Genomic DNA, 72,089 nt, shown 5'->3' on the forward strand with positions numbered 1-72,089 from the left:
TACTTCCTGCATGTGTGCTAACTGTCGTTACGGTCGTTTCAACGATATAGAAGATTCTATGTGGAGTATTACAACAAAGTCGAATGGATAAAACATTTTCCAGGTAAAAATACTTATATGTGCCAATGGCAGGCCTGTTGGCGTAGTGGGTAGATACTTGCCTTTCACGACGAAGGTTGTGGGTTCGATTCCCACCTAGGACAGACATTTTTGTGCATGAACATGTCTGTTTGTCCTGAGTCTGGGTGTAATTATTTATATAAGTATGTATTTACAAAAAAAAATAGTATATGTAGTATATCAGTTATCTGATTTCCATGGTAGAAGCTTTGCTTTTGCTGCAATTTGGGATCAGATGGCCATGTGTGAATAATATCTTAGGATATTATTTTTTGTTTTACTTTCAGGGTTATCTGTCAAACGGGGACAAAGCTTTTGAATATCAAGCAGATATCATTTTTATATAAATATAGATTCAAATATTCTCAAGCGGTTCTTGATATTTGCGTACTTTGAGAGTGGTGACAACCTGTAATTAGTAAAGCGACCCTGCTTTGAGCCGTCAATCCATCATGCGACCGACATAAATAACCCATTCAAAGTATGAGACCGACGCCAGTCGTCTACTCAAAGCATTACCATACTATAATATGGCGATGATTATTTTTATCTTGTTATATAATTTCTTTATTTCATAAAAAAACAAATTATACGAAGTAAAAACTAAGGAGCCGACCCATTTTTGAAACATAATATTACCATTACATACTTTTTAATAGGCACAGGTACCAAATATACGAAGCGAGATTTCTCTGACAAACTAAGTAGGAGGTGAGCCTAATAATAGAACTCCGAATTAATTAAGTGGAGCGCTTGGCAATCACAATAATTGAGTGGTACAAAGAGGCCGCGGGCCGAGAGCGCGATCCGGAGCCCCGAGGGGCAGATCGATAGGGCGCTTGTTCTATCGTTGCTTAGAACTGTTATATTATACTCGTAGTGTGTTAAGGTAACACGAGATCGGAATAAGAATGGTTGTTTAATATTACTTAATCTAATACAACACCGACAACTGTCGGCGACGCCAGCTTGAATTTTCGTACAATTCAGTAGCAAGGCAAAATAAATTAGTGGCTTATATAAAAACAATCAAGTTTTAGTAACATCCCAAAAAACTATCCGAAGCCTAAAAATTTTGTTTCTTTAAAGTCCTTCTAGTAAATAAAGAAATCCTTGGTTCACCCAAGTCATTCATCAGTATTTACGCAATCACATTATAAAGTGTACCTTATCATCAACTATCATCAGTTATTATAACTGATCACACAGGTTGATTCAATATAAAAAGTTTTCATGACTTTACATATCTTTGAATATAGAAGTCATAACACAGTGCATCAGTTTGATTACTTTGGAGTCGAGAGGAGATCAAGTGACGTCATAGTCGAGCAATAAATAACAAGTTCACGACAACTTTCCTCATTTCGCTGCTACAGCTCGACGCGCCACGTCGCAACGGATCTCGCCGTTTTACGATATGGCTTCAGAAGAAACTGAAGTCATATAAAAGAACACAGTTTGACTTAAATTTTAGTATTTACTTATTAGTTCCAATTGCTCTAAGTTTAATTAAATCAAAGATAAATATTAAATTAATAGAAGTTTATTATGATTTAACAAAGACTATGAAATTGGTCTCTTTTGCATCTTGTTAAAAAAATGCTTTTCAACAGTAAAAAAGCAGTCTGTCAATATCACGCTGATGTGATGAGCTTCTCTCATCTTGAGCATAAGGCTTTACCCGTAATACTTAGTCAATTTCGTAGGCCATCTTAGCTTTTATAAAGTCGTAAACTATCCACTCCGTCCATTTTTATAAAAACAGTTGACATAAAAGTATAAATTCGTGTTATGGGATCGACTTCGGGAATCATTATTATTTTACACAACAATGTCAACACTACATTGTTTTCTTGTCTGATTTTGATGTAAACAATCGATACGGTCTTAGATGTAGCATGCTTGCCTAGAAGATACCTGACTACTCTGTATTTGAAGACACCAACTTTGTACCTATCGGGAAATACAGACAGAAAAATTAGGTCAAAATAAATATAATAAATGAGTTATTTATTTAGTTTGAATAACTACAAAAGAAAATATTGGTCAGTGTTGCTTAACAGGATAATATTTGTTATTCGTCGTGTGCTATAATAATATGTACATACATATGTCACACGCTCGAGTTCGGTCAATATTGTACTGGTCAGGAATTGATTGGTCTCTTGAGATTTATCCCTTTGCCAATATTCTGAACACGAATAAAGTGTTAATATAATACGTAAGAAGTATTTATTAAAAACTTTTTTAACTTTTTAAGACCTTTGGGATATTCCTTAAGGACATTTACGTGTTATGTATTATATAAGGATCCATCGATGAGAATACCTCACAGTAGTGCGGCACTGACTAGAGGAGCTTCGAGCGCTTCATTGCACGTATCAAAGTGATAAGTGCCGACTGAGATCGTATCGTGTTATAAGTCGTACGCACGATATTTACTCTTCAGTACTGAAACTTTCGACGTAGTTACAATATTAAAATCTTCGCACACTGTGATGTGACCTGTATAACGATAGTTTCTCAAGTTGCATTAAATTAATAATAAGCAAAACTGGTCTTCCTGGAATTTGCAATGCACACATTAGTAAGGATTAGTTCCGCTGAGTTTCTTCCGGTTTTCCTCAGGTTGGAAGTATTTTATATTTAGTTTCAGAAGCGGTGGTAGGTTTTGTGTTGACATTTAATAAGCAAGTGTAATGCTTTTATATTGATTATAGATTTTAAGCTTTCTATGCGCATTTTAAAGGTAAGTGCAGACCATTTAAGTCATTTTAGTTATAAAGTAAGCCTGTAAATATTCTACTGTTGGGCTGAGGACTGCTCTCTTTTTTTGAGGAGAAGGTTTGGAGCTTATTCCACTACGCTGCTCCAATACGTGTTAGTTATAATTATAATTAATAAAATATAAGTTATAATTAATTATTATTTCTAATTAATTTTAAGTTAAAATTGTAATTTATTATTTTTACATCTTTTTGTATTGACACGTCACGTTGTTAGTCTGTCCTGCCACATATTTCATTTCCCATACAATTACTGAATCATCCATTCTCTCTATATATACCCCTTAGCAAAAAAACTTGATAGCACATTCATTTAGTATTTAAATATAATCAGCAGCTTATGTAAGTCAATATGCACAGAATTGCAATTTGAAATCACTTTTTGATTTTTATAATCTTTGCTGTGAATGTGAACAAATGTTCCTTTGTTCCACTCTAACTCTCAAATGTTTTATAAATGTTATTTTCCCTGTGATCTATGCTACAATTATTTCTACAAACGTAATACCTTAAACTTTAATACAGAATTTTCTCATAAGCTCACAGTGTTAAATCTTTTGATATTAAGATGAACACGAAACTAATTATTTCGGGCGCTTGAATTAACATTAAAATATTTACCACAGTTTATGTTATTGTGAATTTATGGTATGAATTACCAAATTATTATGAAATAACTATGGATATTATAGTATTGTACTTTAAATTAGATAAATTACATAATATAAAATTATATTATAAAATAAATTCTATTATTTTGTTTATTTTATATAATAACAATAGAAATAAACTTATTTAAGTTTTACTGTTGTACTTACTTTTTTTTAAATAACAATCTTTAAACTGTTTCCAATAGAATCTGTTTTGTATTTAAATTAGAATAATAATATTATCGACTTCATTAGCTACAACCACGTAGACTGTCGCTACGAAATTGCTACATTCACTGTACGCGTATATTACTGTAGTGGTATTTAATATCTATGTTGAAAATAAAATAATTAACAAATTAAGTTTAGAATAATGTTTTTTTTCGCAGTGTCTGCTTCTTTAATGGTTTACATAATTTATTTTAAAGATTTATTTTATAACTATGTACTCGTATTATTTTAATAGATAATTATGTTAAAAAGAAAATAATCAATAGATCTGCCATGTCTACAATATATAATTAATCAGTTTAATTAAAAAAAAGTCCGTAAAAATGTTTTATTTATTTTTAAGAAATAACGAAATATCCTTCGAAATATCTTGTAATCAAGCCATTTTGTATGAACCAGCAACCAATTAAATTAATTTGAATAATACATTTAATACTAAAAAACTTGCTGTTAGTCACACAAGAATTGCCATGTTAACTTTCCTCCTCAAACATTACACAAGTTCGAAAGTACATATTATTTTGTCGGCCCGGTGTTAATGTGTATTATTATTTCGACAAATGTTTATAATTGAACAGGGTTAACTAAACAGTGTAACAGAAAAAAAAATTGCCAGCATGTTGAAACAGTTAATTAGCTTTCAATATACAAAGAATAAAATTATCCGTATTGAAAAATGTTCAAAGATAGCGGAGTAGATAAAAAAATAAGGAAAGGAATTTATTAAGCAGAACGCTTCCCAATTACAATAATTGGTCGACACAAAGAGCTCGGCGAGGCGAGGCTTGCCTCGCGATCCGATGCACGAGCAACAATGACAGCGTATCCATCCATTTCTTATTTTATCAATTTATCCCCATAGTATCGTCGAAGTAATTTCCATACATGCTTTAATTATCTTCATTTATTTTATGACACATCACCATTTTCTTTTCTACATAAAGTATTTTTTTGTTCTATTCTAAAATAAAGTGTATTATATTACTTATTAACAAAGGATTTTTTTTACATTATAGTCTTAAACATATACAACTAACTAAACATTATTTCTGAATAAATTTATAATAACACTGAATTTTTTTATAAATTTGTGAGATATCTTACGCTAAGCTGTTCGCTGGTAAAAGTCAACCTCTAAATCTGACTTCCCTCCATACATCACTCCATACTAAGTTACAACATCCGTACATTTCAAACGTTATTATGTTCGGAATGTACTTCACCGTTGCAGCGTGCGGGCTGGCGCGACGCCAAACAGCGGCGGCACCGACGTTCTCTCGCCCCGTTACGTAAGTGCAGGTAATTGGGATACCTCTTTGGGAACAAAACTGAAATAAAATAAATATAACACAACTGCTGATATTGAAAATAAAATAGATCGTAACATTTATACGAAACATAATTATTACTGTCGTATTGGTAATTTATTTAATAAGAAGCTTAATTCCATTATATATATATATATATATATATTGTTTTTCTATCAGAAATAAATTACTATTATTATTATTATCGCAGTAGAATATGGAAACGCAGTCAAATGGAATTAAGCTTTTTATTAAATTATATATATATATATATATATATATATATATATATATATATTGTTTTTCTATTTATATATATATATATATATAAAGAGGAGTACAAAGCTTTTGCGAAATTTTATATGAATGCTTCATACGCTCTATAACACTTAACAGTCACGAACATAAGACATCTTACTTTATGGTAGATCTTTGCCCATCTGGGTAGCCATTCTAGGTAGGTATCTCAAGCTCATTACGTCAATTTCTACCGCAAAACAGAAATATTGGCGGCGGTGACCAACTAGTACTGTTAATCGTTTATATAATTAGTAGTTAGTATCAAAAAATCAAAATCAAAATACTTTATGAAACATGGAAGCATTACAATTACTTATTGATAGTAAAACTAAAAACTACCACCATCACCGGTTCGGAAAAGAAACACATAGCCCTGAGAAGAACCGGTGAAAGAATAGTCAGTGTTTTTTTTGACCAAAGTTCTTTTACGCGACTTCCAGTAAAATGAAATCTCAAACAATATCGCATAATTAAGTAGCGTTATGCTATGCCTACCCGTCTCTTTCCCTTTATTTTTGTTTCCTTATATTTTATACGGTTGATGTGTAAACAAAAGTAAATTATTTAAAAATGATAACAGCATACACAAACATTTAAAAAATACAAACTTTAAAAAAAAGGTCAAAATAAAAGAAAAGGAAGTCATGAATAAATGTATATTTTTTTAAATTTTATAAAATTAAATAATATCGTTATATTTCTAGCGGCAATATATACCCAGTATATCGCATGTCATAGATGGCGCTCCCTTTTTTATCTTTAATTTATTGTTTTAATATTTAATTTACTGAGACAATATTTAAACCAAAATTCCTTAGAATTTATATCATTATTCTGAACCAAACTTAAATATTTTATGCAATAAGTTAAACTTAATTCTATTTGAATTCTGTTAGCGTCCTGTGAATGGAGTTAAAATAATGTTTGCTTGTATTGATTGCTATATTACTATATAAAATATCGCAAGGAACTTCGTTCCTGACGGGGGTCCCCCGACCGCACGATGTATGCTATTGTCCATAAATCCATTCGTTGTATAACCTTCAACATACAAGCTCTTTTTTTTTAATTTAGCTTAATCTAATAAATTCTGCATATTATAATCCAATTATAAATAATTAAATAAGTATTTTGATTTATTTTAGTGCAGTGTAATATTATTATATTAAATATTGTAGTACGGCTAATTATATTATCGAAATAAAAATCATTTATGGCTTATCGTAGTCAACGCGAATAGCTTGCTACGTCGTAGAATACCGCTACGAAACTGCAACGCTCAACGTTATTGCAGCTGCGGTTTTCGAAGTATTGTTATTTGTTGAAGGTAAACGAGTGTGGTTTCCGGTCATCGCCTTTAGCAATGTGTGGTTGTTTGACGTATAGACATAGATTTACTTACGTTTTAAGCTATCTACGATAAATTTGTTAAACGGCAACATACAAAAACAACAACAAAATTATAATAATATGTATATCATATAATATATTCGATACCCTACCGCAAAATTGCGGTAATTGGTATTGGTGTATTCCGGTGTGAATGGTAAGTAAGCCAGTGTAATTTTAGACATAAGGGACATAACATTTTACTTCCCAAGGTTGGTGGCGCATTGGCAATGTAAGCGATGGTAAGACCACTTAATATCAGGTGGCCCATATACTCGTCTGCGTAAAAATCTTTAACAAATTAGATAAGTGTAACTGTAGGAAATGACAAAAATTAATGTAAAGTTTTTACGATGTCTTGATAAAATGGTAGTAATATAAAATAAACAGAAATGTATTTTGGAAAAATTTAAACACTATTATTTGTATGTTCTATGAAGCTATAGTTAACCGGCGTATCGTGACGTAGAAGGCGTCGCGTGTGTTCTCGTCAACACCTCATCCATTAACAAACAAAGCCAAACGCTGTTAAAAGGACATAAAAAATCCACGTAACACATTTCAAATAGATTGAATAGAGCCTTAGCCGAGTAGGTAACTGAATAAGTCGCAAATAAATTTACAGGCGTATGAAAGGAGTGAATGAACTCGCCCGTTTCATTACGGGAACTCTCAACACGGAATAAAAAGATGATCCTTTGTACATACGACAGAAACGGCGCTCGGCTAACGCGTTTCTGTTTAATTCATTTACAACCTTAGAAATTCTGTTTCTTACTATTTTTATGTAAATTGATAAAAAAATTATGATGTTATTAAAGTAAGTAATTCTATTTTTGTATATTTATAAAATCGTATCAATGAAATTCAATGAAAATTAACATAAGAAAGTTAGCAAGAAGAATGAGTTAAAAACTTTTTATTCTAAAATAAAAACCTGTTGTTGTAAAAGTTTGACTGCGAGTTAAATTTTGCTTCTCTAACGGTTAGTGTACCGCCGTCCCGTGATACGTGTTATTCATATGATAGTTTTAGGTAAATTTATTTTTATTCAATAAGCTATTACATCCCATAAAATTGATATGATATCGCCTGTCAAATGAAGAATAATAATATAGTGTGTCACGATAATGTCTTATAACTTGACGCTCTCTTCCCATACGGATAACAGCAGACTGCGAAGTGGACAGTAGGCTGGTTTAAATTAAATTCTATCCGCTGGCGCTGTGTATACGTTAGATTACAACGGGGTGCAATGACTCGCGACGCAATTAAGTGTAGCGGCTGTATTTCTTTTAATTCCCGGATCATTCAGCGGCCGCGTCAGCCGCGACGAGTGACGGCACAATGCTCTCCAATCTCGGACGACGAGACGGCGCAGGGTAGTTGTACGCAGACTCTTATTTATTAAAAATACTCAAGTGAGCTCTGAAATTACATACAAAGTGTTTTTTCTCTTAATTAAAGTTTATTATCTTTTCGTAACACTGTTTCATACATTTAAAAACTTGTAGACTTACACTACAAAGAAACTCGATAGCTATTAAAATACATATTAAGTGTTACGATTAATGACAATGATGCATGATCTTCTCTTATTCTATATGAATATTTCATTAAAATCAATCCTGAAGTTACAAACGGGCTGACACACACAAACGGTACATACATTATAGTTTCATTATGTAATTGTAACTTATAGCGTAACACTTAATATGAATGAACGTGTTCAAAATATAATATAATAATTAGCCTTTATATATTGGCCCAAATGACTACAATATAATATGTTTACAAGAAAAGTGATATTCGCATCGAGAGCCTGCGACACGAGGATAGTCTGTGCATAGCGCGTTACATCATCCCGCTGCAGGTTTCATTTTCTTTTCATCAAGGTATCTTCACGCTCGGCGGACGACGTCTCTGCGACCCCGCCGCCACACCGCCTATCAACCCCTCGGCCCCCGTCACCCCCTCGCCCCGACCCCCAGTCTTCCCTCTCAATTTAAAACTGTTTTAATTTTTTCGCTGTCTCCATTTAAAGAAAGCTTTTGCTGAGTCATCGGGTCCTCGGACATTTGCATAACTCGCGAAAGAATGGGTTCGTCCGCCGGTTCAAGCGATAATGGCATCGTAATTGTTTTGAAAATTCGTTACGAAAGATTCTCTTACGATTATGAAAAAATAAATATTTAATATTTCATAAAAAGCAGTTACTTGATCGAGCTCTTTCAATTATTTTTCGTTGTAATAAATATTAATCAATTAATTAAATGTAAAACGCTGCCTTATGTTTTGTTTAATAAAGTGCACAAAAGGAATAAATAATTTAAAACTTGGAAGCAAAATACGTTGTAAAGATTATAAGTACGCACCCTAAATCTTCGTGTCTTCGTATCGAAAAGCAAACTTTAGACAATATTTGACATCAGCTCGCTAAATGGAATATTAAATGTCTTCTCTCAATTTATATACGAGTAGGAACTTTCACTCAAAACAGAACGTTTATTAAATGTACATTAATTTCGCTCGCCTCTGCCGTCTCGTTTTATTCATGGCTCCATTATAAATTCTCGCTCCTAAATGGTAACTAGTGTGAGCCTTGCCCTGCGATTATTGTCTCAACACGGCTGTGCAACTTCGATTCGTCAACACTTATTAATATGAACATATTATTTTTTATATCAAATAATTAAGTTTTTGTGCCCTTTGTTATATATTTTAGTTTATCGTAATTTATTACTTTCACAATCTGTACTTAGTTTATGAACTTATAACGCTGCGATCAGAATCAGAATATTATTTATTACATAAACTGTAAATACATTTTTAACATCTTATTACTTTTTTTATAGTCTAGGTTGGCGGACGAGCATATGGGCCATCTTTTTTTTTATATTTGCCGGAATGGCAAATGACTCTACTCCACCTGATGGTAAGTGGTAGTAGAGTCCAAACGTGACGACGGCCAGTACAATCGGGAAGAATGTTCTGTACTAGCCGTCCCCGCCTTGCCGGCCCGCAAGATGCCTCTTCACGCCTCGTTTGAAGGAACCCGGATTGTAAGATGAGGGGAACACGTGAGCTGGTAAGGAATTCCATTTTTTGGAAGTGCGACAAAGAAAGGAGTTGCCAAATTTCTTTGTGCGCGATGGAATTGATGTCACAGTTAGGCGGTGACATCGAGAACCAGCTCTCCTGGACTTAAGAAGGAAGGGGGAAGCAGGAATTAGAGAGAATAATTCCTCAGAGCACTTGCCGTGATACAGTCGATAGAAAGCGCTCAGTGCTGCTATCTCGCGACGCAATTGTAAAGGTTCAAGAGTGTTTGTGACCTTTACGTCGCCAATAATGCGTACTGTACGTCGCTTCAACCGATCCAAGGCCTCCAATAGGTACTTAGCGGAGTCATTCTAAAGGTGCGAGCAATATTCCACGCAATACCGTACCTGTGTTTTGTATAACAGGCACAGTTGTTGTGGCGTGTAAAAACGCCGCACCTTGTTCAGAACTCCGAGTTTCCGTAAAGCTGTTTTTATAGTAGCCTCGATGTAATCCCTTGGACTAAGGTCGCAGCGAACGTCCATCCCCAGCATGGCGATTTTGCTTTGTATCATCAGCGGTGTGCCACAGAGGGAGGGAAGAGGCGAAAATGGAAACTTCGCTGTGAGAGCGCATACCTGTGTTTTCTTGGCATTAAACTCAACAAGAATATCAAAACCCCATTTGGCGATGAGCTCTAACGTCCTATCGAGTTCAATGACAAGATTCTCCCGCCTTTCCTCAGTTTCCGCCCGCCAAGCCACTGCGCATCCGTGGTGTCCACCATGCACTGTACTGTCGTCTGCATAGCAATGTATGTTCCCAAGAGAGAGCATATCATTGATAACCAAAAGAAAGAGTATGGGAGATAGCACAGATCCTTGGGGGACCCAAGCATTCACTACATAGAATTGTGAAGCGCAACCATCTACTAAAACACGAAGGCTACGCTTGTGTCGGAAGCTGGTAATCCAGGTACATAGCAGAGCAGGCAGACCATATGCCGGTAGCTTGGAGAAAAGACTTCTGTGCCAGACCCTGTCGAAAGCCTTGGAGATATCGAGGCTGACAGCCAAAGATTCTCCATGCTTGTCGATAGCTTCACCCCAGAGGTGGGTTACGTAAGCTAGAAGATCACCTGTGGACCGTTTTGGTCGAAACCCGTACTGACGATCATTAATTAGAGGGTGATCTTCTAGGTAATGGATCAGTTGGTTATTTAGAATCCGTTCCATCACCTTACAAAGTACTGAGGTGATAGCTATTGGTCGATAAATTGCCGGGTCAGACTGGTCTCCTTCTTTTTGGGAACCGCTTGTACATTAGCTCTTCTCCAAGCCTCCGGCACACATCCCGAAGTAAGAGAAAATTGAAACAGGCGCGTTAACACAGGAGACAGTTCCGCCGCGCACTTCTTCAGCACAATGGCTGGTATTCCATTGGGACCGCTAGCTTTCCGTATATCAAGTGATTGCAGCTCCGCACGCACATCACGTTGCCTGATTTTGATGTCAGGCATCGTGTGGCCACATGAAGGTATTGTTGGTGGCAGCCCAACACCAATACAATCATCGATCACGGAGTTATCGGCAAAGAGAAAGCCGATCTGGCTTTCTCCTGCGGACTGTGACTTAGCGATCCGTCCGGATTTCTGAGTGGTGGCAGCGAAGGTTGGCAGAAATTGTTTTGCACAGACTTGGTCAGACGCCAGAAGCTACGGGAGCCCCTAGGATGCGAAATAAGGTCATGACCAATCTGTACAATGAACTGTGCATCCGCTCTCGTGTATGCCTTCCTACATTGGATTTGGAATTTTTATTGTAATTTGCTTTCAGTGAGTCAATGTTAGATGCTCCGCTAACGCAGTCGTTGATCCACGCGCGATATGCTGCCTGCTTAGATGATACAGCATCGGCACATTCTCCGACTTACGAAGGTAATGGACCGGTCACGGTTGTTTTGGAGAATACCTGTGTAAGATCGGACGCGAATCGATGGCGATGTGTCACCACTGTGGCGCGGACCGGGACACAGCTCAGCATACGTTGGAAGTGTGCCCCGCGTGGAGTGTGGAGAGTGAGATCCTGGTCCGTGAAGGCGGACAAGACCTGTCCCTGCGAGCAATATTTCAGAAGGAGACGGCAGAGTGGGAACGGGAAAGGGCCGATCCTGCTCAGTGGAGACGACGACGGCGTAGTCTCGGCCCTCCTATAGCCCAGACGCCCAGGGCTTAAAAGATAGGGCGTAACCCTGGGGCCGTGGATGCGTGAGGTGGGGGCCTCACGTGTCCTATTTCAGACGGCCCTGTGGAGGACGGCAGCCGTGATGGCCTGATGAGAGCTCCACCGAGCCACGAGTGGAGCAAAGTACGGGAGAGGCCACGGATGCGTTATATCAACACGATCCCGCAGAACCCGGTTTCACCCCCATAGGACCCGGGTATCTTTCTGAAGGTTTCCACTGCGAGATAAAAAAAAAAAGCATCGGCACATTTACGAGTAAACCAACGATTACGCGTACCCCTACTGACGAGATCTGAGCTAGAAATGTAGTATTCCATTCCTAACATGATCTCATCAGCAACAGCAGCTAGGCACTAGCTGTCGGATCATTCCCAGTGAAGCAACGTTCCTTCCAAGGGACTGACGTATAGTAATCGCGCATACAGTCCCAATCTGCCGACTTATAGTGTCATACGCGACGTTTGCGTACCGCTGGTGGCGGCAGCTTGGCCTGTGGCACTTTGGTAGATATAAGGCCGTGATCCGAAGAACCAAGTGGAGCTTGGACCACAACCTGATATTCCACCGGGTGAGAAGTCAGCAGAAGATCCAGTAGAGAAGGCGCTTGCCCATCAATGTCTGGGATCCTGGTGGGCTGATCAACCAGTTGGGTTAAGTCGTGTGTGAGAGCAAAAGCATGAGTAGTTCTTCCAGCATGGTCAGTTTTGAGTGATTTCAACCATGATTCATGGTGAGCGTTAAAATCCCCCAAAAACAGCAATTCCGCGTTAGGAAACTGCTCTTGCGCAGCATCTGCCACCCGACTAAGATGGTCAAACAATCGGCTTGTCTCCAAGTCACCATTGTGGGATCTGTAGAGGCACACGTAGACTCGACTCTGACGAACCAGGTCCACACGTACCACCAACATGGAGAAGGAGGGGTCCTCCAAGCAGCGCAATCGGTGACAACAAACATCCACCCTGACGAACAAGCATACTCCGGCTTTCGCTTTGAAAGATTCTTCAAGCATGTAGCCAGGATAGTTAAGTGTACCCTGTGACACCAGGTAGCTGGTGCCCTGCCGACACCAGCTACCTGGTGTCGGCAGGGCGGAGTATTTGCGTCTCTGTGAGAAACAACATTGCTGGCCGTACTGTCTCGATATGGTGGTGGACACCGTTGAGATTAGCGTGGAGTCCTCTGATGTTAGAGAACTCAACCTCAAACAGCGTGGGTATGGTGGGGGTGTGCACCGCTGAACGGCCGTTATTTCTTAGTTGCGCTACCATTTGGAAAAATAAGGAAAAGAGACGTGAAGCGAGCGACGTATTGCCACGATAGGGATGGGCAAAGTATGGAGGCGTGTTTCCCCAAATGGTTGCCAAAAGGGAAAATATACTGATCCGCCGGGCGGAAGGGCCCCTGAACCCCCCCGGAAGTCGCCACCGGGACCCCACCTTCCAGTCACCAACCGGCACGACGGTCCACCCCGAGATTATGCGTGGCCTGGTGGGGCAGCCTCGCGAGCTGGTTAGGCACGCTCGGGCCCCTGTACTATGCCACGGGTGGCTAGCGGAACAGCCGTTTCTTCATGTCTCCCTGTCCAGCAGGTCAATGCAGTTTCCCCCGGCATTGGTTCAACAGCCGTTTCCACACCACCAACACCCATCGCGGCAATACTCGCTCGGGTACTGGCTGTACGCTGGCTGACCTCGAAACACGGCTGCAAGCCACTTCACGAGTTTTTCACCATGCGTACGGTGGTAACAAGCCAGGCGGATGTTAGCATCCTACCACCAGATGAGCAGATGGTCGCTCAGATATCCCTTAGTCGCCTCTTACGACACCCATGGGAAAGAGAGGGGCAGTGAAATGTATTCTTTCACCGTCACTGTACGGAAAATCTGATGGTAAGTGGTCACCAAAACTCATAGACATTGGCATTGTAAGAAATGGTAAAAATCGCTTACATAGCCAATGCGCCACCAACCTTGGGAACTAAGATGTTATGTCCCTTGTGCCTCTAATTGCACTGGCTCACTCACCCTTCAAACTGTAACACAACAATAACAATTACTATTGTTTTGCGGTTGAATATCTGATGAGTGGGTGGTACCTACCCAGACGGGCTTGCAAAGAGCCCTACCACCAGTAATAAATTAATTAATTACTTAATTAGTTCTCATAGTTTGCCATATCGGGCGTGCCAAATGTTAAGATATTTTATTTTAAATTTAACAGTGAAATTAATTTATTCTATATAAAAATAAAACATGTCAAAATGAATTAAATAAAATTAGCATGAAATCACTGACATTTACTAAGTCATTATTATTAAAAGCTGATGATATATTTTGGCAATTTATTGCAGACTTAAGGCATCATAATAATAATACTATTACTTAATGTTATTGTTGTCAGGTAGGTAGGTTAATACAATATAGACTAATATGTGAGATTAGGCCTTATTATTTTAATGCTGGTATTTTGTAGCATAATTTATTAACTCAGGTGTAATACAAATGTAGTATTGTGTACTGTATATGATAAATAAGCTTGCTAATAAGTGTACTTGACCTTAAAACTGCTCGTACTAAGCAACTCTTTTTCTTACTAAGCGTCTTGGTGAGAAAATAAACCGATACTAATTTATTGACACGTACGTAGAAAATAATTTACCCCAAAAGTAAATAAAACGCGCTAACCGATTCAGGAGTATTGGCTTGATGGCTTTTAGTAATTATATTAAAACACATTCGATACTTATATCACATTTAAATAATATTTGGACGGTTGTAAAATTTTTAATTAGTTCGTTAATACATTTACTGGTGGTAGGGCTTTGTGCAAGCTCGTCTGGGTAGGTATCACCCACTCATCAGATATTCTACCGCAAAACAGCAATACTTGATATTGTTGTGTTCCGGTTTGAAGGGTGAGTGATCCAGTGTAATTACAGGCACAACGGACATAAAATCTTAGTTCCCAAGGTTGGTGGCGCATTGGCTATAAGCGATGGTTGACATTTCTTACAATGCCAATGTCTAAGGGCGTTTGGTAACCACTTACCATCAGGTGGCCCATATGCTCGTCCACCTTCCTATTCTATAAAAAAAAAAATACAGTAGTTTTGATATTGGGCCCGGTCCCTGAACAGATATTGTTTTAACCGCAGCATCCGACTTGTTCGAAGTTCGTTCGCTGTCTTAATAAGGTTCATTTATTATCAATCGTCAAAGAGTAATACCAAACTATTTCGATAACAGATTAAACTAATTTTAAGCATTAATCAAAACATAACGACATTTTAACATACAAGGTAAAAGATCAAGAAAATAAAATGAAGTTACATTAACCATATTACATCAAATGACGAAACATAACATTTTCCTTCCAAACATAAGTCCTTAATAAAGGCTGCTTAAAGCCCTCATCGGGGCGGTGGGCTTAAGAAAAGATACAATTACGTAGGGCGGTCAAGTCTCGCCAGCGAGCGGGCGAGTTGCGTGAGTCGAGCGCTCAGTCCGTAGTCGAGCGCGGATCGTGGCGGATGACTTTCCGCATCATCAGCAGCCGTGCGGCATCGTGCTGACTTTACGCGAACTCGGCACAGTTTTGTTAATAGTTATTGTTAACTTCTTATATTCGCGTGTTTGTGATTTCGGAGTGAAATTGTGTTAATTATCAATGGAAGTTTTCTAGGTAAGTTTATCGTATCGGGTGTTTGTTTGAATTAGTTTTAGTTTTTATAAACCCTTTTAAAGAATTTAATTGTAAATAAAATAAAGATTAAGTAAAAATCATGAAAAACATCTCGACTTTATATTATAGCGATAAAATTAAATAATTTCTACACAAACTGTTTTAATTTTAAACTATTAATTGGAATAATGTAAATTGTATTTAATGTAATTTATATTATGTCACCTTTCAATAATATTAATTTATTGTTAAAATCTATGAGAAAAAAAAAATCTTAAATATAAAAACAGCACAAAAATTTTGTTTCGTGCTTTCCAGTTTGCTGCGTTTTTTGCTACAAATATAAAGAACTTATAAACTTGGATGTATTGTGTGTTGTATTAAGCACTTGTGACAATAAAAGTAGCTATAACTACTTAACAATTGCTTATGTTATTTAATTTTTCTTTAAGCTCGGAACTTGATATGATTGATTATTGTTATATTACATATCTCTTTATTAAGTTATGGAAACACATAAATTTTCTATAGCAAAAATATTAATTAGAGATTTTATTCTTTAAAAACAGGAATTTTATTTATTAAGGGTTTTATTAGTATATTCCTTCTGTAATATTACGCTCTTATTAACAAATAATTTTACTTCAATAACAAATTCTCTCAACTCTTCAGAAGTCGCTCTAACTATAGAGATAGAACCAGATCCAATTAATACAAAGTAGCGAAGCTCACTATGAGACTGATTAGTGCGGGAACAATAGTGCAGCGTCGTGCGACTCGAAGTTATTACACAAAGCCAATGTTCTTACAACGGTTACTGAAACTGAATTGATGGAAGGAGCCACTTCATGTAATTGCTTTTTGAGTACATTATGTACAAGTTTCACAAATACTCTTACATACTATTAAACATTATAAATATTTAATGAAGGAATTTGGTCACGGATTTATCTAGGTATATGTTTTTGGCTTCCATAAGGAACGCCGCACCGAAAGTACTTGTATTTGCTTATCATGTATTTTTATAACCGAATAAAATATAGATTTTTACTTTATTTTTATGAAGTCATAACTGTAATATGCTTAACCACATGAATTGAAAAATGGCTGACATATAAAACTTAATGAATAATTTGCATCTATTAAAACCTACATAAAAACAAGGTCTAACGATTTTAAACATAACGTTAGACTTATAAGTTTACTGATTTAAAAACTTTTTTAGTTATAATGTAAATAAGTTTTTGTACCGATAGCATAAAAGTTACATAGTAAAACGACTTTATGTGCTGACTATATAACCACCTCTCGATACATGACATATTCATGTCGGCCATAAAGTATAAAAAACATCAGAACCGATGTCATCATATATTTAACTATATTCATTATAATAACAAACTATGCACGTAATACAATTTTCGAAAACTTAACTCACTCCAAAATAGAATAAATGAGACGCGAAATCAGAATACTGTGTTACTTAATTAAACAAATTTTGATCGTTTGTGCTGACCGTACACTAGTCCGTGACTCGCCTTCAATAGGATATTATTCTCCGTGCGGCGCTGTTTGAGTATTCATCGAGTTTTCGCGATCTCAACGCCATCTCCGCAAATTGGCTCAGCGTCCGTTATCTGTGTCTCAAGATTATGCTTGATTCAAATAATTTTTCAATTCTAATTGTCTTTAGTCTTGAAAGATTAAAGTCTTGGAAGATTTATATAAGATCTATTTATAATAATATAATTTGATGAGATAAACAAAAAGTTTCATACGCAGTAGAGGATCATATTGTATCGTAAGATTTCGCTATTCAGTTTACAGCTTCATTCACTCTGTCGAAAGAGATCTTGTTGAGGTTCCTTGTATCGAGTTACCTGAAACTTACACAGGATGCAAATGTACCCTTGGCGGTGGGGCACTTAGCTTTAATGCACTTACAGTGCGGCTAATATGTCTCTACTATTTGTCTTAACTAAACCCATAAAACCCATACAATACTTAATGGGTAATTAAATAATAATACCGTATCTTCCGTATCACGTTTTCTTCTAAAAATAAATAAGAATAAGAGTCACGAAAAAAAAATTTAACTTTCGAAGAGCCTGTTATTTCAGTATCTATAATATATATATATATATATATATATATATATATATATATATATATATATTTGGAACCGAAGGTTCTATAGTAGACAATATCTACCCTTTCACTCTTAAATTTAGACAAAGTCTAGGATATACTCCACACATATGTTTCAACCTGGGTTAAAAGATAGGGCGTCACCTACGCCTATAGACTATAGACTCGCAGAGGTAGGTATTGCGAGCCCTATTACAGAGGGTTCTGAGGAGGATGACACCTGGGATAGACTCGTACTACCGTGGTAATTTGCGAGGGGTACTGAGACACTAAATATTTTAAGAACATGTAAATCTTACATGCAAAGGTAGTAAATGTATTTTTTTTTCGCTGGCCCTTTCCTAAGCTGCCGCTGAGCACTTACTATAATTTTTTCTTCGACTACGTTGATTTTATAAGAGTTTTAAAAAAAAATATTTTAATAATTTTAAATAGAATATTACAATTAAAAAAGAAAGAAAAAACTATCGTTGCATCTTCTTCTAATACTAGTATGACAACGGTACTAATCATATTAAAGAATCTTTCATATAATGTACATAGTTCTTTGTTGCCAAATATCGTACCAAAGCGCTTGCTTTAGTGGGGAGAACTACTAAATACATCATCACAACTTGTATACAAGTTTTGGCAACCTCAGAAAATCTCCAGATATATCGACGAAAGTATTTTTTTTTAAATTACTATTCTCTCCAATTCATTACTTTTAAGATAAAGATGGATCTAAAATTAATAGATGGATCTAAAATTATTTCAACAAAGTACAATATGAGAGCAAAATGTAGAACTTGGCGTGAATGTAAATGAGTTCGAGATGAGTGAACATAACGTTGATTTATCAACGAACTGAATCTTCTTTTCTATCGATACAAGAATTATTAAATAAAATATTAATTATAATACTCACTTAACTAAAGATAGCCGTACAATGTATCCGCTATCCACTCGAGAGTGCTCACAGCACAGCTGAGGTTCTGTCGCACTTAAAATGTAGTACTTCATTAATCTAACGGCGAAGTACTCGCAGTGCCACTAAAGAGCGGAATTTATTGAGCCTCTCAATAAAGTAGTTATGTGTCTCTCGCTGAGGGCTGTCGGCTGCCGCTCTGCGTGTGAAGATCAACTACTAAACACGTGAGAAAATATTATTGTAACATTTTATATTCCTTGAATTTATGACTATCGCTTCGAGTCATGAAATTAAATAATAAGTATAGTAACTGTCTGTATCTCACTGTCACGGAGGGTTCAGTACTTGTTCCGCCTCGCTGCCCCCCACTGGTGGTTTGTTTATGGGCAAAGTGATAAGTAGTAGTAGTAGATAAGTTGTAATGATATGTGGTTGAGATGATGTGAATGAATTTGTTATTCCATAATGTAGGTCGTAGGTAGTAAGAATACCTTACAGAAATATTGATTACATTATTCACAAAGGTATCTTAAATTGGTGAATTATTTTCATACATATACTTTGTTTTTATAAATTAATATTAATATTTGTTTTTTTCGTTATTTTGTTAGACCTTAAAAGTCCCCCCTCGGGGGGCGAGTATCACCGTCCATAGGACGGTGATCAAGGTGCAGGCCCAGATGAAGTATCTGGGCTTGATCCTGGACGGGCGATGGAGCTTCAGACAGCACTTCGTGCAACTCGGCCCGAAGTTCACCAACACAGCTGCCGCCTTGGGTCGCCTCCTACCCAACATGGGAGGACCGAGATCGCTATGTCGGCGCCTCTATGCCGGCGAAGTGAGGTCGATGGCACTGTACGGTGCCCCGATATGGGTCGATGCGCTCATTGCTCACAACCGGGTCCTCCTACGGAGGCCGCAGATGGTCATAGCGGTAAGAGCGATAAGAGGGTATCGTACGGTGTCTTTGACAGCGGTGACGCTCCTCGCGGGTGATCCGCCCTAGGAACTCCAGGCGGGGGTGCTCGCAGAGGTGTACCGCTTCCGGGCCGAGGCAAGAGACCACGGCGACCGTCCAGGGTCAGCAGATGTCGGGCGGATCAGGGCTCTAGCCCAGCAAGCCCTGATAGCCCGATGGGAGGAAGATCTGGGGTCCCCCACAGCGGACCTGGTGACAGTGGAGGTGGTACGTCCCCACTTGAGTCGCTGGGTCAAAAGAAAACGAGGCACGCTCTCGTTTAGGTTGAAGCAGGTACTTACCGGATACGGCTGCTTCGGTAAGTACCTGCATAAGATAGCACGGCGGGAAATGTCACCTTCCTGCCACGAGTGTGGTGCGATAATTGACACGGCGCAACACACCCTGACGGAGTGTGCCGCGTGGCTTTCTCTGGCGGCAGTTGTCGGCGGAGACCTCTCCTTGCCGAGCATCATCAACGCGATGCTCGGAAGCGATGAGTGCTGTTGATGAGGCGTTATGCGCACCTTCTCCTTCCGCCGCAATAGGCGTCGCCTCCTCTATCTCTAATCCTCCTAGAGAATGGAGGCCTGCATACGCAGGCCGCCCGTCAGAGCGCCGCGGTAGCATGCGCAAGCGATCCCGTGGCGCTCCTCGTTATGACGGAAAGGGTACCCCCACTGTTCCCGTGGGGGAAACGCGTCATGCGTTTTTCCAGCGAAAAAAAAAAAAGACTTTAAAAGTCGCTCTGTGGTTATGACGTAAAAATAACAACAATTTAAAATTGCTTTTTTCTCTACTTGTATTCTATTACTTACTTGTGTTTATGCTTAAATATAATACTAGTTAATGCTACACACAAAAGCTTTACAGATTCTATGTTCCCGTGTCAGGTGATGTAATGTGACGCGTTAAGCGCGACCTTACACAACGAACTGCAGTGAAGCCTAACCTTGTCGAGCTAATGGATAGTGTGACAAGCGCTTAGCACATTGTCGTAGATGACTTCTATTTTGTGCATTTTTTTCTACCTTATTGAACCGAACACGAGTTATGAATATACATTAAGCGTAACTTGCGATACTGTTGTGTCATAACAATTTTCTTTTTATTTCACAAAACAGTCATCGGGCCAAATCAAATAATAACTAATATTTCTAAAAATATCCCATTATAAAAACCACAATCCACAGTAATTGTTATTAGTATTATTATTATTTTATTAGCCGTTTGTTTTGTCAGAAAAAAGGCGTTAAAAGGAGAACACGTAAGAACCACGGAAGGAGTGGTTAACGCAGTTGCTCAAAGAACTGATGAACGAAGAACTAATTGGAATGGAGGACCGTAGGCTTCTTTTCTGATACCTTCATGGTCCAGGAAGAGACAGTGGAGCGAGACCAAGAGAGGGCTGATTCCACTCGGCAGAGACATCGAGAACGAAGTCTCGCTATACTATACTTCGGTTATGATTCAGCTTTAGAATTAAAACCATATGAAGTCATTCGAGGTTTATGAACAACAAGGGTCACAGACTTATGTTGTAGTATTAGGGAAAATGATTTCAATTTACCTCCAGCCAATGCAAACTATTCCTTTCACGAACTTGATGTATAGTATTGCTGTTTCAGAAAGTTATCTTAACGCGTGTGATGTTTAACTAAACTTCACCATTTATGACGTCACATATCGTATTAAGTTTTACTAACACTTAATGACATAATGGACTGCGGCGTAAAAGTATCCATATAAAATGTTGTTTGACGAAACAATGCTCATATGGCTACTGGTCATGTGGTCCCGGATCCAACCCGGAAACTCATTAATTTTAAGGTATTTCCAATAGACCTTGTGTCTGTGGGATAGAATCTGTGTACGTTCCGACAGTTGTACCCAAAAATATGTCATTTAATTAGCTAGCCTCTATTGGGAATGCCGACGTCTGTCAAAAGAAGGAAATATTTTATTGCTACACATACATATATGAATGTTTATCAATAAATACACAAGAATATTATCTGGAACTTTTAATTTGTGTTTGTTCACACGTAAGTACACGCATCTAAATATGATTTAAAAGTTAAATTTAAATTTAAATTGTAACAGTAGGAAATGTTTCATCTGTTGCAGTATAGTGTATTATGCAAACTCAAGTTTTGATAAATATTATTTATAACGCGATGCTCGAGAGTATTGTTGGCATTACACTACTCTAGAAATTAAATTATTTCTGCAAATTTATATCCCTCTACTAGGCTGAGTTCTTCATTTCTTTTAAGGAGACGGTTTGTTTAAAATGTATTAAACTAAAATAAAAAGGTTTTACACTTTAATTAACATAAACTACTTCTGTTACTTTTAAGCAAAGAAACAAATGCTGTGTTTTAAAATAAGTCAATACTTTGACTTATTTTAAAACACAGCACTTTGTCCATGTAGACTTTAAAAGCTCTCCTGAACAGTCTTTTTACAAGATTATAATCAATGTAAAGCTACCACCGGCTTCGAATGTAGTTTACACAGAGAAAAACCAGTAAGAACATCTCAAGGAAGTCTCGAGTTGGAAACAAGACCGAACAGCTCTTTTTTGAAGAATTTAAACAGTTTCAATATACGAAGCGTTACCCCAAAGTAATATGTCATAACAAAGTATGAAAATAACCAAAATATACTAATCAAGCAGTATTAATAACGGTTAGTTTTCAAACTTTTCTAACCGCGTATGCTGCGGAGATGAGTCTGCGGCTCAGCTATAATACTGAGCTTGCCTTTTCCCTACATTTTATGTGCAATTTAAATTGCATTTTTTTGGGTCTGATTATATATTGGACTAAATTAAAACGACACAACAATGTTATTGTATAACATGTTGTACTTACTTCTTATGTTATATATTGAAGTTAACAAATGTAATAAGTTTAGAATAAATAACAATAGCACGTTGTGTGTTGCGTGTTGGAGAGAGCTCAACGCGAGCGCTGCGCTCCACGCTACGTTGCATATTGTAGGCGCGTCGAGTCGCGGTGCGAACTCATTTGATATCGAGTTTGTAACGTTTTATTTCGTTATAAGTGTTCTTATAACGAAATAAAACATCTATTACGTAATTAACTTCTGTTTAAACAGAAGTTAATTATACGATTAAATTACTAGCTACACCTCCCGACTTCGTATGTCATATTAAAATAATATAATATTATAAAAGTTTATTAGCATTAACTTATTATTCTCAATATTCATCAATGATTTACTTCACTTCACTTCTTAAATCTGGTGTGAAATAACTCGCGTCCATTGACTTAAGAACGGCATGTGTTTTTTTTTCAATCATCATCTATATCTAATAGCCTTATCCCCTTTGTATTTCGCCCCTATTATCTCTCTTATTGAAAATGCGATCAACTTCTAATAAAGCCGCCGAGAGTGTAGGTGGCAGTCTCTTTCTCTCATTCTCACATTTAATTTATCTGTTTTCCAATAATAGAATAACAAAAAACCAGACAATTGCCAGTTGAACTCGAGTGGAGAGGGTTCTGTACGATGAATATGTTAAATATTTAATATGTAATCAACAAGTAAAAGAATTATTTTTTGTATTTTTCAAAATTTTAGTTTTAGTAGATCCAAAGTGACGGGTGTTGGAATCTATTTTCTTAAATAAAATAGTTGAGACCCTCATTACACACTTGGTCGCCCAGACCGATACCCTAATGATTTCATTACTGATTTGCAACAATATTTTATTTACCAACAGGAACTGCTGTGGCGCTTGTGCCGACCACGACCCGGGAGACATCATGCTTTTTATACTCCTGCTGGCTCTAGGAATATTGTTTAAAAGTAAGTCTAATATGATCAATTTTTTGGAACAAAGTGCCTTAAGCTGGTCCAAAATAAGTGTATGTCTTCGACCGTCACGACACTTTGGATGCAGTACATTTGTTCGTGTGTTTATAAGCTATCTAAGCATGCAATTTATAACTGCAATTTTAGATGATTAAGTTAATAACCTATGGCACCACGATCATAAATTGAAAAAAAAATGTAATGATTAGAGGGAATTTCGTGTTTTTTTTGTATCTAGATTTTTTTTATTTTTTTTTTATTAAATATCCTTGAAAATATAATTTAATTTACATACAATATTAAATTTTCGTTGAGAGACGTGAAAGTATTCACACTGACAGTGCGTTTGGCCCACCATTTTAAGGTCGCTCAGCTAGCTATGAAGAGGGCTATGCTCGAAATTTCTCTGAAGGATCGTATCTCAAATGTGCTGATCCAACAGAGAACCAAAGCTATTGACATAGTCCAAAGGATTAGTAAGCATAAGTGGCAGTGGATTGGTAACATCTGTCGCAGAACCGACAACCGTTGGAGTAGACGTGCTCTGTAGTGGAGACCACGCCTTGGCAATCGTAGCGTAGGACACCCTCCAGCTAGGTGGAGTGACGATATACGCAAAGTGGCTGGCAGCTAATGGAGATTGAGAGTTGAAGATCGAGCTCAGTGGCGTGCCATTGGAGAGGCCTATGTCCAGCAGTGGACGACAAAGGGTTGATGATGATGATTAAACTTACAATTTTGAATTGAATATATACTAAGCCATATAAAACCAATTTCTTTTTATATACCGTCTTAAAAGCTAGTGTACGCCCAGAGGTGAAAATTCGACCATAATAATTGAAAAATAAAAATATATATTCATGAATTTACTTATTTCCAAATGCAATAGAATTTTTAATTTTGATTTATTTAAGGCTTCAATGAAATTATTTCATTGTAAAGAACTAAATTAAATACATAATTAGGAACATTCTCTACAAATATTCATGCAGACGGTATTTGAGTTTATTATACTCCCCTTACATTAATCATTTTATAAAAATGATTGTAACTGAGCTATATATTCTACATTCTTTTTCTTTGTTTGGAAATAATTGTCACATTCTCGTACTGGGGGTATTATTTTGATATTGTTTTGAAAAGAAATTAGCGAGTATATTTGTTTCATTTTGGGCACTTTTAATTATTTTAACAGTACGAGTCTCTCTGTCATTACGATTAAGTAGCAAAACCTACTCTACTACACTCATATATATACTATCCAATAAAAAAACACATATAATTATGTATTTTCCTTTTATATATAATAACATATTTAACTGTTCATATTTAAGTTGTAAGATTTTCATATTGTGTAGTCATTGTAAAAAAATAATTGAAACGCTGTTGATAACAAAATAAATAAATGAAGCAATTAGGCCTGATATTACTGTAAAGTCAAAGTCAGGGTAAGTCTCGACCCGGCGCCTTCTGTATCGAACGCGCCGCCTAAGTAGAGCAATATATTCCTTTTATTGTTCCTTGCTCCCAGTTGCCATACAAAACTAAATTATTCGCAAATAAAGCCCGCTTCGTTTGCAGCGCTTTCAATTTCATAATTAGATCGGCAGAAACAGGCTGAGATTTAATCAAACGTGCGAGACGATATCGAACGCAAGCGATGCGTGCTCTTAATGAAAACGTATTGTGTCATCCGCGGCAAAGCGCCAGCGAATTAATTACTCTACGATTCATAGCTTTCTTTGTCTTTGCTCCGGTAAATTGCGAAAGTAATATATGAACTAATTCCAACAAATGATAGCAACAAACTTTGCTGAATTACACATTTGAGGACAATCGTAACGGCCCAAGTTCGCAACTTCTCCGCGAGCGCCTTTTTTTTAGGTCAAACAGTTTCAAACTCCACTTTTGTTGCTAGACTTTTAAGTGGCTTAAAGTTATTCGTTGTTTGCAAACAGAATTTTTAACTGTATCACGGGGTGTCGCTTTCTCGAAAGGGTAAATCGGCTTCTATCCAGCAAGTTATGACTTGTTTAAAAGTACATTTAATACTCATTGTATATTTCAAGAAATTTAATTAACTGCGAGTACCTATCTAAGACACTGCATCACCCATACCAAAATATGATTTTTTGTTTTTTTCGCCCCACTGTGACAATGCCTCAAAACAGATTATAGTATTTAAAAAAACTACAATAAAAGATTAATGGCATCAAATGGCAGGTTGATATTGTAATGTGTTGATATTGATATTAACAATTTAATATTTTGATGTGTAGATGTGTCATCGGACACGCCGGTTCGTTTGGGCCCAGTGTTCACGACCGAGCCGCCAGCGCTGGTCCGGTACGCGTTGTCGGCCGGGACGCGCGTGCGGTGCGCCGCGCGCGGGGACCCACCGCCACGTCTCTCCTGGCTCGCAGACGACGGCAGCACGCTCAATGATGCTCCCGGAATCAGGTTAAAAAACCTATTGAGTCATCAATTTATGAGTAATAACTGATTATAATCAAGGTTAATTGCAGTGTTAATCATAGAAACAACACAAAAGCTTTCGTTAAATATAATGCAGATAAAATATTAAATAATTGATGTAAGTTCTGAACTGTCTAGTAAATTGCAATGGCAATTCATAATTATGAAAAATATTTTTACATAGACATGAAACTTCAAATTATTTATGAGTTTTGAACAAAGACCGTTAATGAGTAGAATTTTTCATGAGAAAAGACGAGAAGAAGGAATTATGTACATGACGTCAGTAATTTGTCCTTTAAAAATTGTAATTACTGTCGAGTCAAAGCGCGGCCATTATCGCGAACTCAATTCATATTCGGTGTTACGACTTTTCATTTCTCATCGCAGAAGCGAAGATAAATAATAGAGCGAGAGTATTGTTTGCTATTTATTTTACTACAAGCTTGAAATGCTCTGTGAATGTCAAACAAAGTAAGCTCTTATTTTAGGTATATTATATTGGATCGTTGAGAAGTCCTATTTACGTCGAGCCACTTTTCAAATACACACTTGTATATAGATAGCGGTTGGTTATTTCTAACTCCATCACGGCAAATATCGTGAAAGTAACCTGTTATTTATTTGTTAGGTAATAAAGAATATCACACCATCGACTTAATCAGCACTTAAAATAACAATAATGTGAACTTATTACAAGACCGTGTAATAAAATAATAATCATACTGACTGACTGACTAAACCAATGGCCATCAGTATGTAACGTGTTCACGTGTAAGTCATGCCAAAGATATCATTGTCCTTACTAATATAGTATACTATACTAGCTGTGTCCGCGGTTTTACCAGCGTATGTTCTCCTGTAATTGATTGTGCATAGTTAGTTTTAAGTTAATGTAAAAAATGATTTGAATGTGTATTATGTACAACTGTTGGAGATTCAAATAAATAAATAAAATAAAAAATATAATTTAAAGAAATCACTAAGAGCAGACTTTTAATATTTCAGTACATAAAACATTTTTAGTTTTATTTATACGTGGGATATTAGTATTTTTTGATTTTCGCCGCACCCGGATCTAGATAGGGCGACATATAATAGGCTATTATAAAACAATATTCCCTTAAATCTATTCCGACATACTTGAATCTCTTTCTCTGTGCTTTATTTATTGTGACTGCAAACGAAACCTTCACAAGAAATTGTGTCCTTTTAAAACTGAAAGTTAAATCCGTTATTAAAAAATAAGTACTTATTATTAACTAACCGACTAAGTAACTTTAACAAAACTATAAACTTTAACTTATAAAGTTATTTACAAACCGAAAACAAATACTTAAGTATACCTGTTGTAAATATGCCAATGATGATAAAAAAAACATCGTAATATACTTCTTTCTAACCAGAATGACATTTCATATTTCTTATTTTAAAATCACAACTTTCGCGCGAGCGAAACCGCGGGCATATATTTAGCGCGAAATATATAATATCGAAAAACAAAAGAAATGTGTATTAAAGAAACTATGTACATTTTTTAATAAGCTACTACCTTTATCTAAAAAAATATATTACACAAATGCAAACAGTTACCACTTAACAGAAAAATATTACGACAAACTTATTTATAAATTATAACAAAATCAATAAAATATGTGAAAACAAAATAACATAAATTAAATATACGATTAATATGAAATATTTATAAATCTTCTTAATCAATAATTGTAGGTAGCTTAGATAGGTTTGTTACTTACGCGTTAAACTGACGTCCATTTTTTAACTTTGGTTTGTTTCTAGAAATTTTCAACCATCATCATTTTACAAACTATCATTTATTGTTAGCTAAAGTTTCAGCCAATTCAACTGAACAGTTATTTTATAGCATTTTTATCGAATAAATGTTCGACGTGATTCTTTAATGACATAACTTTTTTATTTATGAACCGATTAAAATAAAACAAACATTAAATTTTAAGTGAAGCTTGCACAATACTCTAGTGAAAACTGCAATTAAATCCGTTAAGTTGTTTCTGAGATTAGCACGCACAAACGCACAGACAAACAAACAAAAATTCTAACAATTATTGTTCTATTGCATTGAATAGTTTTACTCATATATCTTCCATGTACAGAAAGCGATTAGTTACAGATTTATTATATGTGTATGTTATTACAATAATTCATTCATATTCATTTATCTTTAATCACTAAAATAATAAAAATGGCACTAATGTCATCAATACGAAAGGTTGTGAATATTTGTTACTTCTTCAAGCTTTATTGCAGCCAAAATATGACTTAATTGTCATATTTTTGGCCTTTTTATCCTATATAACTGGTTTTTCGATTATGACGCGGGCAAAGCTCGGGCCAAGCGTTAGTATAAAATATACTATTCGATAGCGTGGCGCAAACCGGTAAAGCTCATATTTCAATTTACACAAGACATGAATAAATTATACCCCTAAATCTTCCTTATCAATCACTCCACTTATTAGTGAAAACCGTATGAAAATCCCTTCCGCAGTTTTTGAGATTATCGCATTCAGACAGATAGACAGACGCGGCAGTGAGACTTTGTTATACAACGAGTGGTGATAATTGAGTGAGTAGTGACCGAAAGAAACTCGATTAAAATTTTCAAGGAGATCAGTATAATATCAAATCAATCAATAGCAATCAAAGTGTTTTCGTAGACGAGTATACAGCAACGGTACCCTGGAGCTGTTCCCGTCCAGCGCGTACCGCGAAGAGCAAGCAGCGAGTACTGTTCGTTGCCGCGCCGCCAACCCGCATGGGGCCATCGTCTCGCGAGACGTGACTTTACAACCAGGTTAGTAATCAATACTAATTTTTTATTATCATCTCCTCCAAGTAACCTAGAACTGGCCTACAACCGGATTCTGGAAAAGAATATTAGTAACTACTTCGTGACAAAACGTATATTATATGTAATAAAAAATATATTGACAATACTTGACAATTGTCCTCCTTTGTAAGCATACACGTTGCCTGTTTAGTGGCTGACACAAAATGGGAGGTTGTCATGTCCGGCACGTCGGTGGCAACGGGCGGTGTAGCGGCATTGACGTGTCGCGCCGCGCCCGACGGGCTGCACGCGCACGCTCCGCCACCTGCCGCCGTAGCGCTGTTTTACCGCGGCGAGCGCGTGCTTCACGTCGACGCACCTAGCCCAGGTGAGTTACGCAATTATTAAATAAATGTTATTTTCTCATGTTCAATGAATACATGTTAAATATTAGGTCTTCACTTACGTAATTTATCGAGAAATACTCGACTTGTTTCAACTCGATGTTATATCATTATTGACGCCGTTTGAACTAATTCCTAAGTAATATCATAACTGAGAACTTATTTCGTAGAAGTAGTGACGATAATAAATCTTCGTTAACGAGAGGCAATTGCATGGGCGGTGATTTTCTTTTAATAAGAGCAGTAAATTATCGGCGCACATAAATTGTCGGAGCTCGAGGCGGTCAGTGCGGCCGCCCATAAATCTCTTCTTCGCAGTAAAATATGTCCACTGACCGAGCGATCTAAGCTTAACCTAGGTGTCTTGTGGTGTCTTAATTTTGCAAGTCGAACCGTATCTAAGGGTACGGGCATGATATAACGGGTGAAATAAAATTAATGAACTAATACTTTAAACGATCTTGTATTGTAAAATCTGTACGTATATAAAGACAATTATATCTTTATTTACCCAATTATCTCCAAATTTTCGTTTATATACACGTATTTCTTAACCGAATCATGAATCCAAGTCAGGGCAAGCTCTACAAAGTTTGAATTTGCTCTACTCGTGTCCATGTCATAATCCACCGCGTGAGTAGCGGTGATTGAAAACACAGTGAGGAAACCTGTACGCGTAGGATTACATTTTACCTCTAGCGAACGTAGCCCTAAAGCGTCTACATAAAATAACAGGAGACCTTAGCCCAGGTGTGGCATTTGGCAGCAGTTATTTATTTTAAAGCAAAACGGTTACTTTTAAAAATAAATATTTGCTTCTAATCGATATGCAGTGTTGTATTAATCTTATTAATTAAATTAAAAGCGACGTCATACTTAATAATGAACACGTAGAAATAAAGATATAAAAGACGTTAATCTTGTTAAATTATATTAAATTAATTTTTGACAAAGGAATTTAGTCAAGGATTGCACTCACGCCGATTTTATGACACTTTGAATATATTTAGAAGAAGAGAGCCTAATTAAAGCGAGTCTCGGCCGACAGAGGAGGTTCTCCCGACAGCATATTTATAATAGCTGCGAAGTAATATTAATTAAAGCAATTTCTCATCGGAGACGGGCGCGACGCTGATGAATGGCTGTGGATAAGACTCGATACGGTCTTGACGGTACTGGAGTACTTATTCTCTCTTCACATTAACCACGAGTACTAATGTTGTAAATCAATTCGAAATATACTTTATTCAAGAAGGCTGTTACAATCACTTTTGAATCGTAATTTTACAGGATTATATTAAATGTAAAGCTACCCCCGGTTCGAAATGTAGATTCTACCGAGAAGAATCGACAAGAAACTTAGTAGTTGCTCTTTTCCAAAACTTCAAATATTATACTTTATTTAACCTGAAAGTATTACACTTACTTATATAATACAAAGTGGTATCAAACAAATCCGATTAAATCCATGTATTATGTCCTGCCTGAAAGTCAACATATTCTAACGCCACGATTTTTTTATCTTCAGGTATATAATCTTGCGTTGCTTAATCCGTAATTCGTAACAGCCTGTGAATGTCTCACCGCTGGGCTAAAGACCTCCTCTCCTTTTTTGAGGAAAAGGCTTGGAGCTTATTCCAACATACTCCTCTAGTGCGGGTTGGTGGAATACACATGTGGCAGAATTTTAGTGAAATTATACACATGCAGGTTTCCTCACGATGTTTTCCTTCAACTTAAAGCACGAGATGAATTATAATCACAAATTAAGCACATGAAAATTCAATTAATATTTCTTATTTATTATTAATATAATTTGGGTTTTGATAATATATTTAAATAATAAATAGGTAAAGTTATTGTTCTTTCGAGTCGTCAGCAAAGTATGAATAAAAGCTTATTGAAACTTTCGGTTTTTCGTTTTGCGAAAAACAAAATTAATATAAATCATGTAGTAAATATTTAATTAACGAATTATTTATTACAAGAAATTAAAACGAAAATAAAAAAAAGGATATAGTCAGTTATCAACTTAAAAATACCTTTTTTTAAACAAATATACGTTTGTAAATTTAAAAAGTAAAGTACATTTTACCGGTCGCGCATTTTTTAAGTATTGCAAAGTTATGTGCAATGTGAGTCAACAGATTAGTAAGCTTCTGTGAGTATCAGCTGTAGTCTCCGCGACGCAACATAGCAATACTTCTAAGTACTCGATACGCGTTTATACTTGGTTACAAAACTTAATACGGAGACATCTAAGTCGATACTCTAGTGTATTCCCGTGCCTCGGAAAGCACGTAAAGCTGTTACAGTACTAAGTATTGCTGTTTGACGGTAGAATATATGATAAAAGGGTGGTACCTTTCCAGATTGACTTGCAGACAGACCCACCAGGTAAATTTACTTAGTTTTCATTCGCTGATCACGTGACATATCGAGTCCGTTGTATGTAATTTTCACATTTTTTTTGTTAATTTTATTATTGTATTGGTCGTGCGTCGTTCCAGTCGTATCGGATTGCCGTTCCATTGGATTATGAGAGTGAGGGAATAGAGAGTGCACCTGTGTTTACGCACACAATTGTGCACTTTAATATGTTATGCAATATATATTAATATAATACAAATTTAAAAATATTTGCGGAGTTCTTTAAAACAAATGCCTTTCTTCAGGAAAGATTTATTGACTTAACGGTGTCGGAAACTTAGCGTTATAAGCTTATTCTTGTACTCTGAGTGATTCTATATAAATAATCTACGTTATTACGAACATACGAATATATTGTAATTGTATTGTAAATATTGTGACGGGAGTCCAAATAAGAATCTTAAGATAAATAGACCCGACGAACGGCTCCCTTGTGTGAAATGAAAACAGCTTTAATGTCTAAAGCTTTGTCCGAAGTAATGTGACATATTGTCTTATACTATAAAAATACCGAATCCACTAAATTGATTACAATAGGAATTTATTTTATGATGCTGATGCTATAGATTATAATAATTTTGGTAAGGATTTAAATAAGTCGAGAAGTATGACACTATCAAAACTGTACCGTATATCAGAGGCGCGCTACCTGATGGCGGGGTCGGCGCTCCTCGTGCGCGACGTGTCGCCGGCGGACGCGGGCGCTTACAGCTGTCTCGCGCGCCACTCACTAACGGCGCTCACCAAGCGGTCGCGACCCGCTCATCTCAACGTTCTACGTTTGTATTTATTCATAATTAAATATAATAAATACCACAATTCACCACTGGTCAATACTGACGAACATAATGGCTACTTATCATAATCATTATCATAAGGGCATTTACTCATATCCTTAAATTTAAATAATATAATACAAAATAATGCTTCATGCCATTTAAGCAAAAAAATAATAATGTCATATTCATAGTTTGAGTTGGACATACAGTTTTCTAGAATTTAATAGAAGTTCTACAGCCAGCTCGTCAACCTCGGCGCCGAGATTAGTTACCACGGAGACTGAAGTGAACATCCCTGCAGGCACCAGCTTTTGCATGCCGTGTGTTTCTTCCGAGTACCCTCCGCCGCAGTACACGTACGTCAATAAAACCCACTTTTCACATTATCACGTCCGGCTGGACCAACCAATTCTATTCTAAACACAGATAATCATATTTTTTTATTAAAACCTTGCTATATAATTGATCTAATATTTAAATATCTTTAAATAGATGGTATCGGGAAAAAAATGGTCGACTGCAGCCCGTGGAGCCAACGGGCTCTATTTGGCTGTGGGCGAGCGGCGCCGCGATCTGCTTCACCAGAGCCTCACGGGAGGTCAGCGGCGCGTGGCTTTGTAAGGCGTACAACGTCTTCGGAGACGCAACAGCACAAATGCGCGTCGACGTACAGGAATCGTTTACAGTGACTGTTAACCCACCCGTAGTGGTTAGTTAAAATAGTTATTCATTTGACTATACTCGTGACTACTACTCATTAGTGTTTTGAACTAGTAGTAATCATTAACATCGAAATAAAAATATTATCAATTATGAGATTTAAATATTATCTGTTATTTTAAATGATATAATTTTATATGGAAGGTTGCGGAAGCCGGTAGTACGGTGCGACTGAACTGTAGTGCAAGCGATCCCGATGCATTGCTGCGTTGGGCGCACGACGGCACGGCGCTCGCGGGCTCGTCGGGCGCGACGCTCGTCCTGCGCGGGCTCACACGCGCGCACGCCGGCCTCTACCAGTGTCTGGCGCGCCGCGGCATGCGCACCGAACAAGCCGCCGCCGAGATAAGGCTCGGAGGTAATAAGACTTAACAAAGCATTACGATACTAGTTATACAAATTAAAATAATTAACGTTATACCCAATAGTTATGTTCGTGAAATACGCATGTTTATTTATTTAGGTAATTTGTGTAATAATAGTCGGTCAGTATTCATCAGTAGTAAGCGGTCACCTTAGCACCTGAATAATAATAATAATAATAATAATATCCTGGGACATTTTTCACAAACGGCCATCTGATCCCAAATTAAGCTTGTACAAAGCTTGTGCTATGGGAACCAGACAACTGATATACTACATATACTACTTTTCTTTTGTAAATACATAATTATATAGAAAATTACACCCAGACTCAGGACAAACAGACATGAATGAGATGATAATAAATTAGAAATAAAAGTAACACATTTTTAGGATATTACTTTTAACTTATAAAATTGTTTTAAGTAAAATTCGCGTTATGTAACGTTCCCGACCAACCAAAGGCGAGATTAGTCTATAAGCTCCCTGATACTATACAATATAGTTACGTCACATTTCAGGCGAGTTAATAAAGCTGAAGAAGGATCACATGACGAACAATTAGATTAGCCTGATCGGCATGATCATGATTAACTCACCGTAGTGTCCCGAAACTAATTAAGCGCGTGCGTCAGTCACCCGCGACCCCCATCAATGGACCCACTCCAACCCTTCGACCCGACCTTACGATAGAAATAAATGCAGGAAATTGATTAAATTTATAAGTGACTTTCTGTGTTTCGACCTTAGCACTCAAATGGGAAATTATTAACATGAGAAAGACATTATTTTACTGCCCTTGTTTTGATACGCCAACTCCAATTACGAGTGCATGTTCCTCGTCTGAGAGGCCACTATGACTTTAGTTAAAGTGAAATAGTATCATGGCTGATCGCCTTCTATTTAAGTTCTGCGCTTTCCTTTTTAAAAGGTATATCGTGGTATAAATGTATTGTCTGGTAGGAAGCAACGGTGTCCGGTTGTCCATTAGTCAGTTGGATGTAAGTAATGTCACAGCTCAGTGCCGCGTCGACCGAGCGCCGAGCGTCGGCTCCGAACAAATAGCGCGCAACTCTAGCTCTGAAGAGATTTATAGCGTACGTAGTACGCCCCACCCTCTTCCCTCGTCCCTGAATTCTTCACTCCACGTCCGTTTCTTTAGGTACATTGTATACTACATACTATAACTCACTATCGGGATTTCACAATGTTAACCGATTCAGTGATAAATAGCTCAGCCCCGTGCACTTTCAATATTGGAGTTCGCTTCGGCGCATTTAGAGTAACGAATAGTAATTTAGCCGTTCGCTTAAAGATAAGTAAGTTCAGTTTGTGAACAATCGATTCAGTTTGTGAAACCGATTGGTCACTATAGGATTGTATCGCCTCGTTTTGAATTTTAAACATAAAAAATAAGTTACAGCCACAAATCAACATTATCTTTATATCTTTTTTTTATAGATATTTTTGTGCGTGGTTTGCTTTGCAATATACACATGTTTAGTACAATTGGAGAACGTAATTATGTAAAATTAGGGGTCACAATTCTGTACAGAATATTTTTGGGCTGTCAGTGATAAGCTTTCAATTTAGTTTGATGTATTCGTCATTCAGTATTAATCATTGCCAAAATAAATAACATAATAATTTTAAGCGTTTGAAGGAAATAAAAATTGTCATTTACACTTTGCACATTGGACTAGTAAGTATTTGAAGATATTTGAAGGTCTAAAAGGCGTGATATGATCGTTTAAATATATGTTAACATAAGGCAATCTACTCTATAATATCATTACTGTAAATTTAGTAAACTCTTATAATTACCATCGTGAATTCGCGCCACGCAAGTAGTATATGAACACATATTTTTATTATTATGGATATGGATTGGGGGACGACAGATATCAATCGCTATGAAGTATTCGCGCGGCGCTGAATCAATCAGCGAAGAGCATTTATAGCGTATATTGCCCGATTCAGCGCATTTGTCATATTAATGGAATAAGGTTGACAAAAAGCTATTTGTCAAATGAATTTCAGATTATAAACAAGCCTTCGTTCAGAGCTCACAGGCTCTGAACTTTCATTAATTATTTACACTCGCTAGTAATTTAAACATTATTTAATTGTACTTAAACAAAGAATTAATATATAAACACTACAATTAATATACAAGCTGATTTAAGTCGAAATCTCAATATGGACAATCGGTGATCCCACCCGAAGTGATATCACTGTGACCTGTGTGATTGCGGATATCAAAGACAGGCGTAAGGCAGTGACAGAGTATGGCTCGGAGCGGAGCGACCGCACCCCGCCGCACAACCCAAGCATAGATCGATTAATGTGTCGGATCACACGCTAGCCTTCCTCATTGTCTTCAGCCACGGTGCAGCTAAATATCAATAACCCACTGTTTAATTATACGCCCATGAACATAAACGACTAAGACCCCATAATTCTATTGAACCTCTTAGTTCTAAGAATTGACATAAGTGACATAACGTACATATTCACGAGCACTCTAGTACTTAGTCTTTTCTTGTTGATAATCAGAATATTCAAAAGAGTACAACGATTTATTCACATTAAAAAGTTAATAACAACGAAATTTAAAACACTTTCGGATCTTTTTTTTTCTTTTTCGGATTCGGGATATACACCTGGTTAAATGAGGTTTTGGGGGGTAAAAATACTATATCCCGAATCTTCCTCAAAGCTCGTATAACGTTAGAAGATTGCCACTGGATCATAAAGAGCTAATATTACAATAATTTTAATTTATTCGTGGAGTATGTGATTTGTGTTATTAATGTTTGAAAATATGACTATTCATAATTGGAATAGCTTACAAAAGCTCTGCAGCATCTTATTATATACTCACATGTAATGTTTCTTCATCCAAGAGTAAGTGTGCTTCTAACGAGCTCTAATGTCATATCGTTACCGCAAAGGAGTTCCACGCTTTTGACTAAGAAGGAACCCTACACTGCATTTCCTCCTACAGAAGTTTTCTGATACTCAAGTATACAAAAAATCGTATAATAATAGTAGTAGCTTATAATAAATTAAATATTTTGATCAATAGCCACTAGGGGCTAGGAAAATCTTTTTGTTATAGTCGTCAGATAACTAAAAATATAATGCACTTTGAGGGTAAGTAAAATATGTATAAAAAAATAAAAATTAATTAATAACTAAATTTTATAAGTTTACAAAACGTTAAGTTTGTTTTTTGGAAACCGACGACAAAATGTGTAGTGTATGAGAGTGTGTCCAGTGTCTGATGTACGTGAATAGGTAATATGTTAAATAGGAAGTGTGTGAAGATTTGTGAGCATGTTTCGAATATTATTTAATATGAGGACTTATTTTCGGTCATTTGATTCTGTCAGATTACAGTCATGCACTTTCATTATAATGCTAGACGGTATGTATGGACGAAGATCTAAGACCAAAAATAAGGAAGTTGTTTTTGTACATTTAACGTGTGGGAATTAATTGCTAACAACGGCATAACGTGACTTAGATCCGCATATGAGAACAAATCTCTCGACCTCAATCTAATAAAAAAACAGGCAATCAGTCATAGGGCCATAGAAGTGAAAACTTGAAACTGTTAGATAGATGTGGAAATTGGACAAATATATTATTTGTCCAATTTCCACATCTATTGGCTATCCAAGTAATAATTCTATCTCTTTTTATTATACAACTTAATTTAAATACAAAAATACAAAATACAAAATATTTATACAACTTAATTTAAACAAACAATGGTTAAAACACACATATTATTTGTATAAACTGTTAGTATTTACATAAATTTCAATCATTATCCTTATTAATTTCTACAATACTTAAATTATTTGTGCTATCAACCACTTCATTATATTAACATTAGCATGTTGGTCATACGAAGCCACGAGTCTATCCCCTAGGGTAAACCAACGTACCTTAAAACGTTTTTACTTAAAATATTAATAGTGATATAAATTATTATATGTTATAGCTTAAAAGCTGTCGTAGACACTTTCAATTTACGAGACATCACATAACTCGGAAGTACATTTAATTACTTTTTAAATGCCTTTACAAAGAATATTCTATTTGCACTGTTTATTAATTTTTTACTTTTTATCATATTTTATCTACGATAAAATGCGTAGACTCGCCACCGGAACTGCAGTACACTTTCATCGAACAAGCGTTACGCGCGGGCGGCAGCGTTGCGCTACGCTGCATCGCGGCTGCCTCGCCCCCGCCACGGATCACATGGCTGCTGGACGGACAACCACTCGACCACTACCTTGCACATCATAGGTCTCGATTTTCTACTTACGTTTGTTATGTGCTAAATACTAATAGTTTTATTTTAATAGAACAATAATACATACTTATACGTATGCAGGTATTCGATAAGCGAAGAAGCATCTGTTCAGGGAGAGGTGGTATCAATTCTAAACCTGACATCAGCGACGGCAGCAGACGGCGGTCGTTACACGTGCCACGCTTCTAACCCGCTCGGTGTGGTCGAACACTCTGCGAGACTCAACATATACGGTACTGTCCAGTTTTGGTCGGTGTTAGTATTGTCAAGTGAGGGTGTACTCGTATTAGTCTGCAAGTCTCATCGCTTGATATTGTTGTAGGCCCACCGTCGATACGTCCCATGACCACGGTCCGCGCGATCGCCGGCGAGAACCTAACACTGCACTGTCCCTACGCTGGATATCCGATCAGGTCTATAGAGGTGCATTTGATAGGATAATTCCTATTCAAAATATATTTATATATTTATATGCACATTGTTCATTTTTAATGAATTCTAATATTTATTTATAAACATGAATAAGAAATGATAAAATAACGTCTAGCTCCGTGTCATGGTGGCGACGCGGTGCTGCGGCAGCGCTGGGAGGAGCGGGGCGCGTGTCGGCGCGCGGCGGCTCTGTCCGTCTTGCGCCTGCTTTACCGCATGATGCGGGCCACTACGCTTGCAGCGTTTCCGCGCCTGCGGGCCCGGCAGCTACGAGAGACGTAGAAATACAAGTTCGAAGTGAGTTATACTGACTTAGTATGCCTTAAGATTACAGAACTACATCCTGCTCTGCATATAAGTAAATATTACCCATACTTGATACTACGGTAGTTAAAATTCATGTTATATTACTTTATTGTCACAATATTTGATTGAAACATTTCCACTTTTTTTCCTTTACCTTTCTAGTCCGGAATATATTTTTCTCTAAGTAATATGAAGAAACCACCTGAGTCAGTTGAAAGAAGAATATTTTTGGTCTGAAAAGGAATCCCATTCTGCGAAAAAATTCTATCACAATGCTAATTAACAATGTTTTTTTTCATATAACAAGAAACTGCGGCTTAGTTATTTTGTTACAGTTAAGTCAAAATCAAAACCATTCAATATAAATATCACACTTACTTATTGGTCGTCAAATGTTCAACTACTACTTCATCAAGAAAGTTTTTCATTTTTTTCAACCCTAATTGTTTTTTAATAGTGTAAGTAGTGACTTACGTAAGCATATACATGACATCATCAATTACATACAGACAATATATTTATTCTCGGCTCTGTATTGCGTCTTTTATTTATTGAATCTCCTGCAACAAAAATATTGTATTCATGTCAGCTACGTTACCCCGAAGCAGAATGTCATAGGACATAAGCATATAATAATACATAAGTCTTTACTGTGTCAAGGCAAACCGTATTCAAATCAATTAACAATCTAATTTTCTTGAGCGCGAATGCTACAGAGCTTTGTCTACCTTCATTAAATCTTAGCATAAATAGTGGTATATAGTAACAGCTTTGTAGCATCAATAAGGTCTAACACTTCCCCATTTAGTAGCACATCATTTGTCAAATGCGTATATGTTCAATATTAATTTGGATAAGTATATATGATATATTTAGTATTTTTACCATTTGACAATAAATTTATGAAACGAATTAGCTTCGTTTCATAAATTTATTTCTCATAGAGTAATAATAATGTCCTCCAGATCAATTTCGGCCACGACGGCCAATTTCAAGAGAGATTAGCCAACTACGCAGGAGATATTATAGTGCACAAGTGTGTGCTCAAACACAGGTGCACTCTCTATTCCCTAACTCTCATAATCCGATGGGACGGCAATTCGACACGACCTTCAGGCCTTCGACCTTCAGGAAAGAATGCAGGCGCAGGACCAACGGCTTTACGTGCTTTCCGAGGCACGGGAGTGTATACACTTCCAACTTCCAGACCCCGGGCTGGTACTGAGAATTTTCTGCCAGAAAAAGCCAATAACATTTTATTGGCCCGACCTCGGAATTGAATCCAGGACCTCCGGGTCAGCGGCCTTATATTTAGCCACTAGACCAACGAGGCAGTCAATATAAAGAGTAGTATTTATCTCAAATATAAGGGAGGTTATTTAAATAAATGAAGACGAGAAAAGAAATAATCCTCAAGGGTTCCCCGTTGATTCCCATGAGATCACTTGCCATCAATTACATGAACTGTACGTTTTAATTCGTTTTTTTAAACATTTAAATTCCTAATCATCTCATGACCAGAGGTGTAATATATTTATTGTAAACATAAATCATGAATTTTATACAATATCTAATGGTAACAAATCATTTCGTTTAAAAATTACATTGAAATCTGATGTACCAGTCAACTTGTTGGGCATAAATCAATATATTTTCTAGATCCCCCGAAGATTTCACCATTCATGTTCTCGTCAGAACTTACTGAGGGTAGTTCGGTGCAGGTGCTCTGTGGTGTTTCATCAGGAGATAAGCCAGTTTACTTCTCGTGGTTTAAAGATGGTTCTCCTATTCCACCGAACCTCCAGGTATTATTATATTTGAAAAAATATATATTGTTGAACAAATAAAAAAAAACAAGGAAGAAAAGTTAGGTACGTAAGTATTTATTTTAATTATTTAAGGACAACAACAGCTTGATGCAAAATATGTTGACATTAAAAATACAATATACAGACAATAGAGCCAATTACTGTTTTCCATTGTGTTATGCAAAATAATAAAAAAAAAACATACAGTTTTGAAACATAAAATGTAAATGTAACAAAATAATAATGAGTTATAAAAGCAGTACAATTCGATTAGGCGACACAGGCACGTTGTGGGTGAGTGTGTGAGTGTATTTGGTTAAATTGAATTTTGAACCCTAAAAATATCTTTTTTAAATGATTTAATTGACCGATTAAATAGATCAATGTGTGAGTATTTTTATTGTATAGTGAGAAAACGCGTGATAGTGTAGAGTTTGCAGCATAACGCGTATTGGATAAAAGGACGTATATTAGAGTATTCGTGACCATTTGTCCAGATTGAGGAGAAGAGCTTGAACGAGTTCTCCCTCCTCATGTTCTCGGAGCTGTCGGCTCGGCACAGCGGCGCCTACACATGCCGCGTGTCCAATCACGCCGCCACTGTGAACTATACCGCTACGCTTAGCGTTAAAGGTAATTTCTCTTACCGTAGCAGCATCACATTTACCTTATTTTAGAACAATTTTAAATTAATTTGATGTTTTTATATTTTAATTTTCCCGATGTGCAGTTGCACCCACATGGATTACGGAACCATTAGACTCTGCTGTTCTGTTAGGAGCGCCATTATTACTGGAGTGTATCGCTAAAGGTTATCCTACACCTGTCGTGACTTGGTATCGAAGAATAGGTGAGATTTTTAAAATATTTATAAGTTTGGTAATATCTTCAGGTTCGAGATTTATAATGTAGTAAACTTATACTTATTTAGGTGATGGAATAAATGGAATAGAAAATTCGGATCGGTGGGAAGTAGCAGGTTCAGAATGGGGCGCAGACGGCGATCAGTTTAAACCTACCAGTGAATTGGGGAATGTACCCCATGAAATAAGCAACGGACATGCGGTCATGGGTAGTAGTGCTATAGCAGCTAGGTCGGCAGCACATTCACATCAAGGACTGTATCGATGTACAGCAGACAACGGCGTAGGACCACCACTAGTCAAACATGTCAATGTGACCATACACGGTGAGATCCGATGGAACTCGTTAGTCATGTTCATGTTCTTATTACATTGATGTTTTCTTTTTTAAAGCAAATATTCCTTACAGAACCAGCGCACTTTGGTCTGTCGAGCGAGTCTGTGCGGAACATGACCAGCGTGCGAGGACGCAGCGTCGTCCTCACTTGCCTCGCGCTTGGGGATACTCCACTTGTAGTACACTGGACTCATCGAGGCAATAAGCTTGATCTTGACTCGTACAGGTAATAATAGAGTTTGATGTCGTGTGTAAAATATTTTATAAATAATTAAATGTATACATTTGCAACTATTTCTTATAATTATTATGTACCATGATCGAATTTCGTAGATGGACAATATCAGAAGTACGCACAAGCGAGGGCATACGATCGTCTCTACAACTGCGCGCGGCGGAGCGCCATGACGCTGGCGAGTACCGTTGCCATGCGCGCAACCAATATGGCCGTAGCGATCTGCTCATGTTCTTACACGTTGAAGGTAACAATTAAACATAATTGAAGTAACAACGTAAAAACTGGTCCTTAACAGGCGAAAAAAATGTAACGGCTACACCTTGTAACAACAGAATGTCTTAATTTGTTCATCACAAAAATAATATGCACAGAACCGCCTGATGTACCTCGATCGCTGCAGCTTTGGGGGGCAGGGTCTCGGTGGGTTCGCGTGCGGTGGGCCGCCCATCCAGCGCCGCGCACACACTTCGCCGCACTCTGCACGCCGCTGCATGCACTACCCGCACTCGAACATAACACGCATCATTATAATCTTACCCTTGATTCAATGGATAATGAAAGGTGAATAGATATAAACAACATCTTTAAAAAAAACCTATTAACTACATAATTATACTTTTTCTTCCACGATCACCAGTATCAGTCTCGGTAAGATTTTATGTCTCTTGTTGTTGTTATAACATTGGCTCAGTCACCCTTCAAGCCGAATCAAAACAATATTAAGTAATACTGTTTTACTGTGGAATATATGAATACCTACTTAGAGGTTTTTAGCGTTCAGGTTAGCTTTTATTATTTAGTAGTTAATCAATATGATATTCTCTCTGTTGAAACTATTAATTGTTAACTGTTTTGTTTCCTCAAAAATCAATAAACGCAAGGTTCGACGAAGAAGGATTTAACTTATTGAGTGCAAGACTGGAAGGTCTACGACCTGCCGCCGCTTACTCATTGAGAATAGTTGCTACTAACCACGTCGGTCAGTCGCCTCATTCTGATGCCCTGCTCTTTACAACTCTCGAAGAAGGTAAGGTTAATAATTATTATTTAATAACTAGAGATTAAAAAAAATACAATAAAATATTTGTTGTAGCTCCGACAGTTTCACCTCAAAACATCCGCATTAGGCCCATCAATACTGGCGAGTTACACGTGTCATGGTCGGTAAGTAACCGTCGCTATCCAAAGATACTTTGTTATTTGTTAGCGATAGAACTGTTTCACCTTGTTTAATTGTACAAAACAGGCACCAGCGCAAGACGGCTGGAACGGTGAGCTATTAGGCTATGCGTTATCGTGGCGTGAAGTAGGCCGTGTAGAAGAGGAGAGTGAATACGAGGGCGGCCGCGACGACGGCGCCCGTTCCGGTATGGCCGTGGCTCGCGGCTGGAGCAGTGCGGAACTCACTCTGGGCGGTCTGCGTCAGTTTGCGCGCTATGCTGTGTCTGCGCGGGCGTTTAATCGTGCCGGTCCTGGACCGGCTTCTTCTACCGCTTACGCCACTACTGCCGATGGAGGTTAATACACAATAAATTATAGTTTTGTATTAATCTAGCTGCCTGGTACAATTCTGTAAAAGTAAAATGAGATATAATCATTCGCCAACCGATCTATTCAAGCGGTTTATTTAAATACATCTTTATCTCTGTCTAATATTTGTTACGCTACTAAATCGAACTTGAAACTTACTTTTACTTCTTGACGTAACGTTCACGTTTCAAATTAATATCTTATTCTACGTCTGTATATGAAGCTGTATCTTAAAAACTATATAATTTATCCCCGTATTGATATTCTAATCGAACAATTGTCTATCTGCGTCCAAGTCTCATGCCTTCTTATTCGACGAAGTATCTGTTTAAGGCACTATCTATTCCTGTCTAATCTTGATTATACTTAGATTTACATATTTATAGATATTAATATTAAAGCAGCTCAGTCTATTTATGCGATAATACGCAATATAACCCGAAAGATTAAGATAAACTAATAGTACCGATTAAGTATGAAATATTTTACGTCTAGTCCCAGAAGAGCCACCGAACTCGGTAACATGCGAGGCGCTGTCGGCGAGGTCACTGCGGGTTCGATGGCTGCCGCCGTCGCAGTCACACGCACAAGCAATACGAGGCTATGATCTACATTACGCACCGCTGCATTTCTCACAGTGTTTGTTTTTCACATACATTATTGACTCAAAAATTAGCATTAACAAAAATTTGTAGTCAGTTACTTATGTATATTTTAATTGCGACTGCCTCGTTGGTCTAGTAGCTTGATATAAGGCCGCAGACCCGGAGGTCCTGGGTTCAATTCCCAGGTCGGGCCAATAAAAAGTTATTGGGTTTTTCTGTCAGAAAATTCTCAGTAGCAGCCCGGAGTCTGGAAGTTGGAAATATGTACACTCCCGTGCCTTGGAAAGCACGTAAAGCCGTTAGTCCTGCGCCTGAACTCTTTCCGGTCGTGTCGGATTGCCGTCCCATCGGATTATGAGAGTTAGGGAATAGAGAGTGCACCTGTGTTTGCGCACACACTTGTGCACTGTAATATCTCCTGCGTAGTTGGCTAATCTCTCTTGAGATTGGCCGCCGTGGCCGAAATCGGTCTGCAGGACATTATTATTTATTATTATTATATTTTAATTAACTAGTTCTGTTAATATCACAAGTACTAATAGCAGTATCTGTATGTAGCATGGAGTGGTGCTGTCGCCTCAGAAGCAGCGCGTGCGGCGGCCGTTGGGGAAGCGGTACTGCAAGGGCTACGCGCCGCCACAAACTACTCGGTGAGCGTGCGCGCGCGCTCCGACCGCGGCGCGGGGCCACCCTCGCCACCCGTGCATTGTCTCACCAGAGAAGATGGTATTTTTTTCAAAATATACTACTTACTCTTTCTACAAAAAGTTAGGTGGTAAGAATTGATAATTACGTCAATACAGTTCCGAGCGCCCCTGAACTGATACGAGCGTTGCCTGCCGGACCCGACGCGGTGCGCGTTTCGTGGATAGCGCCGGCTGAGCGCGGCGGTCAACTCACACACTACACTCTCTACACGAGGGAACTTGGCAAGTACGAGATTTGTCAAAAAGTCCCTAATTTGGGCAATGTTGTTTTTGAATTACTCATCAATTTAACAGCCTTTTTGTGAACGAAGAGTGGGAGGAGAGTGGTCACAGCGTGTGGAAGCCGTCGACGACAGCACAGAGGGCGAAAATGAGATATGGCACGAATTGCGTGGACTACGCGAACGCGCTGTATACGAGTTCTGGATACGTGCCTCTACAGCCGCAGGAGCAGGGCCCCCCAGTCGCGCAGTCAGCGCTGCACCAACACAGCTCAGTAAATTATTAAAAATTCGCATAAACTCTAAATCAAAATAAAATTTTATTTTTAAATAGAACAACGTTTGCACATTACAAAAGTTACTATAAAACAGTGTCAGCGCGGATCTCATCACTTGGACGTCTAGTTACCGCGGCGGTAGGCTCGCGCTTGCGGCTCCGCTGCTCAGCGCTGGGTATCCCTCCCATTACGAGACGATGGATGCCGTTGCCACACGCACATACAGTCACTGATACTGGAGACTTAATCATCCACAGTAAGTAACGAACCACTATGTACTAACACTAACGTGATACTGAACGATATTACGCTGTCGAGGCTGTATTTAAGCTTTTATATGTTGCTTGTATCAATCCGCTCCTTGTGTATATTTTGCTGACAGAGGTGGAGCAACTGTCGGCCTCGAATTACTCGTGCTCAGTACGTAACGCGGCAGGCGGAGACACCACAGTGTTTGCACTGCGCGTGATTCGTCCTCCTGCGGCGCCTGCGCCGCGTCTCTCCCGCGCCGATACGCATGCTCTGCACTTAGCATGGGACCCACCGCACGACGGAGGTGCTCCGGTTCTGGGTAAAATATTCTAAAATATGTTTTTCCATCAAATATATTGAACTTCGTTATATGTTTAAAGCTTACAATGTATTTTACCCTATTTTTACCGATTTCAAATCTATAGCTATTGTTCGGTTAAGTTAGTTATGCTATTTGTCGGTAGATGGCGTTAACCAAAAGAGTCTCAATTCTGAATCGCGCTGGCCAGAACCCAAGATAAAACCATAAAGTGTTTAAAAATGTTATATTTTTTTGTCTTTCAATACAGTTATATATTTCAAGGTGTGTCTTAATTTATCGTGTTAAGTAGTAAATTATATTTCAATTGTGTTAAGTGAACAGTTTGGTCCTTCGAGCCGGATGTAAAGTGCGTACGTAAGTTTAAATTAACAGATGTGAACTTAGAAAATATTTGAAGTGTCAGGACTTCGAATAAAATTTTGTAAAGTGGACTTCAATATAGACTTAGAAAATTCCGTTTACTAAAACTAAACACTTAGAAAAATTAAGTTCATTTGGGACAGCAAAATTCGATCAATAAAACACTTAGAAAAATTTAGTGAATTTCGGACTTGTAAAATTTTTGTCTTCGGAACTTAGAAAAAATTAGTGACTTTGGACTTGAAAAATTTGTGTATCTGTTTTGTAACAAAACTTTGGAACTTTAATTTAATATTAACAATGGAAGACATAAATCAAATAATTAGTGTTCAGGAAGAGAAATTTGATCAAATATTGAAAGGAAAACGAAATTACAATAAATCACCAAAACAAAGGATTACTTTAAGTTATCTAGAGACACGTTTGGAGACGCTAGAAAACACATGGCAAACATTTAAATCTGGTCATGATCAAGTTATAGCATATATCAAGAAGGAAAATAGAAAAGATTTTAAGTATTTTTCTAATGATATATATAATCAATGTGAGGAGTCATATATAGAATACAAAAGTGAATTGAAAAATCAACTTCAAGAAATGGCACCTAAGAAAGAAGTACAACCAGCAGACACACAACACAAAATTACTGAAATTGATTTGCCGACGATAAAAATACCTACCTTTTCTGGCAAATACACCGATTGGCCGTCGTTTCATGATTTATTTAATTCTCTAATTCATATAAACAAACGCTTAGACGATGTGCAGAAGCTGCATTATCTTAAATCATCGGTGACAGGTGAGGCAGAACAGTTGCTGAAAAGTATATCTGTAACCAGTCAGAATTATGAACAAGCGTGTTCAACACTTAAAAACAGATACAACAATAAGAGGTACCTATCAAATTGTATTTTCAAAAAATTGTTGAACCTGAAAAATATTTCATCCGAATCTGCAGTGAGCATAAGGCAATTAATTGATTCAACGGTTGAATGTTTGAACGCTTTGAGCAATCTTGGATTACCGACAGAATCGTGGAGTGCTATCATCGTTTATATAACAGTAAACAAATTGGATTCTGAAAGTCATCGATTATGGGAGCAACATATTGCACTAGAGCAAGATTTTCCGACGTTTGACGAATTGCAACAATTTTTAGAAACAAGATTTCGGTCGCTTGAGATAATAGAATACAGTTCCAAAACTGTTAGAGCCCGCTCATTCCACACAGCATTTGACAAAAATACAATATCATGCCTATACTGCAAAGAAAGTCATTGCATCTATCAATGTAAGCAATTCGTAAAACTAAACTTTAAGGATAGATCGGAATTTGTACAAAAACATAATCTCTGTTTTAATTGTCTTATCCCAAACCACTCAGCAAGTAAATGTCTGCGAAATACCTCTTGCCGTATTTGTCAGAAAAAGCATCACTCTTTTTTGCACCCTGAAAGAAAGGAAACTGTAAGAGAAGAAAGTCAGAAAGACCATACAAACATAGTATCACATTTTACAAAACAACCTGGTCAAATTTTATTAGCTACCGCACTGGTGGATGTGTCTTCAAGCCATGGAAACATAGGAACCTACCGTGCTCTCATTGACCAAGGCTCTCAGGCCTCGTTTGTGTCAGAGGATATCGTTCAAACGTTGCGTTTGAAACGAGAAAAAATCAACGGTGTGGTCACTGGACTGAGTGGAGGTAATCAGCTTAGCATCAAACACATGGTGGAAGTCAACCTTAGATCAAGGGTTAAACCAACCTTCACAGTCCATGTCAAGGCGTATGTTCTACGTAATATTACAAACTATTTGCCAACACAGCAAATCACGATGTTTAATTGGCCTGCACTAGATAACAAAACACTAGCAGATCCTGAGTTTCATATACCGAATAAAATACAACTGCTGCTAGGCGCTGAAGTCTATAGTAAAATCATAGTTATTTAAGATAATTCGTAACGAGATCGACTGTACTTACTTACTTGAAAAGATATACTATCGTATTCCAAGGCGCAATGTTCGTAGTTTTCTGGGCACTTTTGATGTCAGAATATCAAAAACGAAATTAGGATGTAATGCACCAATGCCTAGATCATCACGGTTGTACAATGGTTTTTGTTAAGATCTAGATATTTTTAATGACTCTGCCATGATTTATCGTAAACGGGCGCTAGAATTGTTGAGAGATGCAAATAAATAATAAATAAATAAATAAATAATAAATAATGTTATCTTAATTTTATTTTGTATTAATTAGTATATTTTTATTAATTTTTTTTGTAACGTAAACTTTGCATGAATTTAATGAATTATTTAATTTTAATTTGTACCTATATCAATTTCAAACTATTTGTGTTATTAATTTTAATTTTATTAAGTGCATGTTTATTTTTTTATGATCTTTAATTTGTACCAATTTGGACTTTTTTTTTTTTTAATCTTTCTACTCATGTTGCTATAATTATGTGTTAATGTATTTTTAAAACAAATATTGTAATTGTTGTGGCTACTTTAAAAAGCTTCACATGTTAGCTATTTTCACTAAATTGTTTTACATTTGTCATTAAAACATGTAGTAGCTACTAGTGGTCCTTACAATAAATAAATAAATAAAAATAAATAAATAGATGTCGGTTTGCTGAAGAGTCCGTCTGGGTCTATAGTAGCATAATCAACATAGCTGGGATGGATTCTATCTGGTGATACTAACGATACAAAACCTGTAAAGGAAAAACAAACAATTAGTTTACACATCTCTGTAAGTGATAATGAACAACTAAAAAGGTTTTGGGAAATTGAAAATGAAGTACTTACCAATGAACGTAAAATGACTAAGGAAGAGCAGATGTGTGAAGAGATCTATAAAAAAACGACGGTCAGAATAGAATCTGGTAGATATCAAGTACATATACCTTTTAAAGAAAATATAGAACCAGTAGAGAAATGTGGAAAAACTAAGGAAATAACAACATCTAGATTTCTACAATTAGAAAGAAAATTTAAGTACAATATAAAATTGAAACAAGAATATTGTAAGGTAATTAATGAATATTTAGCTCTGGGTCATATGATAAAGGTAAATGAAGAAAACAACAATGCGATATATTTACCCCATCATGCGATTTTGAGAGACGATAAAGATACAACAAAGCTACGAATTGTTTTCGACGCTTCTGCAAAGGGATCCAAAGGATTTTCTCTAAATTATACGATGTTAACTGGACCAGTAATACAAAGAGATTTACGCACTCTAATTATGGAGTGGAGAACATATAAAATAGCTCTGGTTAGTGATATTGTGAAAATGTATCGCCAAATATTAATCGCAGATAAACAGGCTGACTATCAAAGAATTGTTTGGAGAGAAAGCCCTCATGAAGATCTGTTATCTTATAAGTTATTAACTGTTACCTTTGGCACAGCATCAGCTCCGTTCTTGGCTGTTCGCACTCCTTTCCAAGTCGCTGAAGATGAAGAGCAAAGATTTCCTTTAGCTGCATCAATAGTAAAAAAAGCGTTTTATATGGACGTCTTAATGTGCGGCGCTAACGATGTATGTCAAGCTATGGAAATTTACAAACAAGTAAATGACTTACTGAAATGCGCTTGGTTTGAATTGCAGAAGTGGTCGAGCAACTGTAATGAAATATTAGATAATATTACGCAGAGTAACCCCAAATTACAACCTTTTGAAATTAAATTTGATAAAGTCATTAAAATACTGGAACTTTCATGGGATAGAATAGATGATACGTTTAAATTTTATATAAACTTACCTGACCTTATAGAACCTATAACGAAACGTACTATTCTTTCCGAAGTGGCACGTCTATTCGACCCTTTCGGATGGTTAGCTCCAGTTATAATAAAGGCAAAAATTATTATTCAAAAGTTATGGCTCTGTACGTGCGGATGGGACGAAGACGTTCCAATTAATCTGAAAGAGTAACGGTTAGGTTATAGACAACGACTACAAGAATTGGAAAAAATAAAATTGGAGAGATGGATTTATACTTACCCAGAAATCAAAAGAGTTGAATTACATGGTTGCAAAACCATGATGCTTCCATGGCTGCATACGCTGCAGTTGTTTATGTAAAGGTGTTCCATAGAGAAAATATACATGTAACTATATTGGAGAGTAAGACAAAGGTAGCGCCTTTGAAACAAATTTCGATTGCACGATTGGAACTATGTGCAGCAGTTCTTCTTTCAAGACTGCTCTCGGAATCCGCCAACGTTTTAAACATACCTAAGGAAAACATTTTCGCATACACTGACTCGATGGTTGTGTTAGCCTGGATCGAAGCTCAACCTACCAGATGGCAAACCTTCGTAGCAAATCGAGTCTCAGAAATACAAACTAGACTGAATAATGATTCTTGGAACCATGTCACTTCAGAAGATAACCCTGCTGACTTTGCCTCTCGTGGAGTGAATCCATCTGAGTTAAACAATAAACAACTGTGGTGGAAGGGACCTAATTGGCTAAATCTTGAAACAAAAAAATCTATTAAATTAGTTATCCCTAAAACAAATCTAGAAGAAAGAAAAAATCACACGAATACATTTTTTTGTAATAACACTGAACCTATATGGGAGAGATTTTCTACACTTAGAGAAGAGATACATGATATAATACAAAAGCAAAAAATAAAAAAGAAAAGCAAATTATTTTTGTTGTCACCTTACCTGGATGATGATGGTCTTCTACGGGTTGGTGGAAGAATATAAGCTTCTCATGTCTCTGCTCGCTATAAACACCCTATAATAATACCGAAAAATACTCACCTTACCAATTTAATAGTTAGAGATGCTCATCAGAGACTGTTACATGGTGGCATAGCTTTGATGATGAACTATTTAAGGAGTCGTTACTGGATCATTGGTCTAAAACAGCTAGCAAAGAAATGCTATCGCCAATGTGTTGTCTGCCTGAAACACCGAGGCGCTATAATACAACCAACGATGGGTGAACTTCCTGCGGTACGTGTTAATCTAGGACGTGCCTTCGAGACGACGGGAGTGGATTTTGCTGGCCCTATACAAATGAGAGTTTCAAAGGGTAGAGGTCAAAGGTCATACAAGGGATACCTATGTTTGTTTGTTTGTATGAAAACAAAAGCAATCCACTTGGAGGCTGTAAGTGACTTGACAACTCAAGGTTTCATTGCTGCATTTAGACGATTTGTGTCTCGTCGCGGTCACTGTTCCGATTTATATAGTGACAACGGCTTAAATTTTGTTGGAGCTGCAAAGGAGCTGTCAAAAATGTTAAATCAAAGCATGAGTCAGGTTATGAAGGAAGTTGCTGAGTTACTAAGTAATGATGGAACATCATGGCATTTCATACCTCCAAGAGCACCAAATTTTGGAGGCCTTTGGGAGTCTGGAATTAAATCAATGAAGATACACTTACTTAAAACCATTGGAGATTCGACGTTGACCTTTGAAGAAATGACGACGCTTTTGACTCAGATTGAAGCTTGTCTCAATTCTCGACCATTATGCCAATTGAATGATTACCCAGATGACATCGCACCTTTAACACCGGCACATTTTCTGATTGGCGAACCTCTGATAACACTACCCGAAAAACATTTTGTCGCAGAAAAAATTAGCCCGTTAAACAGATGGAGACTAATACAACGGATGATGACACACTTCTGGAGGCGATGGTCAACGGAATATTTACATACATTGCAACAGCGTCACAAGTGGCAAAATACAGCTGGTGAACCAGATGTCGACGATGTCGTCATTTTGAAAGATGATTTACCGCCTTCGAAATGGCTACTGGCTCGAGTCCAACACAAGCACGTTGGTCCTGATGGGCATGTGAGAGTTGTCACTTTAAAATGTAAAAATTCTATTCTGAAACGTCCGGTTTCCAAATTGATTCCTTTACCTAAGCTGTAAAGAACTGAGGGTTCTTGGTGGGTGGTATGTTCGGTTAAGTTAGTTATGCTATTTGTCGGTAGATGGCGTTAACCAAAAGAGTCTCAATTCTGAATCGCGCTGGCTAGAACCCAAGATAAAACCATAAAGTGTTTAAAAATGTTATATTTTTTTGTCTTTCAATACAGTTATATATTTCAAGGTGTGTTTTAATTTATCGTGTTAAGTAGTAAATTATATTTCAATTGTGTTAAGTGAACAGCTATTATTATTTACCGGACAGGATACACAGTTTGGTGGTGGCGAGGATGGGAAGGTGGTGAACTTCGAAGCCAAAGTTTATTGAATGGTAACATTGCCGCTAATGCACGATGGTGGCGCGTCGGTGGGGAAGCTCGTGGTGCAGCACTTCGTGGCCTCGCGTGTGGGGCTCCTTATCACGTGGCAATGCGAGCGCACAATGCGGTCGGAGCGTCACCACACTCACGTGCCGTAACACTGCGCACACGTGGCGATAGTTAGTTATCTGTGCTTGTTTATTTATTTCTCCGTCTTAACAATTTTATTTCGAGAATCATTTTATGTATAAATATTTATATATTAGCATAATATGTTCTTCTTTCATGAAATACATTCGTACCTAACTTTCTAGTGATATACTTAAGAAACTGTAAAATACACAGAGGCGAAGGCACCGGTGGGCAAAGAGTGCATCTGGTCAAACAGTACCGCTTTAAGAATCGCTCTCCTCGCTTGGGGCGGTCGGTGTGCTGTTGCACGCTTCACACTCACACTGCGTCCTGCTAGTGGTGGGGTTTGGTCTGATCTTCCCACTGATGGAGAAATCGCAGAGGTACTTTAATTGAGTTGATGTTTAAATACTCTTAAAATATTTCTATTAAATACCTCATTACTTAAACCATAATATTCTACAGGCCTCGAATTTGGAACCGGGCACGTGGTATGAAATACGTGTCCTGGCACATTCCCCAGCTGGTGATACTCCCGCTTTTTACAAGGCAGCGACACATACTATGAATGGAGGTGGAATAACTATTTACTTGAAATACAAATATTAAATTTTCCCAATGCATTTACATTCAATAAAGTACACGCAAATAAATACAGAACGCGTCGGTGAGCCAATAGAATTGCCCATAGAGGCGAGAATGAGCGCAGCGGACGGAGCTGACGACGTCGTAGTAGCGGGCTCTTGGTGGCAAGGCGGCGCGGGCGCGGCGGCAGCGCTTCTGGGCGTTGTGCTCAGCGCGCTACTCGCCGCCGCCGCGCTGCTTGCCTGCCGCCGCCGCGCTGGCCGCACGCACCACGCGCATCCCCCTCACGAAGGACACAATCAACCCCTTTACGTGGCACAACCCACGCACACGAATGGAAAAACGATAACTCCACCCGATGGTAACAATAATGATGAATTATATTCAAGTGCTTTAACCGTTTATAACCGACAATGACTATCATACATAGTTAACATTTTGAATAGTTATATTGTTGGTCGTGCTTCTACTTACAGTTTACTTAAGTCCTGATATTTTAATGATCACATATAAAATCGAATGTATTACGTATAGTCCTCTCTGACCGAGTCAAAGTTTTACTGGTAGTGGGTTTTATTTTCATTCGATAACATGTATCAGGGGATCTACACGAGATTAGTCCATACGCGACATTCAGCATGTCCTCGGGTGCGACGTCACGCGAGTGCGGCGCGGGCGTGCCGACGGGCCCCGACTCGAGCGTGCGCTCGTGCGCGTTGCACCTGCGCTCCTTCACACGCGACCCGCTCGAACTCGCGGCGCCGCCTCCACGTCCGCATTTGCTTGCGCATCCTAACGGCAAGTTGCCCTATATTTATAATTAAAGATACTACTTACTATACTGCATATAATCTCATCCAAAATACAGCTAATTTCTTCTAAACCACGCAACGTTTTCACTAATAGAAATGGTATAAATCGAGGAAGGTTTTTATATATAATCTATAAATATTTTGTACAAAATGGCTAAAACTAACATCGGCATTTTGTCTAAAAAACTGTTTTCGTGCGCTATCATGGCTGACGCTGGCTAAACCTTAGGAGATACTTTAAAACAAAACATTATTACAGATACAACAGTAAAAAATATAAGTTATTTGCGAAGCCATTTTCTGGAGTTCCTGATTAATCTTTTTTCAATAACCATGCTTGTTACCTTACGCACTGAATATAGATTATAATTACCCTTTACTATATATAATTCCAATGAATACTTTAGACGATATCACCGTTTCTAAACTACGTGCATTTTCGAAGGTTTTTTTACTGTAATACATGATACCAATACAAATAAATAAAATTTAAGTGTCTGTCTGTGATTTCAAAATGTCTCTTGAAAAGTCAATACGGCTATTTGCCAAAACCAAAACAAGCACTATTTTATTTTTGTCCGTCTGTCTGTACTGTTAACATTAAAACACTATAGCAATCAACTATGAGAGCGAGCATGGAAAACGCAACCAAAACATTTAGCACAAGAGAATTTCGTTTGATGAGTAAACGTTTACTCGGGAAATGGTAGAAATTATTTCGTTCGTTAGAAAATACATGAAGAGATTTATGTAGAATAAGCAATTACCTGCAGAGATGCTCAGAGCGGCGTCACGGCGGATTGAGATCACAATTTCCGGTGTGCTTTGTATTTATTATTCGCAAGTTTAATTCGACGCGCGGCGAATTTACCACCAATGCTACAGACACAAGATATCTCGGGTATGACATAACTGTAACTAAGTAATCTACTTAAGTTTTTGCTGTCGGACAGATATTTCAACGAAGTTTGTACGGGTCCGATTTTTGTCTACATTATTAGTTAGGAGAATCTAGAGAGTTTAATTTAATATTTTATGACCATGTGTGAGGGACGAGGGTGAAGTGTAACGTACACAATATCTGTGTAAGTATACTTGTTAACATCCTTGGTCTCGCATATTAATCTAACGCGAATTGAACATAATTGCATACTGAACAACTAATTAAGTTTTCATTCATTTCGAAACAGTGCATAATATATTAAACATAATCTAAAATCATACAAAATAAATAATAAAAATCAATCAGATCACTAAGGTAATCAGTGAAATATGATAGAGTACGATACAAGTACAGTATGAAAATCTGAAAAAACAAGATTAAATTCTATTCGGAAAAGATTCGAATCCTTTGCTAGCAGTTGGAGGTGGCGGATATTGAAAAACACCGTAAAATAATAGTAGCTCATTCCAATGTTATTATCTCTGGTTCCACTGAGCGATTTTGCAATTTCCGCCGAATGCCCGCATTGAAACCACCCCCCCCCACCGCGCGCCCCTCCGCGCTTACCCACGCCCCATCTCGCTTCATTGAACTTTCAAGTTCAACATTCTCATTAGATATACATACATACTTTAGATCACTTAATGATAATATAGAGTATTTCATGCGTTGTCTTACTATGAATGTATGTAAGTCATATTACGCCTCACAAGTGTCGTGACACGTGCACGGTAAGGTTAGGTAACTTCTACTCGCGTAGGCCTCGTCCGTATTCGCATGCGAGCGAAGGACTATATTATCTATGTCATTACATTGATAATTACAACTCCAGTCTGAGTTTCCGCAGAAGAAGGTTACGGTTAATAAAACTACCGCGTACGAGTGTGGAATGAAAGTTTTGTGTTAACAGTTGCTCGTTTTATTTTTAAGCGGAATTATACTTCATCTCTTCTACTCTTATTTCACTGCATGACTAGCGCTGACATATTCCTGTATATGGGTTTTAAATATAACTACATACTTTATAAATCTAAATCTAAACTAGCAAAACCCGCTAGTTCGCCATAAACTGAATTAGTTTGTGACGAAAATCGTTCAGACTTTGCCATTTTAACGCACACAATGCTTATTTGAATTATAATTTTTATATATTTAAATTATTAGATAACATGATCGATGACTGTAGTGCGCTGCCACCTACAATACCTTCATGTGGCCATACGATGCCTGTCATCAAAATCAGGCAACGTGATGTGCGTGCGGAGCTGCAATCACTTGATGTACGGAAAGCTAGCGGTACCGATGGAATACCAGCCATAGTGCTGAAAAAGTGTGCGGCGGAGCTGTCTCCTGTGTTAACGCGCCTGTTCCAACTTTCTCTCTCTTCGGGATGTGTGCCGGAGGCTTGGAAAAGAGCTAATGTTCAAGCGGTTCCCAAAAAAGGGGATCGGTCTGACCCGGAAAATTATCGGCCAATAGATATCACCTCTGTACTTTTTAAGGTGATGGAACGGATTTTAAACGACCAACTGATCAATTACCTAGAAGATCACTGTTTAATGAATAACAAAAAAAATGATTTCCTTACTCGATCGTCGTACAATGCAAGATCAAAGTTTTTTATTTAAAATAATTCATAACTTGAATGATAGTCCATATCTTTTGAGCAAAATTTACTTTAGATGTAAAAAACTGAACACACGCAATAGTGCTTTATTCCACTTACCCTCCACTCGAACCAATTATGCTCAAAATGAATTTATATATCGCTCTTGTAAGAGCTACAATAGGAAGTTTATTGACTTGGACATGTTTTCTTGTACGCTCAATACATTTAAAAAAAGAGTTAGTGTGCATTTGTCAACTTAATCAATGTTTTTATTTTATCTATTTAATTTTTATTATATACATATATATGTATTATTGTTTTGCTGTTGTTAACTGTTAAAATCTTCATAATTATTTTATTATTTAGTTTTAAATGGAAACTTGATTGGTGTGTGAACGAGTTAATATGTTGTATAATGTATGTGGTGTATACTGTATGTTTCCCAAATATAATAAAAATAAAATAATTAATGATCGTCAGTACGGGTTTCGACCAAAACGGTCCACAGGTGATCTTCTAGCTTACGTAACACACCTCTGGGGTGAAGCTATCGACAAGCATGGAGAATCGTTGGCTGTCAGCCTCGATATCTCCAAGGCTTTCGACGGGGTCTGGCAAGGAAGTCTTCTCTCCAAGCTGCCGGCATATGGTCTGCCGGCTCAGCTATGCAGCTGGATTGCCAGCTTCCTACACAAGCGTAGTCTTCGTATTTTAGTTGATGGTTGCGCTTCACAATTCTATGTAGTGAATGCTGGGGTCCCCCAGGGATCTGTGCTATCTCCCACACTCTTTCTTTTGGATATCAATGATATGCTCTCTCTTGGGAACATACATTGCTATACAGACGACAGTACAGTGAATGGTGGATTTTAGAATGACTCCGCTAAGTACCTATTGGAGGCCTTGGATCGGTTGAAGCGACGTACAGTACGCATTATTGGCGACGTAAAGGTCACAAACACTCTTGAACCTTTACAATTGCGTCGCGAGATAGCAGCACTGAGCGCTTTCTATCGACTGTATCACGGCAAGTGCTCTGAGGAATTATTCTCTCTAATTCCTGCTTCCCCCTTCCTTCTTAAGTCCACGCGAGCTGGTTCTCGATGTCACCGCCTAACTGTGACATCAATTCCATCGCGCACAAAGAAATTTGGCAACTCCTTTCTTTGTCGCACTTCCAAAAAATGGAATTCCTTACCAGCTCACGTGTTCCCCTCATCTTACAATCCGGGTTCCTTCAAACGAGGCGTGAAGAGGCATCTTGCGGGCCGGCAAGGCGAAGGCGGCTAGTGCAGAACGTTTTTCCCGTCTGTACTGGCCGTCGTCGCGTTTGGACTCTACTACCACTTACCATCAGGTGGAGTAGTCATTTGCCCTCCCGGCGAATATAAAAATAACAGCGATGGTCTAAAATAAAAAACAACAGCCGCGCGCTTATAGCTAAATGTTAACAATCACAGACATACACTTCAATTTTATTTATTTATATAGATAAGATTGAAATATTTAACAATACAAATACGTACATAAACTTTAAGCAGTTATGTATGACTACAAGTCGTATATAGACTCAATACTTCTTATAAAAATGAAATGATTTACATTTGTAATTTTTGGCCGCTTTGAAGATACTCCTTAGAAACAGACAGACATACAGATATACAGTCGTGACCAACTAATTAGGGACAATAGTTCTATGTGAGTAAGTATTTACTTTAAGTCTATATTACGAGTGTATATGTAGAGCTTTGATGCTTGTTTTGATACTTAAATGAAAGCACAACAAAATCAAGGTCATAGTCAACAAGATAGTTTTTTTCAACGTTAAACAATAACTTTAAATTAAACACTTTTTGAAATCATGGACAGCTAATTAAGTACACTAAACATCTTAAGAGGAATCACATTAAAAATAATTTATTAAATTATCAATTTACCATTGTAACAGGAAGATTCTCTTCTGCATAAGGCAGTATAGTTATTTTAATATTTGTCGGTATTGGTGTTGATCTAGTGCCTTCAATTTTTGTACTAGTTCCACTCCGAGGCCCGAAAAGCAGCCCCAAGCTTTGATGCTACTACCTACATGCTTTACCTGTATTTTTGTATATTTAGGGTTCATCCCTGATTTTGATGGACGCCGTACGTACTGCTTATCATCCAAAAAATTAGGTTTATCTTAATCGGGTCAAAAAATAACACCAATTTCCACTGGTCATAGGTCCAATATATATATATATTTTGTATGGATGTCAAAGTATTTACGTAAAGCTTAGGATTGGGATTAGCATTTAATTATTACGGTAGGAAAATTACAATAAGAGATAAGAATAATACATACACATAATATACAGTAAACGTCACTATTCAACAGACTACGGTAGCGCGCGGGACAGCGACTCGGAGTCGAGCGGCTCTCCGTGCGCGGCGTGCGCGGCCGAGCTATACCGCCTGCCCGCCGCGAGGCTTTCAGGTCTCCACGCATCTTATACTATTTCCTTAATTTATTAAGTTTGAGCAACGCAGCTTACGAAGTGTTTAAATATACAGATACGTTGCCCGCAGGAAGTGTGGGCGCGGCGGAATCGAGCACCGAAGATGGCTCGTACGGCGGTGCGGCGCGGTCGCGTGAATCGCAGCCACGGCCGCGCGCGCGGCGACGCGACCACGCGCGCCCGCACCAGCCCACTGTCAGGTGACCGCAGCTGTTCTACATTTAGTTCGATATTATGATTAAAGTCACAATATACACAAAAGAAAACAAATTGTATTTCGCTATATAAAAAATATTACAACTAGTTGACTTGACTATTTTTTCAATAGTTTTCATAATGTAATATAAATATTTTTAAAAGAAATAATTAAGTATTCCTGACTGAAATCAAGTCGTTTTTATTTCATTTTATGTCCAGAAGCCGGTATCTCGTCGGTACACGGTAGCGACGAAGTTTCACATTAAATATCAGTATTGAAAAGCGATATAAATTGATATTTTTTCTTTCCTGAAGCCATCGGTTCTAAGATCGGATTGGGCGATAGTGAGTTCGGTTCGATAGTTTTAGATTTCCATAAGTAGAGCCCCGCAGTCCCTAGACCCCGAGCATGGCTTCGAAGCTTCTGGTCGCCCATCAGCTATCGGAGATCTTTTTGATACGATTTGTCTTTCCTTTCGTTTTATATTTATAATAAAAAATTATTGAAGAAAATCATAAAGGATCTCTTTGACCCGAATAATTGACGCGTCGGCCGGGAATGTCGCCGGTCGTAGTGCATGAAGCGCATGTCGAGAGCAAACGCTCTGGAGCCAGCCGATTAATCCGTGTTGACTTCGATAATTGGATATGACTTGTTCGTTTACATTGTTGACAGTTACGAAATTGAGTACTTAATGAAGCTGCAATTACGCTCGCTCCGCATGAACGCAGATGAATGTTCAGTAGCTCGTTAACTTTTGTATGTACTCAGCGTCCCTGCGTCACATTGCTATTTGTGCAGATACTTCTCAGCGGCACCGCAACGTCGGGACGCGATCTAGCCGCCCGCAGCGCGCGGCCGACGCGTCCGACGCGACCGACGCGACCGACGCGACCGACGCCCTCCGCCGGGACGCGGACTACTTGTATATAAACTTGTTTTATCTGTATTAAGTATTAAGAATCCCTAAGTGTTTTCATTACGACTGAACCTCTCCTATTTAATAAACATGTGATGTTTTCGATTGCAGTTTCTTTTGTGCTCCTTACATTTTAAGTTTTAATGAAACATCAGTTTGAATATATCATCCCTTCTAATAAAATATTTTTTTTAATAAAACTTGTAACAAATGATTACATTGTTGCTCTAAGATATGTTACACGATACTTGTTACATAAAGAGGGAGATATGTTTTTGTTTATTTTATTGAGATCGATACGTAAACTCACAATAAATTCACATGATGCCTTCAATTCCGACCTTGGCAAAGGCGACACGTTTATGTGAATGTATGTACAGGTTTTCAGAGACAAAATCGTCGCTCCCGGAACTTTTATTTGTGAATACTGAAAAACTATCATGGACCCATACAACCACATCTTTTATCCAAGTTTGTAACTCTAAATAATAATATATTTTTTTAAATTCTTTCTCATATTTAGAATATCAAAATGCACTAAATGCCATCAACACGAGATTATTTATATAAGGTGACTGTAGAGCAGTTACTCAACGTATGACTATATTTATATAATGCGAAGTTATGATAATAAAGCAGTTCCCTTATCTCGACTGGCCGTGCGTCGGAGCCGAGCCATTACAAATATCGCAGTGAGCGGGCGGTCGGTGGGACGGTTGCCGCGAATGCTAATATAAATTGGTCTAAACCAGAATAACTGCGCTCACTTCAGCAGCTAGTAAAATATTAAAACGCTTTTAACACTTTTATTATCTTTTTTTGTAAGATAAATATACATTTGAGGTATTGAGATATACAATGTAATCATTTACTAAATGTTCATTTTCTTTAGTAAATAGAACAGTAATATCAGCTTATTTATTAGACTCAAACATAATACATATATACATTCAAGTCCGTCTAATTATTTAATATTAATAATAATATCCTGGGACATTTTTCACACACGGCCATCTGATCCCAAATTAAGCTTGTACAAAGCTTGTGCTATGGAAACCAAACAACTGATATACTACATATACTACTTTTCTTTTGTAAATACATACTTATATAGATAATTACACCCAGACTCAGGACAAACAAACATGTTAATACACACTAATGTCTGTCCTGGGTGGGAATCGAACCCACAACCTTCGGCGTGAAAGGCAAGTATCTACCAAACACGCCAACCGCCAAATTAAACATAACTATTAATATGAAAGTTGATAATTTGGTGAATTTTGAAAAATAATACCAATGATCATTAATGATGATTTGCATTTTGTATAATTTTTATTACACACAATATTTAATTACAATCCCGAACAATTACTACACTTTCGTAAAATGCTACATACAGACAAAATAAATTGATATTTATAAGTATTTACTTATAAATCTCACAGTCCTCATTGTCAGTTTCAATCAGCTAGTAATTCGTTATGAACTTCAGGTCAGCACCGACGCACCGCAGCACGCGGCCGGACCGGTTCGGTCGGCAACAGATAATTTTGATGCATAATTAACAAGGAAGGATGCTGAATGTTATACATTTTTAAGTACGTACAAGCGGTCGGATTGCTGTCGGTAGATGGAGGTTCAACATAATGTTTGTTCACTTGGGTAATTGACGCGCCGACAACGGATCAACCCGAAGAGCAAATTTTGTTTACTTGCACGCAAATGTCGCGAAATAATTATTTTTTCTTACTAATGTATATGTATTGCATATGAGAAATGAAATTACAAATTTATGAAATCGAATTCGAAATTTTTAACTGTTTATTTAATGGCAGACTTGAATTGTATCTCAGTATTGTAAATATGACAAATAATAGGCGCTAGACAGACTGCTGCATTACAATGCTGACCATTAATTCAGGTTAATTGCATGCTTGATTGGCTGCTTATCTCCGAGGAGGCCTCTCCTCTGTACACCCCGCTCCCTCACCCTCCCCGACGCCTCGACGATGCACCATTAATCCTGCTTTGATTGTATCCTTTACTAATCCGTAAGACAATGAACATCCATTACAAGATAAGCGACGCTCGAACACGTCGTACTGCGGGCTACACGCAACAGTACGTGTAGTATATAAATATTAGACGGACAGACATCGTTCCAATATTCGACATGCCGTGAACAACGCTAAGAGGAACCTCTGGTGAACGTGATGTTTAAACGAATATTTTATATATAATCAGCGAGAACATTTCAGATTAATGTTTGCTCGCCTGCTTTCCCACACCACATGCAAGAAAAAACTTTTTATTAATATTTCAAAAACTGAGAAATTCAATATTACCTACAATATTTTAAACAGGCGATGTTACGGTCGATCTTCGGAAATCATTTCATAATTATTCTGTTATTAATTCCGAGCTCGGCGCGGAGCAGGCTGAGCGCAGGAACGTAATATTGATTGCATATAACGCATTATCTCTAGCAATTAATTAGACTAATCTTAAGATGAACGGCAATGGAACAACGCAGTGACGTCACTGGCTGGCTGTAGATAAATAGATAAGCTTAGCTAGTCCATATTGTTATGGCATAGACTAACGACCGATCTGTACGATGTAGGACTCTAGTTGTAGATACTCCGGTTTTATGTTTTAAGTTACAAAACTCCTCAAATAAAATATATATAAATTTGTATTAGACAGGCAGCTGGCAAGTGGGCTACCTGCTAGTAAGTGGTCACCACCAACTCATAGACATTGGCATTGAAAGAAATTTGAATTCCTTACATCGCTAACACGCCACTAATTGGAAACTTAGTTCTTATACCCATTGTCGTTTGGCCTAACAAGAGACAACAATACGTATTTCTGTTTTTCGGTACAATATGTGCTGAGTGGGCAGTTTCACCCAGACGGACTTCTACAAAGCCCCGCCATCGAGTGAAATTTGACATTTAAGTTCGTTAGCCTGAAATTATTTTTGAATAATTATCGGCTTCAACCTCGCTTAGTAATGAAGGTAGCTTAATTTTTATTTTATTTTGTTAAATACTTAATAATTACTTGTAATTAATAAGTTTTTAATATGAGTTTAAACATATGGATAAAATTTAAAATTAAAACTTTATTTGTAGGTACTACATTATAATAAAATTTGAGCCAAATCGTTAGAGCTGTTTTACGAAATATACATATTAATATATAGACACGAATTGCTCATTTAATATTATAAGATTAAATTAATATAGTAATGAATGAAATATATAAGTGTTTTAAGTTACAATCGGTTCGATATGTGAATGTTACGCAACTACTGTGTTTTAATTTGCGTGTCACTTCGGAAGATACAAACTAACAACAAATACTTCTTTACAATAATACAATATTGCTTAAAACAAAAAATAAATTCTTCATTTGAGCGAGAAGAAATATTAAGATAAAGATTGAATCACGAGTTTGAAAAGTAATAAATTTGTTACGTCGGAGCGTTGTTCGTCAGTTCCCCCGCAGTTTAAGTTATCTCGCTAATGCGATGGCTTCGAATGATGCTCTCAGCCCTCGACCCGACACGAACTTCGACGGAGCGATGAGCAAGCGAAACAGATAAATATTTTACTCAATTTCTTTAATTTATTTACATAGAACTTTGTGCCCACGCGCCGAAATAGAATAGTAAACGACAATGTACAAGTAGAGCGCGATTAACTGCTTGTTCAGTGGACACATCATGATTCGTGAAGTCGTGAATATTAACGTAATACGGGTATATGGATGTTGATTGTTCGTTTCCCGTTAATCTTTACCCATAAACACGAGAATTACACTCGATTAACGTTTGACAGTATTCTAACTAAAACGCAACTCAATATAATTTATTTTTATATATTTAGTGCTTAAAAATAAATCGTTTTTTTTATTTGAAATGGTGTGGAGGCGAATTTTGGGTCACAATCGTTTGTTTTTTATAGCAAACAAACGTTCAATAGCAATTTGTTAAATTTCACAATAGCCGTTAAACGACGGATCACGTAATAAGAATGTATAAACATGGTTTCACAAAAATTAACTAACCCGGTGTGAAAAAAATATTATTTTTATATAAAAATATAATAATAAGCAACTTATCGATTATTTCTTTATAATTTGGTTTAGTGAAACTATTTACAATATTTTTTATTTTACTACTACTAAAGTATTTAAAGGCTTAAAGTATGAAAAAATCGGCTGAGACTATTAATATGTATGAATATTATTTTTATCTTGTTTTGGGAATTTTATTAATAAAAACTAATAAAATGATCGAGTGTTAGGCGGCGCTAACTGAGCATCCTGCGAAATTGAGTTTCGAAGAACTGAAAAGTCCGCAAACCGCCTCTGAATTATATCTAGCCTCGCCTTCTTCTATTATGCGCTTATTTAGTTTATTTCTATTTCTGATTTAAACAAATATATTATAATTTAGGTGATTGCTTTCAATTAGATACGATAAGTTTATATTTTAACATTTAAGATACATTTAAATAGTATAATTGTTACAGCACAGGAATCAAAAATATATAACGTATAGTTAACCCGTAAACGTACCAGTTTTCACCCGCGGCTTCGCCTGCGTGTGAAGGGGGGGGGGAGACGGAGACGAAGCTGTTAGGTACGCTATGTCATTTTTTGTATCCCTGATGTACACGTTGTACGCAAAATTTCAAGATAATCGATTGAGTAGTTAAGACTTGAAAGCGAAACCAAACTTACTTTCGCATTTGTAATATTAGTAAGGATGTCTAAATAAAATATAATGAAGCAACGCTATATGTACGTTGTGAAACCAAGCCTCGGCAGTTATCAGGAGGTACATACAACGAGCGTGAAATGTTGTACAAACAAAATTTTATACAAAAGATAAAACTCTGATGCAGCTGAAAATAGACAACGTTTAGAAGTTAGTCCGCGGTGCGACACTATCGCCGCGGCAGCAGCGCCGCGCCGGACGCACAAGTAGCAGTTCGCAACTTGGCTTATAATGTTGTTGTATAAAAAGCGTCATACAACTTTCAATTCAAGTTCTAGCTTTTAAGCTCGGATTGCTCATTATTCAAGTGCTGTCCTTCATTATTCAAGTACTGTTTGCTTATATTTCTTATTTCCTTTTGCTGGCTTTTATAAAATTAATTATTATGTGCTTACTCTGAATTTAAGAGAGACGACAATCCAACACGTGCGGCGCGAGTTCAGGCGCAGTACCGTTGACTTTCCAAGGAGGCCGTGTGCCTATACGTCCCACACCCGAACTTTTGGCTGCTACTTTTACTACTCATTTCATAGCACAAAAATCGAATACCATTTCATTGCACAGCGCGGGTCAGATATAAGCTAGCCCCTAAACTTTTTTTGGAAATATCATAATAATTGTTAGGTTTTACCCCGTTGTTATAATAATATTTTAACTTATTTCATCCTCTCCTATGTACATGTTTTTCATCGTATGTAAAAAATTAACGAAAAAAACCAAATAAACTCGTAATTCCTCCAAACAGTCATCGGTCAACATAAAGTTCATTTGACAGAGGTTAATAGTTTTGGGACCGGACCGTCCCAGTGGGTTAATGTATTTAACTGTCAAGTTTTGTATTATTATAAATATGCCGTGAAGTGGCAGAGGGTTAATGGCATTAAAGAGGATTCTTGAGGTACGAGAAGATCAAACAGCACATGAAAAACTCTAAGACTGTTACTTTCCCGAACATTCATATGTGTGGCCTTAACAACTACTAAGATGTTCACCAAACTAAATTGATGTTGTCAAATAGAATCTACCATAAACACCTCCATTGCATAAAGCAGTCTGTAAGTTCAAAGGCAACGTTCCATATAGTATCTCTTTTGAATTATTTAATTGTAGTGTCAGACGGGCCCAAACCGGTCCGACGATGAATGTAAATAAATAAACGAGAAGCGCGCGACTGAATGAAATGCAAATGAATGAAAATTTTATTCGTATTAAACAGAAATGAGAGCGGTTCGCTTTAGATTAAATTTTTGTAAGGAGCCGTCGTTAACATCCGAGCTTTAGTGGTGCCGTCATCCAGCCGGTCCTTACGAGCCGAGTCTGTCTTATGTTCTGCCAACAAATACAAATCGTCGTTATAGTCCAGTCTTTTATTATTATTTGTAATTGGCGTTTAAGACATTTATTTCCTAAAAAGGAACAAAATCCACATAAACTTAGGAAATGCCATTAAATATAAAGTACTATACCATAACTTATTACATACATTTTGTGGCAGTAAATAACTTTTTAATCTTTTTTTGAATATACTATTAATTGAATATGCATTTATAACGTCTTTTGGTAATGAATTGTAAAGCTGTGCTCCTTCAAATAATATAGTTTTTGTGCCGTACTTAGTTCGGAATTCGGGTAATTTGATTTTATGGCGGTTTCTAGTGAGATTAGAATTGGTTTTAGGTTGAAAGGTAAGGTGTGAGGTGTTTGTAACTACAAACACCACACATTAACAAATTAAAAAGCATGTTTTGTATTTATAAATTTGTTTTATTGATAACATTTTTGTTGGCTATAGATAATTTTCTTAGGAAAAGCAATAGTTCATATTATACAAGACTTTTAGCAGCTTATTTTGAGATAATTGGAGATTTTTTATGTGGATTTCAGCGGCACTGTCCAAGAATTCAAAAAGATATTCTAAAATCGGTTTTACAATAGTATTGTAGATACTATAGGTGGAACACATCGCGCTGATCTCCTAAGGGCAGCTGTAAGTGAAGCAATTTTTAGTTTTATTTAATCTATATGAGGACGCCATATCAAATAATTATCTAAAACTAATCCTAAGTATTTTTCAGTGTCGGCCTGTAAATGTAAATTCAATCTCATTGATAATCTCATAAATGTAATCACCTCGTCATTAAGTATTAAATCGCTGTACACTTGTATAAATTTGTTTTTCGCACAGAAAATCATGTATGAAAATTTTGAAACATTTGTCAATAAATGGTATTTAAGCCATTCATTTAATATGTTTAAGTCACGTTGTGCTGCTTTTATTAGAGTATTAAATGAATTTGCCATCTGCATATAGTGACCCTGTGAGATATATAACAAACAACCTATTGCTTCTTGGTAGGTTATTTCAGTCAATATCTTTATTAAAACACGTGGGATCAGTGATGTAAACTTTATTCACTAGGTGGCGTTAGTAGTAGTTCAAACCACAGATATATTGATACATTTTACATACTAACACCCCCACTTATCAAAATAAACCAACCATTATGCACTTACAATACCCAACATATTCATAAACTTATAATGCTTTAAATGACACAAACCCTTAGTCAAAACGTCAGCAGGCATTTCTTCAGTGGGAACAAATTAGATTTTAGTTATCTTATCATTTATAACATTTCTGATAACATGATAGCGCACATCTCTGTGCTTTGACCGGTTATGACACTTTTGACTACAAGTTAATTTTATGGCGCTTTGATTATCACAATGCAAAATAATTACATATGAATATCCAGTAATCTCATGAATTATTTTTTTTAATAAACAGCCTCTCTAGAAGCTTCAGACGTAGCTGTATACTCAGATTCAGTACTAGATAGACTAACTGTTTTCTGTTTACGGCTTTGCCATGAAATTGCTGACACGGACATCATAAAACAGAATCCATTGCAGGACTTTCTGTCTAAAGCATCGGATGCCCAATCACTACCTACAAAACCTTGCAAATTTATGTCCCTACTGGTATACTTTAAACAATAATTTTTAGTACATCGCAAGTATCTCAATATTCGCTTTGCATAATTGTAGCAACTGACATTATAACAAGTATTAAATTGGCTGAGATAGCTTACAGCATAAGCAATGTCTGGTCTTGTTAATACTGCCAGATACATTAAACTGCCAATGAGTTTTTGATAAGGAACATTAGGCAAACATTCTGTAGATTTTTCGATATTCAATTTAGGTTCAATAGGAGTACTCTGAGACTTACAATCAGACATCTGGAATTTTTCAACTAATTGTTCAATATACTGTGTTTGATCAATAGTAATAAATCTTTATTCTCATTCGTAGATACTGTCTAACAGGACCCAAATCTTTTAACTTAAACTCTGAAGCTTTTTGCTTTTTCTTTGTTGTTTGAAAAAATTAAGAAATCATCTACATTCAACCCAATGATTATTTTAACATAGTTTTTGCAAACAAACATGGTTCATAATGGCTGTTGTTGAAACCTAATTTACAAAAACAATCTTTTACCCTCTCATACCATGCCAGAGATGATTGCTTTAGTCCATAAATAGCCCTTTTTAATCTTAACACATTCCCCCACTTTTGTTTGCAATAGCTTCAGGTATTGACATGTATATTTTTTCTTTTAATAAACCATTTAGGAAAGCAGTAGTTACATCTAAATGTGTTATACTCATTCTCATTCTAACGCTAAGAGCAAATAATAATCTCAAAGTGGAATGACGAATTACAAGAGCAAAAGTTTGAGTATAATCCACACCTGGCTTTAGCGTAAAGCCCTTGGCCACAAGCCTAGCCCGGTATCGCACATTATTGTCCACATCAAACTTTTTCACAAAAACCCAACGACGCTTCACTATAGACACATCACCAGGGTTTTCGATAAGCTCCCATGCATCATTTTCAACTCGTCAGCCATGGCACGCCTCCACTGCTCCTTCTCAGGCCCATCTAGTGCCTCCGTGATTGAGATCTCCTCTGTTGCTGGAACAGTACTGGATACACACAAGTTATTAAAGCCATACCGATTGGGCTGGTTTTTTTTTTGTCACTGTGGCTTTTCATAAGGCGCTGGCTTTGGAACAGATGTTTGGACCTCCTGCACCTGCATCCCACTTGAAGAGTATTCATCTTCACCGTCAGTGTATACTGAAGAATTTGAAGAGCTATCAGTTTGATTCTCTACTTCTAGAACATAGGATGCCCCCACTAAAATGCTACTCTTCTTCTCCACGCTGACCTCTGGTGTTTCTACTCTATACTGTGCTGTCTCGTCATAAGGTATAAGGTATATAGCCTCTTCACTGGGTGCAATTCCACCTGTCTCGCCTTCCATCACAATGACATCCCTGCTGGTTATTATGGTATTTTTGGTAGGATTATACAACCTATAACATTTTACATCCTCTCCATATCCAACTAAGATATGCTGTGTGGCATTCTTATCCCACTTGAGTCTCTTTTCTTTTGGGATATATACCATCACCTTGCTTCCAGATAATCTGATGTGACTTAGGTTGGGTTTTGACCCATACCACATTTCATTTTTTTTTTATATGTCCGGGATGGCAAATGACTCTACTCCACCTGATGGTAAGTGGTAGTAGAGTCCAAACGCGATGACGGCCAGTACAGTCGGGAAGAATGTTCTGTACTAGCCGTCACCGCCTTGCCGGCCCGCAAGATGCCTCTTCACGCCTCGTTTGCAGGAACCCGGGTTGAAAGAGGAGGGGAACACGTGAGCTGGTAAGGAATCCCATTTTTTGGTAGTGCGACAAAGAAAGGAGTTGCCAAATTTCTTTGTGCGCGATGGAATTGATGTCACAGTTAGGCGGTGACATCGAGAACCAGCTCGCGTGGACTTAAGAATGAAGGGGGAAGCAGGAATTAGAGAGAATAATTCCTCAGAGCACTCGCCGTGATACAGTCGATAGAAAGCGCTCAGTGCTGCAATCTCGCGACGCAATTGTAAAGGTTCAAGGGTGTTTGTGACCTTTACGTCGCCAATAATGCGTACTGCACATCGCTGCAACCGGTCCAAGGCCTCCAGTAGGTACTTAGCGGAGCCATCCCAAAGGTGCGAGCAATATTCAACGCAAGACCGTACCTGTGTTTTGTATAACAGGCACAGTTGTTGTGGCGTGTAAAAACGCCGCACCTTGTTCAGAACTCCGAGTTTTCGTGAAGCTGTTTTTATAATAGCCTCGATGTAATCCCTTGGACTAAGATCGCAGCGAACGTCCATCCCCAGCACGGCGATTTTGCTTTGTATCATCAGCGGTATGCCACAGAGGGAGGGATGAGGGTAAAATGGTGACTTTTTCGCTGTGAGAGCGCATACCTGTGTTTTCTTGGCATTAAACTCAACAAGATTATCAGAACCCCATTTGGCAATGAGCTCTAACGTCCTATCGAGTTCAATGACAAGATTCTCCCGCCTCTCCTCTCAGTTTCCGCCCGCCCAGCCACTGCACGTCCGTGGTATCCACCATGCACTGTACTATCATCTGCATAGCAATGTATGTTCCCAAGGGAGAGCATATCATTTATATGTAAAAGAAAGAGTGTGGGAGATAGCACAGATCCCTGGGGGACCCCAGCATTCACTACATTTTTTTTTATTTTTTTTTATAGAATTGGAAGGTGGACGAGCATATGGGCCACCTGATGGTAAGTGGTCACCAAACGCCCTTAGAAATTGGCATTGTAAGAAATGTCAACCATCGCTTATAGCCAATGCGCCACCAACCTTGGGAACTAAGATTTTATGTCCCTTGTGCCTGTAATTACACTGGCTCACTCACCCTTCAAACCGGAACACAACAATATCAAGTATTGCTGTTTTGCGGTAGAATATCTGATGAGTGGGTGGTACCTACCCAGACGGGCTTGCACAAAGCCCTAACACCAGTGAATATAATACATAGAATTGTGAAGCGCAACCATCTACTAAAACACGAAGGCTACGCTTGTGTAGGAAGCTGGCAATCCAGGTGCATAGCTGAGCAGGCAGACCAAATGCCGGTAGCTTGGAGAGAAGACTTCTGTGCCAGACCCTGTCGAAAGCCTTGGAGATATCGAGGCTGACAGCCAACGATTCTCCATGCTTGTCGATAGCTTCACCCCAGAGGTGTGTTACGTACGCTAGAAGATCACCTGTGGACCGTTTTGGTCGAAACACGTACTGACGATCATTAATTAGACAGTGATCTTCTAGGTAATGGATCAGTTGGTTGTTTATAATCCGTTCCATCACCTTACAAAGTACTGAGGTGATAGCTATTGGTCGATAATTTGCCGGGTCAGACCGATCCCCTTTTTTGGGAACCGCTTGCACATTAGCTCTTCTCCAAGCCTCCGGCACACATCCCGAAGAGAGAGAAAGTTGGAACAGGCGCGTTAACACAGGAGACAGCTCCGCCGCGCACTTCTTCAGCACAATGGCTGGTATTCCATCAGGACTGCTAGCTTTCCGTATATCAAGTGATTGCAGCTCCGCACGCACATCACGTTGCCTGATTTTGATGTCAGGCATCGTGTGGCCACATGAAGGTATTGTTGGTGGCTGCGCACTACAATCATCGATCACAGAGCTGTCGGCAAAGAGTTTAGCCAGGAGGTCTTCTCAGGTCTTCAGAGGCTTTCTCCTGCGGACTGTGAGCTAGCGATCCGTCCGGATTTCTGAGCGGTGGCAGCGAAGGTTGGCAGAAATTATTTTGCACAGACTTGGTCAGACGCCAGAAGCTACGGGAGCCCCTAGGATGCGAAATAAGGTCATGACCAATCTGTACAATGCGCTGTGCATCCGCTCTCGTGTATGCCTTCCTACAGGACTTGGAATTTTTATTGTAGTTTGCTTTCAGTGAGTCAATGTTAGATGCCCCGCTAATGCAGCCGTTGATCCACGCGCGATATGCCGCCTGCTTAGATGATACAGCGTCGGCACATTCACGAGTGAACCAACGGTTACGCGTACCCCTACTGACGAGATCTAAGCTAGGAATGTAGTATTCCATTCCCAACATGATCTCGTCAGCAACAGCAGCGGCACTAGCTGTCGGGTCATTCCCACTGAAGCAACGTTCCTTCCAAGGGACTGACGCATAGTAATCGCGCATACCGTCCCAATCTGCCGACTTATAGTGCCAAACGCGACGTTTGCATACCGCTGATGGCGGCAGCT

The 72,089-nt window shown here is 37.6% G+C and overlaps 1 protein-coding gene across 1 annotated transcript; it reads left to right on the top strand.

The window, feature by feature from the left end:
• The first annotated feature begins 28,895 nt into the window (after positions 1-28,895).
• On the top strand, positions 28,896-53,967 carry LOC126781828 (cell adhesion molecule Dscam2-like). The gene is made up of 31 exons (XM_050506907.1): positions 28,896-28,923; positions 29,111-29,287; positions 32,372-32,512; positions 32,751-32,868; positions 33,005-33,221; positions 33,377-33,590; positions 37,765-37,918; positions 38,007-38,158; positions 38,248-38,338; positions 38,473-38,654; positions 40,323-40,468; positions 40,969-41,104; positions 41,202-41,321; positions 41,403-41,660; positions 41,744-41,897; positions 42,005-42,153; positions 42,281-42,470; positions 42,791-42,936; positions 43,003-43,073; positions 43,156-43,426; positions 43,935-44,078; positions 44,603-44,770; positions 44,848-44,977; positions 45,063-45,247; positions 45,345-45,506; positions 45,633-45,821; positions 52,372-52,605; positions 52,772-52,941; positions 53,024-53,132; positions 53,217-53,504; positions 53,744-53,967. The coding sequence occupies exons 2-31, from the start codon at positions 29,137-29,139 to the stop codon at positions 53,965-53,967; spliced, it is 5,064 nt and encodes a 1,687-aa protein (XP_050362864.1). The 5' UTR covers positions 28,896-28,923; positions 29,111-29,136.
• Positions 53,968-72,089: the final 18,122 nt, after the last annotated feature.

Source organism: Nymphalis io, chromosome 1, assembly GCF_905147045.1.
Source record: "Nymphalis io chromosome 1, ilAglIoxx1.1, whole genome shotgun sequence".
Classification (NCBI taxonomy): domain Eukaryota; kingdom Metazoa; phylum Arthropoda; class Insecta; order Lepidoptera; family Nymphalidae; genus Nymphalis; species Nymphalis io.

Excerpts from the sequence above, each read along its gene's own strand:
- LOC126781828 (XM_050506907.1), top strand. The coding sequence starts at position 29,137 with ATGTCCGGCACGTCGGTGGCAACGGGCGGTGTAGCGGCATTGACGTGT. Across the intron at positions 38,159-38,247 it reads TGCGAGACTCAACATATACG|GCCCACCGTCGATACGTCCC; the intron begins GTACTGTCCAGT and ends ATATTGTTGTAG. Across the intron at positions 44,771-44,847 it reads TTGTCTCACCAGAGAAGATG|TTCCGAGCGCCCCTGAACTG; the intron begins GTATTTTTTTCA and ends ACGTCAATACAG.